Genomic DNA, 65,602 nt, shown 5'->3' with positions numbered 1-65,602 from the left:
CGTGGACGGAGGAGGAAGGAGTAGAAATATAAAAGAATGTACAACTTGGCCGATGGATGGATCTCAGAAAGATAGCTCTCGTCGCTTTCCGCAACGCCTCTGCAAGTTTCCCAAACTGCAGACGCATTGACTTTTGATTTTTGTTTTTTTTTATTGATAGACTTACGCTACCCTATGCAAAGGGAGGGGGTCGGAAATGTCCAAAAATAATTTGGAGGAAACTATATATTATCATCGGATCAAATGATGTGCTACATTAATTTTTGATTTTTTTTTTGTTGCTGAATAAGAAAAATCTATATTATTTTATATTAAAAAGAGGGGGACCTGAAGAGTTTCAAGAATAAGTCGGAGGGGACTGAACAACCACCGAATTAGCAGATGCATAATTCAAACCGACTTAGCAGATGCATAATTTAAACGATTGTCTATGCATTTGCTAACAATATTTTTAGAAAAGCCTGAATTTTAGGATATAGGTAAGAGAATTTAATCGCTCGACCGATTTAAAACTATTTTGGTGCCAACTATTCGAATTCGAGAGTTGCTGGTTAGACGCATTGACTTTTGATCGTCCTCTTAAAATATAACGCCAACTAGTGCACCGCTGCGACATTCGTGTTGTTGTCTACCTTTCTTCTCCTTCCTGCTCTTCCCCGTGTCTAATTCCCTTCCGGCTTCCATGAAAATATCTTGAAGCACCTATCGCTTATCAGTATCTCTCTTTCCCACACAAAACCTACCTACATTTGTTGTTTGTAGGTATTATATGCACCTCGGAAACGACTTTGCCAGCGTCAATCAACCAACTGTAAGCAGAGACTTTGAGTTGACCTGTGGTAATTGGATTGATCTTCACATATTTTTTCTCAAGTTTTTAAAACTAATTAGAGTTTTGTTTCGTTTATCACTTTATCGAATGCTACGCCATCGATTCTAATGTTACATGCTACGTGGTTGTTACTATTTACTTTTGTATTTCTGCTACGATGTTTATTGATTTCTTAATTTAACTGCGGAAAGATGATCGTTATGAACTCATGATATGAGGAGCTTTGAAAACGGAAAAGGGACATATGAAGTGCTAGAGGGCCAACAGATGCGATTATTATAGCTGACCTAATATTAGCGGAGATGAGATAAGTTGGATTTTGTGGACGAATGAAATTCATTCAAATAAAATTCCGACTGCCCACTAGTAGTATGTAACATTCCATGTTTCTGTTTAGTTCCTACTTCCTCAAAAATTGCATTTCAGTAGATTTTTGTGTGAAGACTGTGAAGTATTTAAAAAATATTTCAATTTCCCGTGATACTTAATTTGTCTAAAGCCTGTGAAGCATGACAAGAAGACTGCAATACGAACCTTTCTGAATTATGCAGCAGGTATATTCACTTTCTTTCGCTTTTCTTCTTCCCCTTTTTCACATTTTAGCAGAGTCATATCCCAGAACATCAGGAGGAAAAGAAGGAAGGGGCAGTTTCAACTAATGGCCTCTGACAGGGAGATTTTTAGTCTTTCAGGACCACTGAAGTTAACTGTGATCGATTGGTATGGCCATCCTTGTTAATAATTTGTTCGTTTAACCATGAGTTCAAACTCAAATGATGCGCGCAACTTTTCTATGGCTGGACTGGATATTGTTCTAATAGGATCTTTTAAGAACCAGCAATCATCTGGAAGATGATTAACCTTTCAAATATCAACCATTAGGATGCGTTGTTGTCAGTATTCAAGGATCTGCTTTTCTGCTAACTAATAGCCTTCTATGTATCTCATGATCAGAAGCAAGAAAATTTTGTGAGTTGCACAACTCACGAAATGATTTTCTGTCTACGGTGGATGAGTTCAGAGTCTTATGTTATCTGCTCTTTGTGCAGTCAATTGTCCCTGAGAATACAATTTGATGTCTTGCAGGACAAATGCCCATCATAGGAGGTCCATTGCGGCTAGCTTGGTTCAGGGTGTCTACATTCTTGAACGTGATCGGCAGGAGAACCGGCAAAGCGCAAATGCTCTTGCTCCTCCTTGGTGGGAATTCTTTAATTTCCAGCTGGTCCATGTGCTTGTGGATCCTGATGATCTATCGTTCTTTGGCTCCATTTATGAACTGAGACTACCTCATTCCTCTTGCAACTATTTGGCTCAAACTCCTCCCAAGTACGTGGTTGCTTTCAGAGGCACAATCACTAAACCAGGCAGCAGCTCACAGGATCTCAAGTTGGATCTCCAGTTCATGAAAAACAAACTTCAGCACAGCTCCCGTTTCCACCTTGGGTTGCAAGCTGTTCAGAACATTGTTTCTAAAGGTGGAGGTGAGAATATCTGGTTAGCTGGTCACTCTTTGGGCTCAGCAATAGCGTTACTTGTTGGAAGGAATATGGTTAAGTTGGGTTATCATCTTGAAAAATACCTGTTCAATCCATCTTTCGCTTCTCTTCCATTCGAAAAGATAAAGAATGAGAAGTTGAAGCATGGCGCCCGCATTGCAGTGAGTGTCATCACTGCTGGGCTTGCAGCTGCAGTGAAGCTCAACAGCCAAAAGCCACATCAGGACGATGAATTTCGTGTTTTGTCTGCTTGGATACCGTACTTGTTTGTCAATCCATCTGATCCTATTTGCTCCGAATATATTGGGTATTTTACACACAGGGAGAAGATGATGACAATTGCCGGCGGCAAAATTGGAAGGATTGCAGCACAGAACTCCATTGCGAGTATCATATCCACTGCTAGGGGGAATAAGAGCGAAGCGTGTCATCTCCTTCCTTCTGCATATGTAACGACTAATCTCGGCCCTTGTCAGGATTTTAAGCAAGCTCATGGAATTCACCAATGGTGGAGACCAGATCTTCGTCTCGAGTACAAGCTGCATCAGTACAGATGAAATTTGTTGATTTTGAAGGAAACGACCGACAACTCCTTTTGGGGAACCTGAGTCAATTGCTAGTCTGTGTTGGTAAAAAAAGACTAGCGTGTTCTTTGTCACATTCATCTTGCGATTTGTTTGTCCAAAATTCATATGTTCATTCATTGTTTTCCCGGTCCGCTTAGGCTGGCCAAACTCGTACCTTAAATTAATTGTAAGATTTCCCCTTGATTCAAACGACATCATCCATTCTTGAACTAGCGGCATGAGCATGGGCACAATGAAAGATCAAATAAGGAACATGGATGGTGAAGAATGCCAATCAGTCAGATTTATTTAATTGAAGTATTTGCTTGTCGAGTGATTAGAGTGGTTGTTTCATTTGATGACAAATGGTTTGTCGTTAGAGTCAATTTTCAAATGTGAGCCCAAATCATTCGGGCCTAATTTACTGATGGTACTAAATGCTAAATACAAATTTAACTTCTTGTATCAAGGCCGAAAGAATTTCTTTATGTCAGCCCAAAGAGGTCAGGCCGAATAATTCCTTTTCTTTTTTTTTTTTCGAAGATAATACAAAAGCATGGAAGGGTTCGGGTTCGGGTTCGGGTTCAGGGTGCGCTCACTCTGTTATAAATACCAAAATTTGTGTTAGTGGTGATGGCATTGGGCAAACTTTGGAAAAATACCAGTTTTCGTCCCCAAACTTTGGACACAAGACACATTTCGTCCCTCATCTTTCGGGCATGACACATCTGGTGTCTAAATTAAGAATTTTAGACCAAATGTTATCCTCAAACGGCAATTTATCCACCATTTAACGAAACCGGTCACGTGAGATTCACGTACCGTTAAGTAAAAGCTTCTGTCCGAAAGAACCCAGGTGGAAAAGGACGTTGTCTCCACTTTCCCTTTTCCTTTCCAAATCTGAACTCTCTCTCTCTACAAGCTCGCTTATATTTGTGTAAAACCCTTTTCCCCTGTCCTTTGCCTTTCAATTTTTACACTTTCAAAAGTGCATTCCAAAAAATTATTGAAGATCGAAGAAGAAGAAGCTGACCTGCTGGCATCCACTAAGTAGCAGAGCGGAAAAATATGTCGGTGCGAAAGAAGGAGTTGAACGATTGTGCCCCACCAAATTATGGTAAGTGGTCCAGGGTTTAATAATTTGTTGATTAAAGTATTAATAATGAAAATGTTGACCTTTTAGTGGCAAGCTATGTAGATGTGGTCCTTCACATGCGTGTTTGTGATATATTATTATTGTTTTTTTTAGCTGAAAATACTAGCAGCATTGTTTGAATTAGGCGGCCGAAAGTAAAAACAAATCTCATGGATCCATTGTTTATTCCAAATGAAGTGATACTCGAGTACGGTTATCCTTTGCCTAGTAGCTACATAGCTGGTTCATTGTGATATATTATTGTTAATGCTAGGTCCAACTACAAAGTTTGAACTTTTTTTTTTAATATGATACATAGGGTCCTTGATGTCTATTTTACAGGTGTAAATCTTATTAATGTTTAGTCGACATTGTTTGAAAAGATTAATTTTTGTAATGGTTAGAACATATGTATTTGAATTATAAATCTATGGTCCCCAAATTATTGCACTTTGCTGTCCTCAAATTATTGTTAAGCTTATAATAATAAGTTTATCCAATATTGTTAAAATATAAAAGTAATGGTTTGGTTGCTTATTCAGTATTTGATATATTCTTTTTTTTAACTATCAGAAAAAGGTAGCTCACTGATTACACTAAAATGTCACTGTGGAGGGTTGATATTTTACACTCCCCAACCGCATTATAAGGGTGGAGATGTATGTGTCCTGGATTATGTTGAGAGTATAGGCTTGAGTATTTTTGAAATGGATAGATTGACTGAGGATGCTGGTGTGTTTGGTCACAAAGTGTACTATGGTTGGGAGAATAATAGCTTTAAAAGGATAGACAATAGTAGAGAATTGCATGGATATATTCTAAGGACTGCTAGTTCAATTAGGGAAGTTATCTTGTACCTTGAAATCTCATTTCATGAAATTTTGGTTCACCAACTTGGCAATGATGCTGATAAGGTTGATAAGAATAAAGAAGGTCCTGCTAGTGGTAAAGATGGTAAACATGATCATGAAGAGAGAGGAAATGATAACAGTGATTCTGATTCAGCCAATGAGTCTTTCTTCTCAGCAGTAGATTCTGATTATAATCAAAGTGAAGAAGATGATGCTGATTTCAACGATAACATAGATACAAATGCTGAATGGTTTGGTGTCTCACACTATAAGGAATTGAAAACTAATTTGGCAAAACAAGGACAGGTTGAAGCTAATTTGGTTCAGTCTGAAGATAATGATGTAGCCCCTGACTCTGAATCAGATTTTGAGAGTTTGCATGGGTCTGATGATGAAAATGGTAGTAATAGGTGTGTCGTGTTCAATCCCAAGGACATGGATAATCCAAAATTGAAATTAAAGATGTTTTTTAGTACCATCAAAGAGTGCAAGTTAGCTATTACAAACTACAGTGTAAGACAGGGGAGGCCTTGTAAATTTGTGAAGCAGGATTTGGTTAGATTGAGGGCAAAATGTAGAAGTGAAGGCTGTAATTGGCATATTTATGCTAGAAAATTTGCTGGAGAAGGAAGTGTGCAAATTAGGACATTTGAGGACACTCACAAATGTGGTTTTACATATCAAAATCCACTTGTAAATTCTGGTTGGGTTGGTAGAAAGTATTGTGAGGAGTTTAGATCCAATCCTAAGGTAGATGTGGAGCATTTTAGAAAAACAGTGATAAAGGAAAACAAATGCTCCTTCACAAAAAAACAAACATATAGGGCTAGAAAAAAGGCTTTGGACATTATTCATGGTAGTGAAAGTGACCAATACAGCAAGTTAGAAGCGTACATGCATGAAATTCAGAAATCTAATCCTGGTAGTTCTATCATATTAAAGACTGTGGATGGCACTTCAAAAGGGCAACAAAGATTCCAAAGACTTTACATGTGTTTTCATGGAGTGAAACAAGGATTTTTGGTTGGGTGTAGGACTTTAATTGGGGTAGATGGCACATTTTTGAAAGGAATAGCAGGGGGTGTTCTATTGATTGCTGTTGGACTAGATGGTAATAATGGCATTTTTCCTATTGCATATGCTGTAGTTGAGGGTGAAAACAAGGAATCCTGGACATGGTTCTTCAAGTTACTCAAAGAGGATTTGAAAATTGAAAGAGATTATGAATGGACAATCATGAGTGACAAGCAAAAGGGACTAGTTCAGGCTTGTATTCATGTTTTTCCAAATGCAGCTCATAGGTTTTGTGTAAAGCACTTACACAGCAACTTTTCTACTGCTGGGTTCAAAGGGGAAGCTTTAAGGAGAGCATTGTGGGCTGCTGCAAAGGCAACTACACCAGTAGAATTTGTTAGGAAAATGGAAGAAATGGCAGCAATTGACTTGGATGCTGCCAAGTGGTTTGATGATAAACCACCATCTCAATGGAGTAGAGCTTACTTTAGCACCCATTCGAAATGTGATATGCTATTGAATAATATTTGTGAATGTTTCAACGGCAAGATTTTGGATGCTAGAGAGAAGCCAATCATTGAAATGATGGAATTATTAAGGTTGTATATGATGCAACGAATGCAGCAGAATAGAGACATTGCAAGACAAAAATGGAAAGAGTATATGTATTGTCCTAGAATCATTGAGAGAGTACAAAAGAGAATGGATAAGGCAACACAATGTTTTCCTTTCAAGTCAAACGATGATTTGTATGAAGTTTCCTGTCCATATGGTGATCATTATGCTGTGAACATTAAAGAGCAAACTTGTTCATGTAGGAGATGGGAGCTGACTGGAATTCCTTGTCCCCATGCAATTGCTGCACTTTGGTTAGCTAAAAAGGATCCCATGTTATATGTATCCAGCTGGTATACAATTGAAACATACCTAAAGAGCTATGAAGGAGCTATTTGTCCAATGAATGGGGAAGGAAATTGGGAGAAGACTGATGTTGATGGTCCAAAACCCCCTTTATATGGTAAAACAGCTGGAAGACCAAAAAAATAAAGGAGAAGGACTGCTGATGAGGAACAGCAAGCAAAGGAAAAAAAGGCCAAGAAAATGAGTAGAGTGGGGCAGGTAATAAGGTGCAAATACTGTCTGCAACAAGGCCACAACGTGAGATCTTGTAAGCTTAAAAAGGATGAAAACAATGCCTCAGGATCTGGTATAAAGAGCAAAGAAGCTGCCTACAATACAAGATCTGATGAAGTTGACAGTGAAGACTACGATGAAGTTAATTGCACTGAGATTCTGGTTACATGTACTCCCCAAATATTCGACAAGAATCCAAATAATAAGTCTGCCAAGCTAGCAGTAAGTCTTGTATACAATTGTTTTGATGTTAAAGTTTCATTTTATCTCCTTCTATTCAATAGTCTATAAAAATTAAATTACTTTGAGTTGTTTTTCTTACTTTGCAGAAAAGTCCACATGCAGAAAGTAGAGTTCAAGATGGATCAATGCATGATGTAACAAAACTTGCAACTTCAACTGTGAGTACTGTACATGCTCATCACAGCAGCAAAGTTTATCATAGGAAAGTTGATGTTGAGGCAGGCACTATCTAATGAAAAGTAACAGGGAATTTGTTTTTGTCCACACATGGCCAATCGTTCATTATATATTGGAGTAATTTCTGTTGATGTTCATTATATATTGGAGTAATTTCTGTTCATTGCATCTGCCTTCATTGAGGGGTTTCCTTTTAGAGTCTTAAGTCCTTTCTATATGATCTAGTCACTTGTTTGTTATCCACATACCATTTCTGGTGGTGCCAATACAGATTTTTTCTTTGTAATTTATTTATATCTAGTTGTTTTCCATATGTAAAGAAGGTCGTTTATGTCATTTATCCTGATTAAAAGAAATTTAATACATGTTCTTTAATATATTTAACCTCTCAGGAGACTAACCATTTAGAAGATGTTGCTGTTACAAGTTCAGCCCCAACTTCTCATGATTTGTATGAAGTTTTCGGTCTAAAAAGAGCTCAAGTTAAATACAGTCAACCAGTACATGGAACAAAAGAGAAAGAGCATGTACAGATGCCTGTCAAGACCAAATCTGTCCACAGGGAAGTTGTTGCTGCTGCTGCTACCAAACGAGTTGTTGGTTCTTCAAGAATGAAGGGGAAAAACAAAGTACTATAAATATTGATAGTAGAGCCTTAGATGGTTTTTTTTGTTTTGATGTAGATTATGGATTGAGGTTGACAATAGGAATGGTCCTTTTTTGAAGCAGACATCATATTTTGGTGTGGTCACTTTTTTGTTTGTTGTCCTCAGAATTAGTGCTACGATGTGAACACATGGTTTTGGTACTTTATTAATGGAAATTGTCTGGTGAAAAAATTTGTCTTGTCCATATTCAAGTGATTGGTACATTTCTTTATCTTCAAACCAATCTTATTGACAGATTATTTGTAGTCGAAACAAGAAAAAGAACAACCAAATTACCAAACTAATGCTACATAAACAAAAGAGGTATATAGAAGCTCAACATTCCACATAAACAAGAAAGATACAAAGGATCAAGACCTAATCCTATATTCTCACTCGGTAAGTTAAGTTAAAACATGCCACCATTTGCAACAACCAGTCGATACTACTACTGCTGCTGCTAATCCAATCAAAATTGTACAAACACTGAAATGAACTAGATTTAACAGCTTCAATGGAATAGCTCACTCCAAGCTTAGCACTAATTTTCGCTCCATTGCATGTCCAGTCCTTTTTACAGTAACAGATATAATCAGTAGCATAGCCAACAGTATGATGACCACAATCAAAATTTTTTCCCTTCTACGGCTTTTTGCAATTGTTTCTTCCATCCGATTCACCCTTCTCAGCAAACCCGGTATAATAATCCTTCCTCTTGTACAAATTGGTTCATCATGCCATTCAAAATATTTACATCTGTCAGGTCTCTACAAATGTAATCCCATTTATAAACATCAGCAAAGCACAGTCACAATTCAATTTGAGTTGAAATAGTAACAAAACTAAAAAATTTCTTATTGGCCATCTTGAGCAACCATAAAATCGTCTCCCTGGATTATCATCCCGCCAATATGTTGCCATTTTTGGCCGCAATCCACAACCACACAGCCGGGCGTTGCTGTTTAATGATGATGACGATGACGATGATGACTCAAGATTTCTAGATCTCATTTTAGGGAAATACAGCCACAATGCTGGGTGTTGCTTTATGCAAGTTTCTACTTTATTTCTTGGCAGAATTTGATTTGGAAGAAGGGATTTGCTCTCGGCAAAATTTTCAGATGGAGCTTGAGCTTAGGCTTGAAAATTTGCAGAGGAAGTCGTTGAAGTGAAAGGAAAAGGGAAAGTGAAAGGCAAGGGAAAGGGGAAAGTGAACTTGTCGAGAGAGAGTGAGCTCAGATTCGGTTTTGGACAAGGAAAGTGGAGACAACGTCCTTTTCCACCTGGGTTCTTTTGGACAGAAGCTTTTACTTAACGGTACGTGAATCTCACGTGACCGGTTTCGTTAAATGGTGGATAAATTGCCGTTTGAGGATAACATTTGATCTAAAATTCTTAATTTAGACACCAGATGTGTCATGCCCGAAAGATGAGGGATGAAATGTGTCTTGTGTCCAAAGTTTGGGGACGAAAACCGGTATTTTTCCGGCAAACTTTTGTACCGAATGGACTCCCGAAATCGTATATCTGTTGTACTTTTGTTTAGCAAACGGGACTAGAAGTTTCATAAAATTGACATGTCCATGCGCATCAGGTGCCAGCAAGAAGGCATGAATGAGTTAATTCAGCGCTGCTTTTGCCGGCTCTGCTCAATCTGGATAGAATATACATACATATACATACACATACACATACATATATTACAGAAGTAGACACATTTTTGCATGGGCCACCCACCTCGATGATGGCGAATTCAATTGAAATTGATGAATCAACAACCATATGTGCATCAATTACATTATAAATATGGTTTTAATTATTTTTCCATTTCATATATATTGCATCACAAAATGCTATAGATTTATCCCAAATTTTAAGAAAAGATCAGCAAGGGAGCATTGCAAGTGATTCCCAAGGAAAAATTACCAAGAGACCAGAGCACATTACAAGTGATTTCCTGAAGGAAGTTTGAGATGTATGTGAGTATATATATAGATATATATATATATATTGAAAATTGTTTAAGATTGTGCTTTTTACTTATATACAGTTGTCATGGTTCTTGAAGTACATTAAAAAATCTATTTTTTTTGTTCTATTATTTTGAAGGAATAACTTTTTATTCTCTGACAGTGTAGTAACTTTTTTACACTAACAACCATGAATATATATCATATGTATATTATTTGAATTTCAATTCAAATTTATATTATATAGAATGACCTAAATCTGTTAATGTAAAAAAAAAATTGTACACTGACAATGTATAAAAATTTACTACTATATTTTAAATGTATTACCATAAAGAGATGTGCACTTGAACAGGTAAAATACTTTCTTTTTTTAAAGGATTAAAAATTAAATTAATCTTTTCTATACTGATAGAGTGTATACACTGTTAGCGTTGGATGAATGACAACTACATAAAATTTAAATTTAAAATTTAACTTTTACAGATATGCAGTGAATCCAAAAAAAATTTGGTTGCAAACTTTAGAAATAGAAGTGAATGCTTATGTGGTGGAGAAATGTACTTTTCTTCTTTGCCAACGTCATCTTTTGTCTCAATCTGTAGGAAGAGGTCCCCAAGAAATATGAAAGGTAACCATATCTGACCATTTGGAGGAGGGGGCTTTGGAATAAATGGAAAAAATTCCAGTTCATATTGAGTTTAGTAAAGCCCTGCCTGTTCCACCTTTTAGTGTCATCCATTCTTCCTTTGATTTTATAATGGAGGATAGATTAGAGGTCCAATTACGCAATGGTGATGACTTCATAGTCAATAATAGCTGGAACTCAAATATTCTACTTTTAACGTTTTTACGCTCCCTTGCTTCGGATTAATTACAGTATACCCTTATTTTTTCGGAAAAGTTGCACTTTGCCACCCATAACTTCTTTCATGGTCATATTACCTCTTGCTTCCAAATTCACGATTCTTGATCAAAACATAGAAACTTTATTTTTTTTATTCTCAACTCTTTTTCTTCCTTCTAATCTTCTTCCTTTGTTAATTCTTTCTTTTTAATACCTTTCTAAGCCTATTTCCTCCACCAAACCCTAAGCATCATGAGACTCCATTCATTTTATTCGCTTTTTCCCTTTTCCCACTCCAAAAAAATAATGAAACTGAAACTTAGCAAATCTTACCCTTTTGTATCTCCTTGAGTTATTCTGAATTTTTTATGCATGAGCCAGTCCACAGTCCTATCTACATACTTAGATGCAGGTTGGAATGTCATAAAAAAATATTAGATTGAATATTTTGTTTGCTATATATGAAAATTGGGGAATGAAAGTTACTAGTAAATTCAAGGTAAATGTAAAGAAAAAAAACTATATTAGCTAATCTCATTTAAATTGACTACAATTTGACAGCTCTGGTGAAGAATAAAGGGAAATATTAACCAAAAAAAATATAAGAAAGGTAAAGAAAATGAACAAAGGATGTTAGAGAGAAATTAGAAACTAAGAACACAGCACATTCTGGTGGCATGTGTCCAAAAACACTAAATATGTGGGCCAAATGCATATTTCAAACATTGGAGGGAGCAAAATTCAACTTTCTCAAAAGTTCATGAGTCTCATTACAATTAACCCCAAGTATAAGACAAATTTTCTATGATTACACAAGGAACCATGCCCCATGGTGCACGTCAAAAGAAAGTGGGTGGGTTGCTACACGCAAGGACCATGAGGGAATTGGTCGGGCTGACCTAGTAGGGTACAATCTCCTATGCTTTTGATGTGGAAATTTTGTGATAGAAAAAAACCTACCTCTCACAAGTTTGCCCTTTATCGTAATTGGGTTAAAAATATAATATAACGAAAAATTAAATGTGGTGTAAGAGAATTTAAAAATTGGTATAACGAGAAATGAAATTACCAATTTACTCTAAAATAGAGTAAGATACCGCTTGTGTGGTTTCGAATATAAGAAAAACATCATATCATTGAAAATTTCCGGTACTAGTCTCCTATGGCAGTGACGGAGCCAAGATTTTTGTTTTGGGGGGGCCAAAATTTTTTCCTAATAAAATTATCTTAATATATTATGTTCAAAATAATTTTCTTTTATTTAAATATATGATATCTAAAAATATCAAATATTAAATTTAATTATAAAGGTATGTCTATTCATAAATATGCGGTATAGTCATAACAAAAATTAACAAAAAAGATAACTTTTGATTAAATATTTTATAACATCACAAACCATCCAATTTGCACATTATGAGAAGATGCTCTCCAATATGTCACCTAGGCAATATATATATACAACCATGTAATATAAATGTAACTATTTTCAATTGAAAAAAGATAAAAGTTATGTTAACATAATTTGAAATTTCAACATCTTTTCTTAGAAGTAAATTGAGCTCTACGCTCTTTCATAGAATTAAATTCATCTATACTTGAATCACTGCTAAATTTTTTAGCAACTTCCTTTCTATATACGCAGTTAGACAATTATTCAAAAAATTATCTTCCATCTTGTTTTGGAGCTTTGTTTTGATTATTTTCATAATTGAAAATACCTGCTTTGTAGTTGCAATTGATACAAGAAGAGTAAAAACAAGTCTAATCAATCTGTCAATAAGAGAATATATCACTGATTTTCTTGTCTTCACCAAGCCTTGACATAACTCATGAATACCAGATAATTCTTGCAATTCAGGATGATTTGGAATGTCGAGCTCAAAATGTTGAAGTTCTATTCTTAGACGTACTAGTTCTTGCTTTTAACAATTATGAATTGGGTCTTTTTATTCTAATACATCACATTGGATCAATTTACTATGGAACATCAAATTATATGTTTAATTTTTGAAAGTTAAATAATTAGTAAAATAAAAAATAAATAACTTTTTTTGAAGAAAAAATTAATTCAAAGATGACTAATTCATATATATATATATATATCAACTCTCATAATATAAACTAAAATTATAAAAATTTAGGGGGGGCCAATTTTACTTTACACACATATTTACATATTATGAATTAAAATTTTCAAAATTTAGGGGGGGCCATGGCCCCCCTCTGTCCCCCCTTGGCTCCATCATGGCTATGCTTTTGATGAGTACATGATTGAACTGCCATTCTATGTTGAATAATATAATAATGCAACAAGTTTGGAAAAACGTTTTTCTCTCCAAATTAGAACTCATAATAAATAAGCTTTATTGAATAATTTAATAATTTGACAGCATAGAAAATAAGAAAAAAAATGCAAATCTAACGATTACCACGAAAACAACAACAAAGAGCATTTTAAAGAAATATAATAGAGATACACTTATTTTTGTCATTTAGACGTTAATGCATTCATTTGATTAAGAAAGGAAAAAATTAATTGTAATAAAAAAAACACTTATTAAGGTACAAATGAATTAAAATAGAATTGATAACAAAAATATATGAACATAAAGTCAAATGTTACCAAATATTTTAATATCAACAAATTAAAATAAATTTGAAACATAAAAATGCACACTACATTAAGCAGCAATAATAATCTTTTTCTTTATAATAAGATGAAATTAGTTTTAAATAATCTTTTTCGTTACATTAACAAAATAACAAAATGTCAAACACTATAACAATTTGAAAAAATCCATGCAATTCGATGATTCTTAACAAATGCAACTTAATTTGTCAAATATAACTTCAAATGATAATTCATATTGAAATAAATATAACTATAAATTCAAATAAGAATAATGATAATAACGTTGTAATCTGATTAAACCTTAAGTTAATTTGTCAAATATAAGTTGAAATAATCATGTAAATGATACTCTAATTAAATTATATCTCTAACTAGAGTTTGAAAAGTGTTTTTTTCCTTTTCTCGAGAAGCTTCATTAGTTTTTATGAAAAGATTTTAGGGGATTGGCTTGACACTTGGACATTTTTGCAACGTCATAACTTTGCTAACCTCTCGTTCTCAAGTGTACCTTTTTCTTGTTTGTTCTTGAGGTCAGGTTTGGCCCCCTCGAAATTTTTGTATTTCATATTGGGGAGGAATGGATTGAGTGATTTGAAAGGTAGAGATGGGAGTGTAAGTGAGAAGTCCCGAATTTAAACATATCCTATTACACTAAAAAAAAAATTTTTAAAATGAAATTTTTGTAATTCATTTATTGTTTTAATAAAATAACGGGCTAACATTACGACCCTGTGTATGGAATTCGTCTCTTAAAAAAAATTGGTACTTCTTTTTATTTTTTTTGTTCTCAAATTTTTTTTTCTATTTTATTTTTCTTCTAATTATCCCTTGATTAAACACTCAATAGATAAGTAGACTTGGCCTTCAAGAATATGAATCATGAAAATTTTTGGTTTAGTTAGCTTTTTTCTTCACACCAACTTGTTTTTCTTTTTCTCTTTTCATTTTTTTGTGTCTTCTTATGATTATAAACAGCAGTGTAATTGCAAATATTAGCTTTCAAATAATGGCCTTGTTCTGTGCTAATTCTTATCATGTAAAAGACGATTTTAGATACTTCAGATTTTCAGCTTTCTTATGTTCAAAATATTCATAAAATCAGAATGTAGAAAACAGTTGTAAACACGATAAAATAGTTTTTTTAAATCAAAATCTAAAAATCGAGTGTTAAAAATCAATTGAGAACAAGATTAGTATACTTGGACAACCAACATGGTAAATTTTGAGACCAATTATTTTTTGTTAACATCATGCATTACATATGTACCCAAAGTCCATGGCCCAACTAAAGCATTTTTGTATCTGTTCGAAAATCAAAGACTTGGGTAGCAAAAATAAAAAGCGGAATGCTGTAATTCCAAAATTCGATCTAATATTCGAATGAGCCTTATGATAGTAAGAAAGTGGGTTTTCAAGTAATGGGCCTGGCCAGAAAAAAATTGAGATGGGATCCTATAGGGTCTCCCCTTCAAAATTGAACGTAATTTCCTTTCAACCGATTCAAGTAGGTACACCAAATAAAGAAAATAAAGAAAGAAGTTCATTCTAGAAAAAAAAAATTTCATGCCCTTTCTTTCGAGAAGGGAGGATTAGGGAAATCCTATTGATTGCAACTTTCTCCAGAACCCTCGAAAAGACACGAAAAAGAACAACTTGAACGTTTGCTTTAGATTAGAGCATGGAGCTAAGTCTTCCTTTTTTTTCACTTTATAAAAGGAAGGAGAAAGAAAATTATTTGTGAATTGAACATGGGATCTCAAAATTCTTAATTACTTATTTTTTTTCATAAAAAGGATCAATATTGATTTTCCACTTATTTTCGTGAGTGTGTTTGGATTGTAAGTTATTTGTCCAAATATATTTGCTTACATCATCATTACAATTTCCAATACACCTTTTTATCTTCCCAATTACCTTTTTATCTCACATACATCACATCACAAAAAGTGCTACAGTAAAAATATCTCAAATAACTCAGATGATTCGAATCCGTAACCTGTCGATTACTCAGCTTATCATGTAACTGTAGTTGAGTTATGGGACGAGCGTGGATCTAGTTTGCTACGAGAAGATTTCTTCCTCCAAGCTCTCTGTTTCGGCCCACATGTGGCCTTCTCATATTCTATATTTGGCCTTAATATCACAACTTGTAGAATGATATCATGGCACTTTCCAAAAAAACTAGAAACTTACAAGTGCATGGGAAGCCAATTCGTATTCAAAAAAAAAAATAAAAATCATAGAACAGCCCAACAGCCAAGAGAGAAAGGGAGGTCAAGTGCCGTTAGAAAAATTACAAGATACTAGTTTGTTTGGATTGACCTTATTTGCAATAAAAAAAATTTAGTTACATTATAAATATTTTTTAATTATTTTTCCATTTCGTCTATATTGCATCACAAAAATGCTATAGATTTATCCCAAAATTTGAGGAAGATTAGCAAGGGAGCATTGTAAGTGATTCACAAGGAAAAATTATCATGACACAAGAGCACATTACAAGTGATTTCCCGAAGGAAGCTTTTTTTTTGTAATCTCTCTACTATTTTTGTTCTCGACCCGAAACAATGAATACTAAGTAATCAAAATCACTAATATCCAAATGCTTATTTTCATTTTCCAACAAATTTGGTGTTTATGAGGCTTCAGCTTGTATTTGGGTAAACAGCATATGGCCTCAATTTTATTGTTACGAGACAAACACAACAACAAACGTTGAGATAAAATCTTCCATTGACATATTAGCAAGCTATTATGTATGATAAAAATTGTTTGAGATGTTTCCTACACTAACGATGTATACACTGTTAATATTAGATGAATAATAATTATGCAAAATTTGAACTTGAAATTCAACTTTTGCACATATGTAATGAATCCCTCAGTATATATAAAATTTACTTTTACTTATATGCAGTTGTCATGCTTCTCAAAATACATTAAAAAATACTTTTCTTTGTTTTGTTATTTTAAAGGAATAACTTTTTGTGCATTGATAATATAATAAATTTTTTACACTAACAACTATGAATGTATGTCATGTGTACATGATTTGAATTTTAAATTTAAATTCATGTTATATGGAATTATCTAAATATGTTAGTGTAAAAAAATTATACACTTAGTGGAGAAATATGCTTATTTAGTGGAGAAATGTGCTTTTCTTCTTGCCAACGTCATCTTTTGTCTCAATCCGTAGGAAGAGGTCCCCAAGAAATATGAATGGTAACCATATCTGACCATTTGAAGGAGTGGCCTTTGGAATAAATGGTAAAAATTCCAGTTCACATTAAGTTTAGTAAAACCCTTGTTCCACCTTTTAGTGTCATCCTTTCTTTTTTTGATTTTATAATGGAGGATAGATTAGAGGTCCAATTACGCAATGGTGATGACTTCATAGTCAATAATTGCTGGAACTCAAATATTCTACTTTTAACGTTTTTGCGCTCACTTGCTTCGGATTAATTACAATATACCCTTACTTTTTCGGAAAAGTTGCACTTTGCCACCCATAACTTCTTTCATGGTCATATTACCTCTTGCTTCCAGTTTCATGATTCTAGATCAAACCATATAAACTTATTTTTTATTCTCAATTCTTTTTCTTCCTTCTAATTTTCTTCCTTTGTTAATTCTATTCTCTTTAATTCCTCTAAGCCTATTTCCTCCGCCAAACCCTAAGCATCATGAGACTCCATGCATTTTATTCGCTTTTTCAATTTTCTTACTCTAAAAAAATAATAAAATTGAAAATTAGTAAATCTTACCCTTTTGCATCTCCTTGAGTTATTCTGAGTTTTTGATGCATGAGCCAATCCATGGTCCTATCTACATACTTAGATGCAGGCTGGAATGTCATAAATAAATATTAGATTGAGTATTTTGTTTACTATATATGAAAATTGGGGAATGAAAGTTACAAGTAAATTCAAGGTAAATGTAAAGAAAAAACTATACGAGCTAATCTCATTTAAATTGACTAAAATTTGTGAGCTCTGGTGAATAATGAAGGGAAGGAATAATGAAAAAAAATACAAGAAAGGTAAAGAAAATGAACAAGGGATGTTAGAGAGAAATTAGTAACTAAAAACAAAGCACATTCTGATGGCATTTGTCCAAAAACACTAAATATGGGGGCCAAATGCATATTTCAAACATTGGAGAGAGCCGAGTGCAACTTTCTCAAAAGTTCATGAGGCTTGTTTCAATTAGCCCCAAGTCTGAGACAAATTTTCTATGATTAGAAACCATGCCCCATAGTGCACGTCAAAAGAAAGTCGGTGGGTTTGCAATACGCCAGGACCATGAGGGAATTGGTCGGGTTGACCTAGTAGGGTCCAAGTCTCAACTCTCTATTCTTCACGAGAGCTTTTTCTCCTATGCTTTTGATGTGGAAATTTTGTCATGGAAAAACGCCTACCTCTCACAAGTTTACCCTTTATTGTAATTGGGTTAAAAAAATAATATAACGAAAAATTAAATGTGGTGTAAGAGACTTTAAAAATTGGTGTAACGAGAAATGAAATTACCAATTTACTCTAAAATGGAGTAAGATTCAACTTGTGAGGTTTCGGATCTGAAAAAAAAAACGTCATACCAATGGAAATTTCCAATACTCGATAGATTTTTAATGTGTTGTTACATTAAGCATCATGCTTTGCTTATTCCAAAATCACACATTAAATAATTTCGCTAACGATACCAAAGTAGTAGCACTTCTCAACAGCACCCATTGGTGTAATATTAAGTGTATGAGAAGAGAATCTAACGAAATAATGCATGGTTTTAGATGAGTACATGATTGAAGTGCCATTCTATGTTAAATCTGTGTTTCATAGGGATTTGGCTCGACCAAAGTAATGTAAGGTGAAGTATTCCTATCACCCCAACAAAAAAAAAAATTCACATTATATCAACAGAGAAATTGCACTTGATTAATTGATGAGGTGACTAATCTTCATACTTAGTAAATGGGTTGGTGCTTTGATATAGGTGAATATGAATATTGAATCCGTTTAATTACCCATTAATTAAGTCATGTTCAAATGCTAAATGCTAATACAACATTAGATATGGGGCCAAGGAAATAAAGTTTAAGGTACTGTAATGGGAAAAGCAAAATTAATCATTAACTTTAGCTACGTAAGTGGGATCCATTTGTACTATGTGATTGGAACATGTAACAATATTTATAGCTGTGAACCCCCAAAACTTTTTTCCAAGAGAAGACATCTATTATCGTTTTGTTCTTTTACTCATTGGTCATTACTCATTAGCTGTTACTCGTTAGTTTCACAAGCTCTTCCGCAACTTTCATGGCTAGAATTTCAGCATTTCCTCTCCTCACCATCTTCATCTTCATTTCCTGCATCACCGTTCAGGTCACTTATGGTGATGAAGAATACGAGTTTGTCAAAGCAATTGATCCAAAAGTAGCACTAAAGATGAAGAAAGAAAAGCTAAGCCTTTTCAGGTTCTACTGGCACGACATCCTCAGTGGCAAAGCACCTACTTCAGTCATGGTGGTGCCACCTCCGAAAACCAATTCATTCACTGCTTTTGGCCTGGTGAACATGATCGATAATCCTTTAACTGTCGGCCCGGAGCTCAGCTCAAAATTGGTCGGGAGGGCTCAAGGGTTTTATGCATCAGCTTCACAAGAGGAAATTGGCTTCTTGATGACCATGAACTTTGCTTTCACTGAAGGTAAGTATAATGGAAGCACCCTCACCGTGTTAGGGAGGAATCCGGTGCTCAAAAAGGTGAGGGAGATGCCGGTGGTCGGCGGAAGTGGGCTTTTCCGATTTGCTAATGGTTATGCTCAGGCATCAACCCACAACTTTGACCCCAAGACTGGTGATGCTGTTGTTGAGTACAACATCTATGTTATGCATTATTGATGATCGTGGGATTGTTTTCCCTTAGAGATCGGACTTTTTCCTTTGCTTTTGTTTTCTTTTTGTCTCTTGGTATTTCTGCTAGAAATTTTGTGGGGCATAATATATCCAATCAATGTTGTACTCGTTTACTGTTCTATGAGTAATTTTTGTAGTTTCTACCAATCCCTCATATGAGAGTACTAGACAATTCATAAGATGGACCACCTGTTGCTGTTAAAAGTACCTATAACAAGACTGTGTATCACAATTTGCAAACTACAAATTACAAAATGAATGTTAATCAAGAAAATTTTGTGAACATGAATCATAAATGATAAATTGCACTCAAAAGGTTGCTGATTCATAAATCAGCTTAGATGTTGTTTTGCTCATAGAAATTCACATGGATATGAATATATATTACGACCCATGACTTAATAATGTGCAATCAGACCATTTATTTTTTTTCTTTTTTCTTTTTTGGCTTTGCAATGGTTCTCTCTTTTTTGCTTTGCAATGGTATAACTGATGTATATAACAAAAGAGTTTGTCTATTTCGTACTCTAATAAGAAGTGGATTCACTGCTATATTTTTGACAAAAAGATAAACTTTTTATGCAAAAATATTACAATTCAAGAGGTAAGTGATAATCGTAAGTTATTAATAGTTGATCTACTCTCTTTTTTTAATGTGCATATTTTATGCGAAATGGAAAAAACCATAATGCAATAACTTTTTTTTTATCATAACGATAACATTCCTGTAACCTAATCTATCTTATATTACAGGGAAGAGAAGTCTAAAGAAACTAAGTAAGGGCTAATAGGTATACAGATAACATTCCGGTAACCTCTTTTGAATTTTTTTCCACTGCAGATGGAATTCGAAACCTCTGACTTACAGCCCAAAAAAGTTGGTGACCACTCAGCCAAAGTTCAGTGATTATAATGCAATAACATTAAATGAAAACACTAAAATGTCAATAACACAGTCCCTTCTTTATTAAAAACCTTCCTTTAAAAGACAAAAAAGGAGTAAAACTTTCTTGAATGCATACTTCAGAACTGAAAATGGAAACAAGCCTACTCCTCTTGTATTGTATCATGTCATCATGCACTTGTCGAATTTGTAGGTGGTCCAAGAAATTTATGACAGAAAGATCCTTCATGATAGACTTCGTGCACAGGCAAAAGACTTCTACTCTTAGTTATGATCAGTCATCATACACTTCTACTTTGACAGTGTTTACATTTTCGTTGCTTTAAGATCAATTTTTCCGCATTCTCATTGAGAAATTGAATGGGGAATAGCATGCTGTGGAAGAACTTGTCAACAAGAGTAGGTATGTGGGCAATATACCACGAGGGAATTGATCTTTGTTGACCTACTAGTCTCGCTACCGACTAGAAAGTTTTTCCACCTCTGTTGTTGCTGCGAAAATCTTCAACTCAAAAGGAGCTTGTAATGAAAAGTTTTATCAATAATTTAAGCCAAATTAGTTTTCTAATGAAGACTACAAAAGAATTGGGAATTGGGATCAGAGAAATTTACTAAATGTCCATAAAATCCAAAGTGGGACAGGCAGAATCCATCCCCAACTTCCACAACATAAGTGGGATCCAATGTCAACTGGAAAATGACACGATTCCTTTGAAACTACAAACACACACTCGAAGTTCTTTTGCATACGTATAGCTGCACAATCAATGACGGAGCCAGGATTTTTTCTTGGGGGCCAAAATTTTTTCGAACAAAATTATTTTAATATGTTATGTTTAAAATAATTTTCATCTATTTAAATATATGGTATCTTAAAATATCAAATATTAACTTTAATTATAAAGGTATGTCTATTTCATAAATATGTAGCATAGTCATAACTAAAATTAAGATAAGAAATAACCTTTGATTAAATATCTTATAACATCACAAACTATCCAAATTGTACATTATGAGAAGATGATCCAATGCGTCACTTATGCAAAAACAAAAATATAATTATGCAATATAAATATAACTATTTTCAATTAAAAAATATAAAAGTTATGTTAGCATACCTTGAAATTTCAACCTCTTTTCTTAAAACTAAATTGAGCTTTACATTATTGCATAGAACTAAATTCATCTATAATTGAATCCGTGCTAAATTTTTGAACAACTTCCCTTTTTTTATGTATATTGTTAGACAATCATTCCAGAAATTATCTTTTATCTTGTTTTGGAGCTTTGTTTTGATTATATTTATAATTGAAAATGCCCGTTCTATAGTTGTAGTTGATACATGAAAAGTGAAAACAAATATAATCAATCTGTTAACAACAGGACAGATCACTCAATTTCTTGTCTTCACAAAGCCTTCAAGTAATTATTTGTATATTTGTATATGGGTCAACAAGAGGATAGATAACTAATTTAAAATTTTTTTTATCAATTAGGCTAAGTTGTATATTTGTATATGGATCAATAAAGTAATTATTTTTATTTTAGCCCATTCATAATTATGAATTGAGTCTTTTATTAATATATCAAATTGGGTCTATTTACTATGGATCATCAAATTATATGTTTAATTTTTTGAATGTTAAATAATTAGCACAATAAAAAATAAATAACTTTTTTTTGAAGAAAAAATTACATCAAAGGTGGCTAATTCACACACAGACACACACACACACACACACACACATATATATATATAAACTCTCATAATATAAACTAAAATTGTAAAATATGGGGGAGCCAACTTTATCTTATACATATATTTACATACTATAAATAAAAAATTTCAAGACTTAGGGGGCCATGGCCCCCCTCAACCCCCTTGCTCCGTCATTGTGCACAATCTCATATAAGTACGTGGACACCTGGTTATTTGTTGTCATTTACATATATGTAGAAAATAGTACTAAAAGAAACTTAGAGATATATATGTACTGGTAAACCCAGTACTAGGATCAATATAGATGAATGATCATTAACTAGAGTACAATTAATGACTCATATATAGTAGGACGAAAACCAACAATTAAGTTAAAATGAGCTCACATTTAGTAAGATTCAATTTCATTGCAGGACCTCTAATTCATGAAATTATGATCTTAACTGGTATTTTGATCTTAATGTACTGTATAAAGGGAGGCAATTTACACACATAAAAATATATGTGAAAGAAGAAAAATAGTACCAATAATAATATATCAAATGCCATAATAACAAAGCTATCAAATCCACTCTTCTCAACTGATGACACCAACAAGACTCCCTATTTTTTTATTATAAACTGGACGATCTGATAAACAAATTTTATAATCATAAGAAATTTTCTAATAAAATACTAGTTTTAAATAATCAAACTATTATAATTTGATTCCAATAGAGTTATAAAATCCTAACTTGCCTAAAGCACTATTAAATAATGTAATATTAAAACTTTAATTTGTCTGAAGCGCTACTAAATAATACAATATGAAAATTTCTATTTTTAAGTCCTAATTTAGTATGCTAGCATAAGTATATTTGTTGCAACAAATTATTTGTGAGCTTGCACAACTCATGCAATACTTTGCACATTGTCAAAAAGAATTACTTCCAAAAGTTGTTCGTATCTGGTCATTCCCCTCACAATACGCATATATATAATCAAGGACCCTTAGCAAATTTCCTAAAAGAAATTCGTCGCCTTCCATTCCATGGCTAGAATTTCAGCCCTCCATCTCCTTACCATCTTCATCTTCTTTTCCATCATCACCACTCAGGTCACCTATGGTGATGAAGAATTCCAGTTCGTCAAAGCAATTAATCCCACAGCACTGAAGATGAAGCAAGAAAAGCTAAGCCATTTCAGGTTCTACTGGCACGACATCCTCAGTGGCACAACCCCTACATCGGTCAGGGTGGTGGCACCACCAAAAACCGCTTCCTTCACTGGCTTTGGTGCTGTTAACATGATCGATAATCCGTTGACTCTCGGCCCGAATCTCAGCTCTAAAGTTGTCGGAAGAGCTCAGGGATTTTATGCATCAGCATCACAAGAAGAGGTTGGTCTATTAATGACCATGAACTTTGCATTTACCGAAGGTAAGTATAATGGAAGCACCATCACCGTGCTAGGGAGGAATCCGGTGTTCAACAAGGTCAGGGAGATGCCGGTGATCGGTGGTAGTGGGGATTTCCGATTTAGTAGAGGTTATGCTCAGGCAACAACTTACTTCTTCGATCCCAAGTCCGGTGATGCTGTCGTTGAGTACAACGTTTTTGTGATGCACTATTAATTCCGGGATCTTTCCTTTTTCTTTCTTTGATTCTTTTCTTTTTTACCTTTTCTTTCTTTCTTTCTTTCTTTTTGTGGTTTCTTTTTACTTTTTTTTGTTCCTTTTTCTTTTCGTGGTACTTGTGTCGCAATTTTGTGGGGCAATGTTTCTATCTCTAATAACTATTTTGCCCGTTTCAAAACGTGTAGTCCTTTTCATGGAGAATTAATGCATTTGTTGAAAAGTTTCCAGCTTGAGCAAACCTCACCAACCTTTCATAAGATAGTGATGAGTGAGACATTAACGTGGGTCACAGACAGCTATATAGGGCAGTTTTAGCAATGATAATGAGTATCAATGAGCTGTAGCTTAGCAAGAAAATATGTATGTAATTTGGTAGTTTTATAACAATTGGGAATCACAAATCTCTTATTATCAAACAAATACAAAAAATGAAAGCTAGCTTCATTTTGACGCAATATTTACCAGGGAGGGTTGGATTGAGCGATAAGGTAGGAAGAATTGTTAGTTAGATATTCTGAATTCAAGATCTGCCACTTTAAAAAAAAAAAAAAAGAAACAATATTACCAAATAAAATCAAGTGAATTTGAATCATAAGTAATAACCGCAACGGATCTTCTGTCTCACATCCTGTGCCACTCTCTGTCTCACTTTTTATTATATTGCTATTTCTTCTTCACAAACATCATGTTTTAATTCCTTTTTATTTCCTTATAATCCAATAACTATTAATTGAGTTAGAAATTCTATTTTAATAGCATATTCGACATGCATATCATTATCACTACACTTAGATCGTTGCATATCTTTGACAGCCAAAAGTCTCCCTTGCACTGCTTATTAAACCAATAAGAGAAAGTAGAAGAAGCAAGTCTTCTAGAAGAAGAAAGGAAAAGAAAGTAATACAGCACAAACTCGTGGCTTTGGCGTGACAGAAATAAATACCAAAATCTTCCAAGGTTACCATGATGACCTCTGGAATCGGTTTATAAAGTTGGTCTGGACCATGATGACCTCAATTAGTGATGATAATGGTGTACACGGGGAATTTTTTATGATTACAACAAATTTGTCAATGTTATTTTCCTCTGTTAATGTTTCTTAAGTAAAGTAGACCTGAAAATGTGAATGGACAAAAGATACTTAGTCCACTGTCTTTTGACATCAATCTTTGGAGTTTATGACATAATGTAAGTGGACAAAATGGAATCAATGATTCAGGTTTAGCAATGAAAATGAATGAAATAAGTAGGAGAAGGGGAAAAACAAAAACAAAACAAAACAAAGAGGAGGAAATGGATTCAATAATGTGAATATGATTTGTTATTCTTAAAAAAAAAAAAGAAGTGAAGCTTAAAAAAAGAAGTGTTTAGGACAAAAATAATGTATAAAGTAACTTATGGACAACAAAACTTTTCAAGTTAATAAATAATTATGTCTAATCTTACAATTTCCCCCTTAAAAAAAATTATAACGCTACTTGCTCAACTCGTCCTCCACCAATTAATAGATTGCTTGATGTATACTCATTGTTTAACAACACCAATGATGCCTTGGGGGTTTTTTTTTTTGAGGGCTGCGATGCTTTAATTTGAAGTAACTTTAAGATTTAGCCATAGTCAATGATGCCTTGAACTAAGGTACAGCTCATAGGCTCAAAGTTTTTCTCTCTCTCACATTTGGTTTAGGCTTGGGGCCTTTTGTTTGGATTGCGATTTTTAAGAGTTTATGTAGAAGAATATATTATAGTGATTTAATACATACGAGATAAAAAATTAATTGAAAAATATGTTTATAAAAAGAGTAAAAAATTTTCTGCAGAAAATCACAATCCAAACAAGGCAAGCATCCAAGTTTGATTTCCCAAAAACAAATTAATTGGATTTAATGTTATCTTGAACACAAGCATTACAAGTCATTTATATCGCTTTATGTGTATTTTAGCGGCATTTTTTGGTTTAATAATGACATTCTATCCTAGGTGTCATTCTACCCACCGATGTCACTATTGTAGTCTCGTGGCACTTATGGATTTTCATAAAGTGGTTATTTCAATGTTTGTTTTGAACATGTCATTGGACCAAAAACCCATGGCATGAAAAGATGCCACTCTATGAATTTTTAAAGGCACTCGCAAGTGTAACAAGTTTGAGTTATCATATCACTACAAGTGCCATTGTTCAAACTATCTTGACACTTTCAAATGTAACAAAAAATTTAAAAAAATTCAAATTAACAATTAAATTAGTAAAATTCATGATTGTCATCATTGCAATTTTCTTAAAAAGGTACCAAACAACAAAAATTGAACATTAATTTAAAAAAATCAAAGAAAGGAACTTTATAACAAATACAACCTTAATGGCCCTTTAGTTTCAATACATTTTGCTGCATAAAGTATGTAAAGGCAAAACTTTGCTGTAAAATTTTACTTGCGCCTTAAAATACTTGATATATTCATAAAGCAACGTGCGCAATTTTTTTATGCCAAGAGACAAAGAGATTAATAATAATATAAATCCTCAGTGGCCGGGAAATTATGTTTAGCACTAGGATCTTACTTGCATAGATGCATAAAATAGTCAAAAAAAAATCAAACTAAATGGCTAATTCCTTAAGCATAAATGTCATTTTAATTAATACTGGCATGAGAAATCGTGCATGGCATAGGTTGTTTTTTCTTTCAAACAATAAAAATTGATGTTTAAAACATATAGATGAGAACAAAACATTAGTTGATTACCCTACACCCCCTTGAAAAATATAGCTCCTTCACTATGCATCCCCTCATTGTTTCAATTAGATTAATATGGCCCCTTGAAAAATATTTAGTACTTTCTCTTTGCTTTAAGAAATCAAATTGAAAAATTGAGTAGGGAAGTGCATGCTATGGAAAAACTTGTCAACAAAAAGGTAGGTGGGAAATGCACCATGCAGGAACTGGTCTTTGTTCACCTAGTAATTTCGGGTCTACAACAACCAAGTGTTTCTCCTGCGTTCTTGGTGCGAAAATTCTTTAACATAATAAGAGCTTATAATGAAAAGTTTTCTTGTTTTGAAGTGTAAATTTGTCAAACTTGGTCGGGGTTTGGAATCAATCTTTTCAATGTTCACAGAAATTATTTCAATGACAATAGTAACTAAACCCGATCAGCATACTTAATATGCGAATTTGTGTGTGTGTGTGAGTTTTTCTGGTTTCTGTTTATCACATGCAATCATTTCTCAAGATTTTAAGTCAAATTAATATTCTAATGAAAACTGGGAAAAATGGGATTAGTGAAATAAAGTTTAAGGTAATTCTAAAATTCCAAACAATTCCCAACGGGATAAGCAATATCAGTCCTCAACTTCAGCAACAAATGTGGCTCCTTGTCAATGGGAAAATGATATGATTTCTCAGCTTAGGTAGGAACGAATGCTCCCAAAACAGTGCGCACCTATTCAATTGTTTCATTTGATGGCCTCATGAGTTGTTGAGTTGTATCCAATTCAAATAGGTTCATATAATTTTTACAACTTAAATATAAACACGTACAATTTAGGTATAAATTTAAATTTGTCAACTAATACAACTAAATTGACAATTATATTAAAATTGTACGAATTTATATTAAATATAATAAGAATTACACGCATTGGTTTGAAAGGACAGAACCAACTTGTGAAACCCCTTCTTCAAGCTTACAAATATGTGTTCATTGTGCAAATCATTTGCCTCACAATCTATATATAGTGAAGCACCGTCGACACGTTTCCAAGAAGAAATTGACCTTCCATTCCATGGCTACAAATTCAGCATTCCATTTCCTCACCATCTTCGTCTTCATTTCCATCATCACCATTCAGGTCACTTACGGTGATGAAGAGTACGAGTTCATCAAGGCAGTTGATCCCACAGCAATAAAGATGAAGGAAGAAAAGCTAAGCCATTTCAGGTTCTTCTGGCACGACATCCTCAGTGGCAAAACACCTACTTCAATCACGGTGGTGCCGCCACCCAAAAATAATTCATTCACTGCTTTTGGCCTGGTGAATATGATCGATAATCCGTTAACTCTAGGCCCAGAACTCAGCTCAAAGATGGTCGGAAGAGCTCAGGGATTTTATGCGTCAGCTTCACAAGAAGAGATTGGTCTGTTGATGACCATGAACTTTGCTTTCATTCAGGGTAAGTATTATGGAAGCACTATCACCGTGGTAGGGAGGAATCCAGCATCCAACATGGTCAGGGAGATGCCGGTGATCGGTGGAAGTGGGCTTTTCCGATATGCTAGAGGTTATGCTCTGGCGACAACTTACACCTTTGATCCCAAGTCTGGTGATGCTGTTGTTGAATATAACGTCTATGTAATGCATTATTGATAAATTATTTCTTTGTTTCTGTTATTTTTGTATTCCATACATATATACATATACATACGTACGTATACATATATATATATACATATATATTTATATATATTGTGTGTGGTAATTGTGGCGAAATATTGTAGGGCATTCATTATTTCTAATAAATATTTTGTCCGTTTTTAAGCTTGTAGTAATTTTCGTGGAGAATTAATATAATGTATTTGTTGAGTAGTTTCTAACTTAAGCAAAACTCACCAGCATCTCATGAGATGGTGAGTAGTGAGGCATAAACACTGGTCTCGCACAAGAAGTGTGGTTGTAGCTAGTATGGGCAATGAGCCCTAATGAGCTTTACCTTAGTGGTACTAGAGTCGTCTCCAAAATTACGGGATTTCAGATTTGAGTATTAAAGCCAAATATATTATGAAAATAATTGTATGTGCAGTATGTATATGTGGTGTTTTGTAGTAATTAGGAATTGCAAATTTGCCTTATTATCAAACAAAGAATCATGTGAACGCTTTATTGTGCAACAATACTTACACAAGGAAAAAAAAGGAGTAAATTCAATGGATCATAAGTGACAATTTACACACAATTAAAGACCAACAAAAAATTAGTCATTTACTTTTAGACTTCTCAAATTCTATTTGCATAACATATATTCGACACGAATATTAGTATCAGTCTAACTAGATCGTTGAATTTCTTTGTCAATCAAAAGTTTCTTTTGCACTAGTTAATTGACTAATAAGAGAATGGTAGACCCATAGGAGTTAACCCAGTGATGACTCTTAGACGCTATAACATTCAAAGTTCAAATTTTGAATCTAACAGTTGAAGGTGAAAGGGGATACTGGGGAGCGGTGAGAGGGTAAGAAAAAAACTAATAAGATTATGGTGGGACATAAGTCACAGAACAAAGAGCAAGTCTTTTAGGAAAAGATAGGGAAGGAAAGTAATATAATAGATACGTAGTTTTGGCTTGACGTAAATAGAGTAAATTGCACGAAATGTTACTGAATTATTGCAATGTGTCATTTTTAGTCACTAAACTTTTTTATTAGTCAAAAATATTATCAAACTAGTAAATCTATACCATTTAAGTCACTCCGTCTATTTATGTCATTAGGAGAGACGGAAAGTAACGTTTTGAGGGATAATTTCGTTTGCACAACTTTTTATGCTAATGAACCATCTATTTATGTTGTTAGGAGAGACGGAAAGTAACTTTTTGAGGAATCATTTTGTTTGCACAACTTTTTGTGATAATGAAAGGACAAGAGTGGGGTGAGTAAGGGTGCTGTCGAGTCGAGTCGAGCTCGAATAGTGCACTACTCGAGTGCACTTAGGGATGGCAATGGGGCGGGGGATCCCTTCCCCGTCCCCCGCCCCATTGTCAAATATCTCCCCCCATCCCCCGCCCCTTGCCCCCCACCCCCGCCTCGTTTCCCCACGGTCCCCCGCGGTCCCCCGTTGCCTCAAGTTTCTGCTTTCCTCCACGTCAAACTCAAGACCTCGCTCCTCTTCTTCTTCTTCGAGTTCCGATCTTCAGAAGGATCCCAATTTCAAACTCAGAAATAAACCCCTCGTTGCCAAGTCCGCCCCAAAATCAGCTTCTAATTCTTCCAGGCCTAGATCTAATAAATCAATTGCTAACGAAAATGATGTGCCCAAAAAATCGTCTTCACAAAGTTTTAAAAAGAACCCTTCTTTCCTTTCCCAGTGGCAATCCGCTAGAAGGCCCGCTTCAAAAACTTCTTCCCAAAGGTCGAAACTTTCTTCTGATTTGAGGGCAAATCTGAAGAGCCCAGCATTTGGATGTTCTGGAAGATTTGGTGCTAGTAATCAACAACGATTGAAGCAGAAATATCAACAAAGTTGCGGTGAGCCTAGTTTGCATTTCAATGTTGCTGATGATTTGGTAGACGCTGACAATTTTACTCCTGTTGGCAAAGTAGCTAGTGGGCCTAGTTTAAATTATGCACTAGTTGTTGATGATGATGAGAAGTCTGCGGGGGAAGACTCAAACTCTGGTCATGGTTTGTTATTATGTGCAGAGAGGGTGTGAGAAGTATGGAGGTTCGTTTCTTCGTTTGTTCTTTTGTTACTTTTGTGTGTATATATATATATATATATATATATATATATATATATATATATATATATATATATATATATATATGTATATTTTTTTTTGGCGGGGGTTGGGGCGGGGGAATGTATCCCCGTCCCCCGCCCCGTTTCTAAACGGGGGAATAAAATTACCCCCCGCCCCCGCCCCAACAGTCCCCCGCGGGGCGAGTGCCCGCCGGTCACCCGCCCCATTGCCATCCCTAAGTGCACTACTCGAGCTCGACTCGAGGCAAAATAACTAAGCTCGAGCTCGAGCTCGGCATTAATTTATGGAACTCGAGCTCGAACTTGAGCTCAAGTTTAATTAAATGTAATCAATTCAAATCAAGCTCAATCGAGCTTATTCGAGCTCAATCAAGCCTAAACAAGCTCAAGTAATAAAAATTAATATTTTATATATAATTTTAAATAAAGGATATTATTGACATTTTACAATAATAAAAATTAAAATATATATTATAAAAAACTCGATAGAACTCGTCGAGTTCTCGAGTGTCATATTTCCAAGATCGAGCTCGACTCGATAGCTCTAACGAGCAGTTCGAGTTCGAGATCGAGCTCGAGCTGCTGACCAAGTAGCTCGCGAGTTCGAGCCGAGCTACTTGGTTCAGTTCCACCCCTAGGGGTGAGTAGGGTTTAAAATGTTGACAAAATTTCCGACAAAGCAAACAATCGATGAGAAAAGTTGCGCATTAATCCAGCAAAATCAGAGTAATTAGTGAGGAGAATCAAAGCATCGGCCGAAGATGAAAATTAGCAGTAAAGCACAAGTGATTGGCGACAGCGAAATGGTTGAAAAGGCAAAGGGATGAGTTGATTGATCCATTAAATGTCTCGGTTGAGCACCAGAGCCCAGGAGTCAACAGCTAACCCCTTTGTTAAACTTTTCAGCATTTGGGCTTTAGCCTTTTCTTTCTTTCTTTCTTTTGTTTTCCTCCTGGGGTCTTCCAAAAATTGAGAAATTTTTTGGGTTTTCATCATATTCAGATTTTCTATTTCGTTTGGTTGTACAATAATTTCTATTAAGCACAAAGTTTGGATTTTAATTGGTATAACTGTTCATTAATTGGATTGGAATAATAGCTTTTCAATCATCAATTTTTTTGCTTTTTCTTGGGGGGTCTTACGATAGAGGGGATTGAATAATGGGATATGTATTTGTGAAGAAACCAAAAATAACAGAGGTGGATCAGACAATCCTCTCCCTCAAGACCCAAAGGCCTAAGCTTGTTTTTTTTTGTGGGATTGCTTTTAGTATTGTAAAGATTCAATATTTTTAAGCTTTTGAATGTTCTATTATTTAGAGTCTATAGATGATGGTATGTTAAAGAACTCGACTATTTTAGGATCAAACAATGCAAATTTAGCGTGTGATTGAAAATGCACATAATAATTTGTGATGTTCCATCATCATCGGTGTCTCAGCCGAAGAATGTGATTGAGGCTGAGAAGCAAGCTACAAGGGGCTTGGTCTGCGAAAAGAAGAAAGATAGGGCCTTACTAGCATTGAAAAAGAAGAAAGTATAGGAAGAACTATTAAACCAAGTAGATACCTGGTTCATTAATGTTGAGCTGCAAGTGATTCCTTCTTTATGTTTTTTTTTTTTTTTTTGCATGTTTATCATTCATCCATTTAGTGGTGTTCTTGTGGATGGTTCATTGGCAAATGTGTGGAACTTGAACATGCATTGATTTAGTTCACAGATATTGAATTCGCAAACAAGCAGACGAAATTGTCCATGAAAAAGTAACTTTTCATCTCTCATGATGACATAAGTACACGGAGTGATCTAAACGATATATATTTACTAGTTCGGTAACATTTTTGGCTAATAAAAAAGTTTAGTACATTATAATAGTTTAGTGACATTTCGTGCAATTTGCTCAGATAAATAAATACCGAAGTCTTCTTAGTTTACCATTTCGGCCCCAATTCATGACGATGTTGTAAATAGGGACATTCATGGATGATTCCAAGAGGCTTGTTATTGTTAATTACAATTTGACATACATCTTTGGAGTTGTAATTGCATTTTTCTCCCTGTTGCCCCACAAATTTCTTTTATCAGCTCTTTACCCCCCCCCCCCCCCCCATGACAAAGGATAAAAGTTTACGGCGAGTTCTTCTGTGGAAACAATGATCCAATTAAAGCTGTATGGTAGATGGAATCAAGGGCTCAGGGTTTAGATATGAAACTAAATGAAAGAAGTAAATGGAATCAAGGGCTTAGGGTTTAGATGTGAAAATAAACGAAAGAAGTAAGAGAAGGGGAAAGAAAAGAAGAAAATATAAAGGAGGAAACAGATTATTTTAGGTATTATTCTAAAAAGAAAAGTGAAGCTTAGGACTAATATCATACATAAAATACCTTTTGGACAGATTTGGTTTTAAGTCAATAAATTCAGTACTGTATAGTCTTCTAAACAAATTAGGACAAATTCTATTAATTTTCCCCAAAAATTAAACCCTAATTGCTCAACTCTTCCTGCAGCAATAGATTGCTTGATATTAATTATTTAACAATCAGAGATGCCTTAGGGTTTTCACGTTAGATGCAATTAATGAAAGGATATAAAGAAATGTAATTAATGAAAGGAATTAGTCAGAGAGATATGGATGACACAGATAGAAACATAGAAGGATAAATGTGATATCAAAAATTTATGATTTCCAAATAAAATTTCTCTCAGATGTGACCTAATCTAATGTGCATATATGTTTTAATCCATAATTTATTCATATCATTAAGTTGAAATGACCTAATCTAATGTGCATATATGTTTTAATCCATAATTTATTCATTTCATTAAGTTGAAATTACCTAATCTAACGTGCATATATGTTTTAACTATACACAAAATTTTTTAAAGTGTTAATTACTCTCCAAAATCCTCCTAAGCGATTGATATTGATTAGATTTAATTTATCCACATCCTTTGTTATCTCACCATGACCCCAATGTAAAGAAATATTGACCATTATTAGCTAGCAATTTTCTTTAATTTACATTTTTTGCTTTTAAAATTTATTTTGTTTTGACTTTTTGGTTAAATAGTTATTAAGAGCAAGGGTAATGTTGTCAATTTATGACATTTGATAGGAATATTTTGTCTTGTCGAGTTAACAAGGGAGGTAAGTGAGATTTTAAAAATTTGAGGGGAATTGAGTAATATTATGAAAAATCTCAGGGGAGATTTCTGAAATTATCCCTATTTAAGAATTGTCATTACTGTTGAATTATAGGTTGCAAAAGAAAAAGAATGTATACAAGAAGTGAAAACTTTGAAAGGTCAAAGAAAAAGATCAAGAACAAATTTGAAAGTCTCTCATTCTTTCTCCACTTTGTATATAATTTTGATCATCGGGATCAATTTCTAGTCGCGTAGCTTCATAATAATTCTGTAAAGCTTCTGAAGGAAATAAAAAAGAATTTGCATTTCACTCAAGTAGTTGCATAATGTACATGAACATATGATGGGTATCAATCTTTCTAAACATAGCCAACAAATTTTCAATCAAAATATAAAATGAAAAGTAGAATTACCCAACAAAACACATCAAAGAATGAGTAATAGTATTATAAAAGACAACAAAAACAACTATAAAGCTAGTAACACACATGAGACGAAAAGTAATACAAAAACAGCTCATATAGAAGACCAAATGACGCATATTGTCTGGTACGGGAAGCAAAATACAAATCGAAAAGGATAGGACTGCGAACTTGCTTTGCCTAGTTGTCCAGAGGAGATGAACTTCCAGTACGACACAAACTTGAAATATTTATGCCTTGTGATTGCCAATTTTTTGGAGAAAATTTTTATGTTTTTCGTAAATATTCTTTCTATATATTTTTTTAATTATTTTTTAACCTCATATACATTATATTCTAAAAAAGTGCTACAATAATTTTCTTTTCCACAAACCCTCCAAAAAATGCAATTCAAATAGGCTCTTAGGTTGAAAATGGCCAGTTCACCCTCCAATTCAACTTTTCTTGAAATTTAAATGGCTTTTCCTCAATAGACACTTAGACAGAGAGGCCGACAGCATCCTACCCCACCGCCACCCCATAACAAGACCGCCAAAAAAAATACTAAATGTCTTTCAAAAGAGGCCTATGGAACTTCAAGATTGCCCCCGCGTAAATTTGTCTAGTCTTCTACATTCCCCCATGCTCTACTAGTGGATTAGTACTGTTATCAGTACAATTATTGTAGTTTTAGCTAGGGGTGTGAATGAAAACGAAATTGGTAATTCGAAACTTTGAAATTAAGATTTTTTGAAATTTTGGCATTAGAATTTTTGACCAAATTCAATTTCGAATTCGCTAACTCCGAATTCAATTCGGAATTCGGTAAATTCCTATTTCACCGAATTCAGGAATATCAAAATTATTATTATAATATAAATGTTATATTACATCTATATATCAAAATTATATATATATGAAAAATGAATTTGAAATCGAAATCGGAATTCTGAATTCCGATTTCGAATTGTGAATTCTAAATCGGAAATTCCGATTTGAAAAATCTCATTACCGAATTCGAACCAAATTTGCATAATTCAAAATTAAAAAACCTGACTTCAGTTCCGAATTCCGAATTCAATTGGAATTCAGTGGTAAATTGGAATTTTTCGATCTTACACACTCCTAGTTTTAGTAATGAAGAAGTTTTTAGAACTAGCAAATATTAATTGCTTCCTGATATGCATTAACCCTACTTTGTTTTTCATACGGTGAGAAATTAAAACTTTCCAAGGATACCAAAAGTTATTGTTAATTGAAGATTGGTACAATCTTTGGTGGAAGTACAACATATTCAGTACATAAATATAGGAATGGATATACATATATAAAACTTCCCTTGCTAAAGAACCCTGGGGCCAACTCTTTTGCTTATTGCTAAGTAGAAAAGCCAGGGCAAGCAAGGGTTGTTACTACTTTAATCTTGAGGAATTTCATTGCCCTTCTTCCCCAACTTTGCCTTACCAATAATAGTAGATTTACCTTACAATTATATGTATTTAAGCCCATCTTGTGTTATTATTTTGTCCATATAGGTTTTAATTTCCAGATTTGAATATATGTAGCCCCATTTCCATTAATTCATGTGATTTTTGTACTTTTTCGCGCTTGTCTAGTAAAAACTCTCCAATACCATGTAACTTTTTCATCAATTGTTTACACTTAACAGAGTAACATATGTTTTTTTTTTCAAAATTGAAACGGCAGATAATTTGCTCAATTGCTCCACCACCAAATTCATTGGGAACATGAAATAAATATATAGACATCAAAGGATATAATGACACCTTCTTTACCTAATAACTCATTATGCGACCAAGTGACACATTATTCAAGTGTAAGATTATGATGATTTTATTAGTTTTTGCCTGAAAATATAGCTATTTTTAGGAGTTTGGATTGCTATTTTTAGAATTTTTTGTAGAAAAATATACTATAATGATTAGATATATACGAGATAAAAAATAATTAAAAAACGTATTCATGAAAAATATCAAAATTTTTCTAAAAAACTTACAATCCAAGCAAGGCACGGTGTACGTAATTATAGAACACAAAATAGGAAAAATTCTCGTTGAAAACTATGGCGTACATAATTATAGAACACAAAATAGGAAAGTTCTTGTTGAAAACTATGGCAACAAAATTCTCCCAAATGCCATTTATTGATCATGGACCCTACTCATTATTGCAGTGTGAAGACTGAACGTAGACTTTTGTCTTTCCACTAGTAGAAAACCAACACACACACCAACGCTCAGTACACACAGGAACCATCGAGAAACTGGCCCAGAAGAAGCAACCTAAGGGGATCCACAGAGAAATCCTATCCAGCTAATTGGTGACAGGAAGGGCTTCCCATGGACCTTAAGTCTAGAGTAAAGACCCCACGTAGACTTTTGTAATGATGCCAAGTCTTCTTGCAATCATTAGCTGGACTTGTTATGGTCTTTGGGGCAAATTTATAGAAACAATCACTGAAAAAGATATATTATTTTGAATTTGGACATTCATATTTTGTTTGTTTAAAAGTTTGATTGATTGACTTTAGTCGAGCTTAAATGAATATGTCCAAAAACAGTTAGAAAACTATTAACTTAGGCTTGGATTAGTTGTTTTTAGATGTATTTTTAAAATATTTTAATGTAGCAATGTAATTGAAAAGCTATTGCCGTGGATGAGGTTATTTTTTGTATTTTTGGTATTTTTTAAGTTTTTGGTATTTTTGAAGTTGTTTTTTATATTTTTGAGGTTGCTTTTTTTTTGTATTTTTGAAGTTGTTTTTAGTGTTTTTGAGATTGTTTTTATTTGTGTATTACTGTGGCATTGTAATTGAAAATTTAATTTTCAAAAAATCCCCAGTCCAAACAGAGTCTTAGTTTTATGCTGTTCTTCTCATTTGCCCCAAAAAAAAAAGCAAAAAACCGATGATAAAATACAAATATGCCCCAAATATAATTAGAAATCTATATCGCAAGCTCGAGCCTAATTACACTCTTAAAAGTTATAAAGGGGCCTATTAGTGCATAAGAGTAAACAACTAAGTAGCAGTCAACTTCACAAGTATATTGAAATGAGTCCCAAAAGTTTATCATTCAGTCGATATGTGACTCCAATAACAGCATACTCGAGTACGTCTTAATATTCGATTCTCCACTAATTGGCTAATTAATTAGTTAGTGCAAACCTGTTCTTCATGCCAGCTTTTATGATAATAATAGAAATTTAAAAGCTCCTTAAGTTTAGACAGACCATGTTACTCTACAGGTTATCAAAAAAAAAAAAAAGTAATTAAGAATCAAGCTTCAAATATTTAAGATGACTAACCAAAAATGGGAAAAAAATAAAGGTTTTACAATAATTAAGCTTTCCTAACGGTGCTCAACGTGCACTCGTTAGTACATCTAATAGTTTCATGCGATGTTGACTTGCCATAGTTTGATATTAGAAAATCTATATACTTTTAAGTTTCGCCATAAACCAAAATTTTTTCGTTAAATTTTTGCAGGAGAAATACGTGTTTTTTATATAAGCTTTTAAAGTAATTCAAGGTTTATGTTTTTCAATTTGATCAAATGAAATCTCAGTCCTTTTGTGATAAAAAAAAAAGAAGGTTTATGTTCTTTTACAATTGGAGACACAAGACGAGAAACAGCAAATGCACGATTAGTGCTCTTTTGGAGGGTTCTGAGCTAGATAAGACAAGTGCCAAAATATAGGTATGATTCATCACACCAAGCTACCCCACAAAAGTGCAAAACTTTCTTTTAACACCCCAAGAGTTAGAAAGACAGTTTTTTGGTCACCCAAAAAAAAAAAAATCGAATAGAATAGTTTGAGAGCAAATTGTTCATAATCAGTGAGAGTCAAAACAACTTAGAACTGTTTGATCTTTGCTGAATCAAACTCTAAATTCCCTTACTTGATTTTCCATTATTCTTTGGTTCAATTCTAGTAGAACCGCTTGATTTATATCAGAAGAGATCTTCAAAAGCAAAAGTTTAATCAAACCCTATGGCTTTTTTCTTTTGGAAAAAAATGCAATCCCATTTGGATGATCCTCAAATTTACTTAGTAATCATATCCATGATCTTTTTTTTTTTTTTTAAAAAAAAGAGCACTTAGAAGTTACTCAATTTAGAATGTCGACAAATATATAAAATGATTTTGAAAAATTAATATATTTTTTATTGAGTCAAGAAGTATATTCTTGGATAGCGGATCTATTAGATCTATAAATTCTTCTCATGATTCTATTTTCTAATTTTTTTTTAGGATAAGAAATCAGAATTTTCTAGTTTGTGTATTTAATGTGGATATTCATATGATAGCAAATAATTTAATTAATCAAAATAAATGACAAAATCTAGGTTTAAATATTTCATTTTGGAATTTATGATTAGCCAAAATTTTCATTAATTTGTTTCACTATTACCTAGCAGTTGATCGGGTTTAATTTACAATTCAATTTTGATTGATCCCTTTCTTGAGGTATACTTTTTTTCTAAATCAATTAATTTTCCCCAAAACCTTTTCAACCCCATGCAACTCAACAATGCCTTTCAATCTATCATGAGTTTGAGTATTTCTATTGAAAATCACATTCAATTCAGTACTGTTTGATAATCCAATTCAGTACTTAAATTTAATGAATTTAGATCTTAACATATTTAGACCGTTTGATAACCAAAAATTGAATATCTAAATTAATTAAGTGGCACTAAATTTTCTGGACAAAACTTAATCCCAAAATTAAGTGATAAGTTATTTACTTATTATTGAATATTGGTTGTACTCAAATGCATTACATTTACTAATACTTAACAATTCAATAATTTAATGGATTCAGATTTTAGATTTGAAACTTCAGACTTTAGTTTTATCAAATGCATCCTTAACTTTGATCTAGATACCAAAATTAAAAAAAGGAAAAAACCAAAAAGCTATTTTCTTTTTCTTTTTATTATTTTTATTTTTTAGTAAAAATTTGCACTTAACCATGTCTCTCTTTTTTTACTTTTTTTTTGGTTGAAAACTGAGTTTGCATCTATGATCTTTTAGTAATTAATCAATAATGATTCATGAGTACGAGTTTTCTTTCCAAAATCATGCTTGACTTTGATCTGGAACCAAAATTTTCTAAAAAAAGAAAAAAGAAAATTCAAAAGCTATTTCTTTTATTTTTTTACTTTTATTCTCTTACAATTAAAAAAAAAAAATCAAAGTTGGCTAAATTTTATTATTTCCCTCTTCTTGATAAGTTGGTCCAAAATGTTCTTAAACTGTGGAATTTTGTTAGAATAAACCCCCATCCCTTAAAACGAGATGCCATCAAACAAAAGTCAAACCACTGTCTGTAAACTTTTATTTTAATTTCCTTCTTTAAATTCTTTGATTCAATTTTATGGAGGGAAATTCATGTAAAGTTCTTAACATACCTCTTTTAAATTACAAAATTAGCCCTCCGTGGTCCTCCCCATCTTCCCCAAAATGTAGCCCCGTCTAAGCGCTATTCGACAAACCCGTCAGTCCTAAAGAGTAATTCACTTCATCGACCTCGGACCCATATATACTCCGACATCCATTTCTTGTCCTTTTGAACTCAAATTCCGCAGTTCCCAAAAACCCTTTATTTTCCCCTTCCAAAATCTAAAACCCCTTTCGATTTTTTTATTTTTCCCGAATTTTTTTAATGCAGCTGGTCATTGAAGGATTGACTTTTCGAGGAGAAGGCCTTGATTCAATCTTGATTGATTATTCGGGAAATTTTTCTTTATTGGTAAGTTTTTTGGTATGAAGTTTGATTTTTTTTTTTGGGTAAATTTTAATTGCTTCCCTGGTACATTTGCGATTTTTGTCCCTTTTTGGGTTGGAAATCTAGTGTAATCTATAATTCTTTTTCAGCGTCTGTTAGGAGATAGAAAATCTTGAAGTTTTTCAATTGGAATTGCTGGAAAAGGTTAGTATTTAGTGTTTCCAGTTTCCGTCTTTCCGTCTTGTTTTGATTTCTCCTTTTTTTGGTTTTAACTTCTTTTTGAAAACCCTTTTGGATTTTATGTGGGATTTTGTTTTTGTAGGGTTTGGTAAAGGAGATGAGGGAGGGTTTGAGATCAAATGCTCGGCAGAAAGGGGAAAGGGAAATGCTTGATTTGAATAAGGAACCTACTGAAAATAAAATGCCCTCTTCTGCCTCGCCTTCTTCTACTGATTATTTTTCAGCTCAAGAAGACGGTAGAGATGTTTATTCTAGTGTTAATATGGAGGTTGCTGACAATGCTGACGCTGATGATGTTGGACAAGGAGAGGGGGGCGAAGGGAAGGAAGAAAACAATTTGAAAAGCAATGGTGGTGAATATTCTGAGGATGCTGTGGGGAAGGCTGAGTTTCATTTTCCTTCGACCAATGCAGGTTTAGTCACTGAGCAGGTGAGCGAGTCTGAACCTTTGGCATGTCATACAAATGCTGCTGATATTGGTGTTGTAAATGTTGATGTGAGTGGTGGTGCTAGCATAAGCGGGGAAGTGGTAGGTAAAAAACGACGAGGGAGAAAAAGAAAGGTGGCGGCGAGTGGACTATCTGGTGATGGGGGTGCGGAACTGCAGTCCCTGAAGGTGGAGAGTGCTAAACTTGCAAAAATTGGGGAGGATGGGAGTACGCATGAAGTTTTGGAAGATGGTAGAGATGCTGATATGGTTGGAGATGTGGTTGCTGATCCTAGTACTGGTGAAAGCAGGCAGGAAACTAGCAAGGGCCGCAGAGGAAGGAAAAGGAAGACGAATCCTAGTGGTGATGGGGTTAGTGAAGATGGGGGAAAGAAGGTTCAAAAGTTGGCTGTGGAAGCTAGGCCTCTAATACTTGGAAGGGTTTTGAGGTCTAGGACAATAGCTTCAACTGGTAGTGTGAAGCAGGCTCAGGGAGAAGGGAATGCAGGAGACCATGAAGGCCAGTTGGAGATTATAAAGACAAAGGTTGAAGCTGACGAAAGTGTTCGACCTCCTTGGAGGGGAAGGAAAACTGTGAAGGGCCGTCGTGGAAGACCTCCTAAAGTTCACGGGAAAAGTGGAAACTTGAAGGTGGCTGCCGGCGAGAAAACAAAAGCAGGATCCGAGAGAAATTTCAACTTACGGAGAGCCAAAGTTGTCAAGGTAAAAAAGCACAAGGAAAAAGTGAAGTCTGACATGCCTAAGCTCCAGGAGGAGAAAAGCAATCACAAAAATGAAGGCGAAGTGGGACGCAACACAGAAAAACAGCTGCTGAGAAATCGAATCATCAGCATTCTCAAGGAGGCAGGTTGGACAATTGAGTATCGACCAAGAATGAGCAAAGAGTACTGTGATGCAGTTTATGTTGACCATCAAGGAAGAACTTACTGGTCAGTTACCTTGGCATATAAAAAGCTTAAAGTAATGGTCGAAAATGGGACTGCAGATGCCAAGGCCATATCTGCTTTTACTCTGATTCCAGAGGATGAACTTAGCAAACTGTATAGAATTACGAAAGAGAAAGGGAAAAAATGCAAAAAGCTACCAAAAGTGGGTGGGAGTAAGACTGGAAAGGGGCATGATGGCACAGCTCTCTCCAAGTGCAAAGGAAACTCCAATGCTAACCCACATGTCGGAGAGAAACCATCTAGGAAGAAGAAGGTGGATATTTCTGAGCAAGGTAACCAAGTGATATTCTCAGGAAGGAGAAAGTCAAAATCAAGAAAGAAAGGAGAAAGAAAGCCTTGTACTCTTTTGGCTCGTTGCCCTGAAAATGACCATGATGCTGATGGTTTTGAGATGTACAAGGGGAAACGCACTCTACTTTCGTGGATGATTGACTGGGGAACTGTATCACCAGGGGTCAAGGTGCAGTGCATGAATCATGAAAGAACTGCTTTGCTGCTCGAAGGGAGGATAACTAGCGAGGGTATATCCTGTGATTGTTGTGGTAAAGTAGTGACTTGTGCAGATTTTAAGTCTCATGCTGGTAGCTCACTGGGCCAGGCTTATGAGAACATATTTTTGGAGTCTGGACATTCACTTCTGCAGTGCATTAGAGAATCATGGAGTAAACAAGAAAAGACTGATAATATAGGATTCCATCAAGTAAATGTTGATGTTGCTGCTGGTGATGATCCCCATGACGATACCTGTAACATATGTGCAGATGGTGGTGAATTGACCTGTTGTGATGGTTGCTCATCAACATTTCATCATAGATGCTTGCAGATGGAAGTATGGTGACTATGGCCTATTGCCTCCTATTCTTTTAGTTTTCTCTCCTTTCTAAATAGTTCAGATGATATATCTTCCTCACTTTCCATTGCAGCACGAGCCAGTTGGATATTGGCGGTGTGTTTACTGTTCCTGTAAGTTCTGTGGGATGGCATTCTCTGCTGAGTTCTGTGAGAAGATCTCTGAGAAAGCCTCCCTGAGTGATGATGCTCCGGGTACTGAGAATGCTCCTGGTCCAGACGATGCTCCTTGTACGGATGATGCTCCTGGTACAGATGATGCTACTGACACGGAGGAGAATCCTGATAAGAAAAAAGTTGATCCTGTTCTGATTGATTATATGGATGACTATGAAAGGTTCAGATGCTATTTCTGTGAAGAAATATGTAAGTAAATATATACAATCTCCTGTAATTTCTGTGACATTCATTTGCTTTAATTTCTCATTTTCTGTTTCATTTTTGATAACTTTTAACCTGTCCCATTTCAATGCAGTCCATACTCATTGCAGACCGGGAAAGGATGCTGTAGACAATCATGCAGCAGACTTTTCATTTTGTGGGAGGGGCTGCCAGAAGGTATGATACTGATTATATAATGTAAACACGTTCCTCTTTGCAGACAACTTGGCTTGTATTTCAACAGGACTCGAGTTGTAGCACATGTGCTCATCTTAGTTCATGCACATTGAAGGCCATATGTTGATGCCTAAATTTGTTAAATGCCACTGCACTAAATAGTGGACTTCACAAGGCATGGATTTTTTTTTCTTTTTTTGAGGGGGAGATACCTGATGCTCTAGTTTGAGTATAACCTTTTATAACCATGCAGAAATTTGAGATACAACATCATGACTTAACTATAGCAAACTCGTAAAGTATGAGCTTATTGATTAATATTGATGCATTTATTGTGCCTCTAGTTAGTAAGCAAATTTGGACAGAATGTGTACATGCTAAAAATTCTTGAACATATCTGGGCAGTTGTTATGTTGAGGAACATGAGTGCATTTTCTGTGGACATGAGTTTTACGGTAACTGAATTTAGTCCACAAATATATGATTTATGGTTGGTTAAGCTTTATTCAAGGATTCCATTATTTGTGTTTCACGCTATACTCGTTCTAATATTTCAGATCTTGCTCTTACCTTTCTGGCATCTATGTGAATGCTTGGCAGTAATGCATCTTGTGATAGATAGAGATCCATTTTGCTTAGTTTTGTTGAACGTATTCATTCCACTTTTTATTTCTAGGTTGGTCAGCATTTGGCTTTTTTTCTCCTTATTCTATCCTGCCAAATGATGTATACTTGGGTTTGGATATATTATCTAGAGGTTTATCATGCATTAAATGCGCTTTAACACAACCTCTGCCCTATTTATAGTTAGATTAGGCTTATGGTTAATATGAACTTTTACCCACTTTTATTAATTGTACTGAATTCTTTAAACAGCTATATGAAAATCTACAGAAGCTTCTTGGTGTGAGACATGAGTTGGAAGCAGGATACTCGTGGACCGTTCTTCGTCGTCAAGATGTTGTTACCGATGTGGTTGGTAATGCTGATTCATTGGAGGTTCTATGCAATTCTAAGTTGGCCATCGCACTTTCCCTCATGGACGAGTGTTTCGAACCTATCATTGACGAGAGAAGCAACATTAATGTGATTCAGAGTGTGATATACAGCTGCGGGTACGTACCTATCATTTTCCTTATTTGGTGTGCTTAATTTTTTTAGCACTGTTGTGGAGTGTCTTAAAATACTTGGGAAGGTTATAGGAGTGGCTTTTTCTGTTTTCTTATTATTTTCAGGTGTATAGGCAACAATGAAATAATAATTTGGCAATCACATTGCAGTCAAGTTTGTGTTTTCTTATATTGCAGCTGTTTATTCTTAATATACTCTATATTTTTGGTGGAGATCTAGCTGGTCTAGGTTCCTTTTATTGATGTTGAAACTTATGCCTTATTTTTTTGTATCATCTGTATTAGCATCACTTACAACAAAGACTTTTAATAGATGAAACTAGCAATGCATTTGATAAGTCCATGCAACCAAACTTTTTTTCCACTCTTGATAGGTGAAGATTTACTTCTTTTCTTATTTTACGGGGTTTGCACTTGACGCTTGAATGACCTGTCATCTTTCCATTCTTTGATATTCTTTGGTGCTGGCTTATTCTTTTGGCTGTAAAGTGGTTAATTTTTGGAGAACCTTCTTGTTTCCTTTGCTAATCTTCCAAATAAATTTTTATTACTTGTTTTCGAATATGTAGCTAATCTACCAACTATGCACATTAGCTTGAGCGTAGAATAAAATGTAATATTTATTGACAATTTTTCTTTCCCAGATCAAATTTGAGAAGGCTAAACTTCCAGTGGTTCTATACTTTCATTTTAGAGAGGGGAGATGAACTTGTCTCTGCAGCAGCTGTAAGGTTGTGAGTTGGTTCTTCTGTTGCCTTGCAATGTTTTTTGAGCCATCAGAATTTCTGAAACTATCACATGCCTTAATTTTTTTCCCTTTCTATTATTTTTGTTTATATTTATGTGCAATAAGAAACATGAAGAGAATGATCATACTTATTTACATGCTGGGTTAATCTGGTTGATTTAATGACCCAAACTGCAATCATCTATGCAGATATTACCCTTTATTGTTTACAATAGGATAAACAATTAAGTTATAACTGTTGACTTTCATTTTTTGCTAAACAGCACGAACAAACTTGCATATTTTGAGTGGCTTGCATGATATGGTATTGGAAATAGCAGAGGCTTGTTGGTCTTCTTGGAAGATAAATCTTCAGGAAACGAGCAATTAAATAGCCTAGTTATGGTCATGATTTAGTCTACTCAGGTTGAGTTGGCCATTGCATGTATCTGGGATTTTGACGGCAAGTTGCACGTACAATGTAAGATTGTGTGGTTATTCACTGGACTCTATTTTATATGTGAGCAAAGTGATGAATCCAACCAGTAGGGCCCTATTGAGCAAGATAGAGAATGTGATTGTTAGTAACGCTCGAAGGATGAAATGAGTAGTATATGACTGTCAACTGGAAGCATATGTTTTGATTCCACTGCCAATGTTTTCTGTTGTAACCCTTACTAAGATCTTAAATGATCTCTGTGAGACCTTCCAATCTGAGACCTTTCCATATATTAGGTATTCAAAGATTTTGCACCAAATAGTGTTGTGACTGTTACTTTTTGATTTTGTGGTCTTAAAATACCATTACAAACTCCACTCTTGTCACTTTTATAGCTTTTCTTTTAAGGTAGATCCAGGGCTGGTTTCTTGCATAGATAATAATGATTTGTCAAACTGTAAGCCATAAATGTTGAATTACTTTCATGTACTCCTTCAGTAAATATGATAAAGATGCACCTTATATGTGATGATCTCTTTCTATGGTCGTTAGATATTTTGCCCATTTATTTGGCTGTTTGCTGATTTGCTGAAATGCCAGAGTTCAAGCAATATTGGATCCAACTTCTCTGTGTGTGCCATAATTTTTTGCCCGTCTTTATAATCTAAAAGCTAACACTCGAATCTTTTTCTCTTTTAACAATAGAGTGCATGGGAATCAGGTAGCTGAGATGCCTTTCATAGGGACTCGCTTTACTTATCGACGTCAAGGGATGTGCCGTCGGCTTCTTACTGCAATTGAACTGGTATTTCCTGTCTATACCTTCATATTTTTGTCAATTCTTTAATGCTTATAAGAGGCCCCACTATGGAAATCAAAGCTTCTGGATGTACTTCATTCATGTGGTGTTTAATGCCCATGTGTTTGCTCGAGTAAGTATTATGACTGCACAATGGAACAAGTTCTAGATTTCCAGAACTTCAAAAGATAAGGTGTTTCCACTGCATTATTGCTTTCAGTACCAGATTCTATGAAGGATTAATGTGGAATTTGTAGAGAATTTCTCACTATCTCAATCCTGTCAGTAAAAAGTTGAAAGATGGAAGAATGTGAACATACAAGCATACATGCGTATAAGTAGCTAAGAGAGCATTCTACTGCAGATTTTATAAAGAAAAACATTATAGCCGTAGAAGGGATTACATGTTTGTTATCTTGTTACTTCTCTTTGTCTTGTATCCACTTTGTGCTTCAAAGTTCGTTTTTATGTTTAGGTCCCACTGGGGTTGGTGATAGACTTTATGTTTAAGTTTCTTACTGAGATGAGCTCTATGGAGAACAAGCCAAGTGATCCCTGTCATATTTTTGTTTGTGTCTGCTACATCCATGTTATTCTAATTGCTGGCTTGACTTCACCCAGAAAAAAGAAAAGTAAAGAAAACAAAAATCTGCTGCGTTAATCTTCATTCTAATCCCATTCATGTATTCTGCACTGTCCAAACACTGCACTTTCAGATATTCTGAAGTCTGCTCTCACAAGTCATAGTTTATATACTGATGACTTTACCTGAGCATCCACCTTTGACATCTACATAGTGGAAGTTGTGATTTTTAATGTGTTGAATGTTATCAGCAAAATGTATCTCAATCAAGTTATATCTGGTAACAACTTAATGATTTTATTAGAATATTTTATTAGAGTTGGTAAAAAAGTTCATTGGTAACAAAAGTTCTATGCAGCTGGAGTTCCCTTTCAGCTACGGGTGCTGGTGATGTGCAAGCTCTTTATTTTAGATCAGATATTGATTTACAATGCATTATGGGTTTTACTGTTGCCCTGATTTTTCTGCATGCAGTTGTCTGTTTCATTGATCTGCTGGTTCCATGATTTTAATCTTTCCCCCACTCTAAGGGGTCATATAATGTTGTTTGCCTATTCATATCCTATCTTTTGGATTATTTTGCCCCCTTTATCTTGTACCTTTTGGATCTAAATCTCCTAAATTTGTTGCAGGCTCTCTCCTCTCTTAATGTGGAGAAGCTGGTCATTCCTGCTGTAGCTGAAGTTAGAGAAACATGGACAAAGGCTTTTGGTTTTCTCCCCCTTGAGGAATCAAAGAGGCAGGAAATGAAGTATATGAGTATGGTTGCATTTCCTGGCACAGATATGTTGCAGAAGCCTATTTGCACAGAAGGAAAAACGTCTACTATGGGTAATTCATCAAATCTTGACACATTTTATTATCCGTGCTGTTAAGATGCTTACTTCTTGCTTCTTATTGAAGGTGGAGAAGTTTCCAAACCAACAATTGAGTTTGTGAATGGGGCTACCACTCCATGTAATCTTGATGCTTCTACTGCTGACAAGCTTGAAGAGAATGTTGAGACTGTTGCTGCTGTAGGATCTGGGGGATTGAAGCATAACACCATTGTTCTTGTTGCATAGAATGAAGGCTCTGTTTAGCAGTAAATTTTTGCAAGTTGGTGACTCAAAAATGTAAATAGTAGTGTTAGGGCAAGAAGTTTTAGTGATTTTTATGCAAGATTGCTTTGCATCGAACGGATGTACATGGGATTTGCTGAGGTGATGGATATGAAGTTCTCTTTAACTGGTGGCATCATTAAAAGAAGCTTATAATGAAGGTTTATGTTTGATAGGTATGTTCCTTTTTTCTTTGAGTTCCACCGTCATTTTGTTATTACAATAAAATATTTTCACAGTAATGGTGCTTTTGTAACATGTTATTACAATAGAATATTTTCACGGTAATGGTCTTTCTGTAGTTACAAATATGATTTATACATGTCTCCCTAGTATGTTTCCTCAGATCATCTGGTTCAAGTGCTTAGTTAAGTAGTAACCTCCTTTTACATGTCTGCTGTACTTGTGTTCTGGAGAAAGCAAGGGGGCTGAGACGTCTTGTACCTTTGGGGTTCTTTCTTTGCTTAACTAAGTATTGGCAATAAAACTGCCAACCACTGACCCTTTATTTTCATTGCTGTACTTTTTAATAGTTTGTAACTTAATAAAAAATGGAAAACTTTAATGAATATTCATAGTAAGTGAAGGTCCACTTTGAGCCCATTATCATGTAAGATGGCATGAATGTTCCTCTTTCCGTTTATGAGTTGGCCTGTAGTTTAAGTTATGATAGTTTTAATTTTCAGCATGATGTTTTCATATTTCATTGAAGGTGTTTTACATGTCTTGACTGTATAATCACACATTCATGAGAGAAAGAAAGTCCAGCTCAGGACGCACGTGGTGAAGGTGTGAAATGAAATTGACTAATGATACAATTCTTCTCTACAGGTTTAACCTTGGTGATCTGGTGGTGTATAGCTGTAGAAGTTTCAATCAGAATGGTTGTAGAGTAGAGCTTTGTGATATATTACATGCAAATAGCAGATGACAGTATTGCAGCCCTGTTGTTTTGGTTTTGACAGACAGGCTGGAAATAGTCAAATGATTCTCGGATTACCGGTACTTAGTTGGAGACTAAAAACTCCTGGATAATTTCATAGTCTAATGGAAATGGAATCCCAGACCTAAAGTTTGTCTGGTTCCTTGAAAAGTTGTAACTAATTTGCAGTTACAATAGAGTATGAGAAACTGTATCAACTCTTAATTCAATTGTTCTTTTCTGCGGCCTCATGTCTAACCAGAAGAGAAAGAATGTGGTGCTAACATGGAATGCAGGTTTCATTTTGTTTTAGTCATTTAAGTACAGGGTTGGATTGTAAAATCAGAGCTTTCAACTACTGCTTGTTGGACCCATATGATTCTTTCCTGGATTGTCTTGTTGGAACCATGAGTAAAGACAAGCAGGAGTAAATTCATAGGTAACTAAAGATAAGTGATGAAATTAATAAAATAATTTAGTTTAGTTTTGATTAAGGTTGTGTTTGACAAAACTGAAATCTGAAATCTGAATTTAGTAAATATGAATGTGATATATGTGTACTCTTGGATTTACACGTCCATAAAGTAGGCCACTCCTTTTCATGCCATTGACAAACTAAACCAAATATTAGTACTGCAATATTTAGAACAGAAATCCCATTTTAAAACCAATAGACAAAAAAATCTCTTATCTGGGAGGTGCTATTTAGTAGTTTGCCAACTACACTTGCACTTCTCAGGAGTAGAAATCTAAAGTGATATTTCAATTATTCTCAAAAAAGCACCTTTTCCCTTCCCTCAAAATCTCGACATCGCCAGAGCTTGAAGATGCTTCAAAATGGAAGATCCCATGCAAAGAAGAGTTAATCGTTTTTAAGAATATTCAAAGTGGAAGGTAAGATTTACCATAATTGTCGATACAGTTGACTCTTTTGTTTTTCTAGAGTTTCTTTGGAAAAGTGCAGTAGTGCTTTCAAGAATTCAATGTGGTATTTTTATAATTGCCTAGGCCATCAGCATTCATTCAGTATATACACTAAGAGCATCCATAATGCTATTAAACTTTGTGGAGTGTAATTCACATGCCACGTCAGCATTCCATTTTCTCCTCTTTTATTACACTTTCACTCACAATGGATTACACTCCACAAGGTGTAATAGCATGGGTCCACAATTAATCAAATATTTATTTTAATAATGCATAACTCATATCCCATAAATAAATAAAGTAGTTTTTAAAACTAATTTTGTTATTTTTAAAAAATAAAGTACTAACTTTCGTTAAATTTTGTACATTTTGAATTTTTTTATTTTCTAAAAATGATATTATTAATTTTTAAGTTTGAATAATATATCTTTTTCTATGTTTCAAAAATAATATATTGTTATTTTTTTAAAAATAATTACGTAGGAAATTAAACAAATTTGATGGATGATTGGAAGTGGATAAATTTGGGGGAAATGCATAATTTTGCACATTTGTAGGAATACCAGAAAATGGGTAATTTGGAAAATTTTGGGGGTTTTGATTTTGTGAGGATGATGAATTTTCTATATTTGGAGCATTTAACATATTTGTAAAACTACTCCAATTTTCATCCATAATCACAAAAAATGAATTAAATGAGTGAGAGAGTAGAAGTGTGTGAGAGAATAAAAGAAATAATAGAGTAGAATATTGGGATATGTTTTAGCAAAAAGTGTTGTGTGTTTATATAGAATTCTAAAAATAGTGCCGTTGGATATAACCGTTGGAAATGTTAAATGTGCTTTGTGCTGGAATTTTACCGTTGCCATAGGGCCCATCTTCAATGGATTTACACGCATCATATCCATGATGCGTGTAATCTCCATGACACGGCTCCAATGGGGAGCCGTGTCATGGACACTACAAGAAAATTGTTCATCAGTGACAATACAAAGTCATCACAGAACATACAAATATCGTCACAAATACCTTTTATTGACGACTTTTTGATCGTCACAAAGTCGTCACTAAATCCCCGTCGGTAAAAGTAAACAGTGACGACCTAAAATTTCGTCACTAAATAGTTCTCATTAGTGACGACTTTAAGTAGAGCATTTTTGACAAAAGGTCAAGTCGTCAATAAAACACCTCCGGATTGTTGTCACTAATGACAACTATTTAGTGACGACCTGAAGTCGTCACTAAATAGTTGTCATTAGTGACAACAATCCGGAAGTGTTTTATTGACGACTTGACCTTTTGTCAAAAATGCTCTACTTAAAGTCGTCACTAAAAAGCACCGAAAGCCATTGTATATAACTATTTTACTGATAACAATTGTCGTCACAAATGTAGCTTAGATTTAGTGACAGCCTCTGTTGTGACAAGGAGTTTTTATTTTCTATTTTGTGACAACTTTTTTTTGTCATTAAATAATTTCTCAATAGCTTAATAGTCATAATTTGGCCTGTAATCATTGCTAAATCATTGATTTTAAACAAACCATACAAATAAACATGAACGATTGATAACCAAAAGTATTTGCATTAGATTACATGGTAATAATATAGCATTCTCAAATGCCAAATTCAAGTGTACATTACCCAACTAATGCCTACAAAAATAACATTTGTCCAAAATATCACTTATACATAAGGTACAAGTATAAAAGCAATCACAGTTTAAGAAATTGAAAAACATCTAAATGAACCACTCCATGAGCAAAAGGCAATTTTGTCTTCAACGTTCTTCAACCATAACCATAGATATCTTCCAAAAGCTAGTATGAATAGCATTTATCTGTCATAAAAGAGTAAAAGAAGTAGGTAAGGGGAGGAGTACAATAATAAAGAACAAGTGATGAGACTTAGATTATTAAGACAAAAATTACAATTCATTAAGAACCTCATATAATTTGGGCCCACATATTACAACACCAACAAGAAATTAGAAATCACAGTCCAATCTATACAAATACAACACTGCATAAGCTCAACTAAAGAGCATCTCTACAACACTGCATAAGTCCTCTTGTCCGATGCAACCTTTAGGCTAAATGTAACTTGATCGAAACTTTCTTCAGTACAATGCCTTTAAATTTGTGGAGCACAATGGCTTCTAATTACGAGCGGCAGACATCAGATCGCATAGGAATTTGAACACAAATTACTACTGGTGTGTTTTTGTAAAAAAAAAAAAAAATCTTTCTAATGCCTTCTCCGAGAGGAAACAAATGGTCAGTACCAAATTGAATCAAGACAACTCCATGATGTGGAATCCTCCAATAATGATCGGTTGGTGCTGGACAAAACAGAGTGCCAGCAACTCCATGATGTGGATTAGAGAAAGGGCGCAGGAAAATAGAAAGCTAGCCAGCCCAAAAAATGATAGGAGTATTCAATAATTCAACCACCTCTCGATCTAAGCTACGGCTGGTACTCGTTTTAAATAGGTCACATTTTGCATATCAGGTACGCAAAAGCAAGCTTTTGGGCCACTGACTGCACCACCCCAGGTAGAGTAGAGGAGGGGACCAAAGGGGTTTGAAAACTGCACTAAATAATAGCCAACGTACCACCATTTTCGCAAAACTGCCTATCCCAGTAGCAAACAGATTCGGACCTCAAATTAACAGCCTCAGCATTTGGTATCCGTCATCCCATCCCATGGAGGCAAAGAGGCAGTGGAATCCACTTGACTGGCTCCACTCTTTCCAACGTCTCTCTCAATCCTCCCCAGTCCCAAAGTGAGGTTCCATCAAATTTATGAAGTTAGCTAAATGTTTTAGTCCACGAGTATTATAATATTGCGCTGCCCAAACAGGTCACGAATTGGCAGCTGGTTGACAGTTCTATTAAAGAATTTTCAATTGACTAGGAATCCGATCCCAAGTGTTCCCTCTATATTTGACTTTCTCTTGACTAAAAGAGATTTCTCATCTCCTTCATCACAGAAAAAAAATTAATTTGGAGTTCCAAACAGACGAGTCAGTGGACGGAGTACGGAAGAAAAGGAAGAGGTGTGCTATAGCCCCACTAAAAAAGTGCGACTTAGTCTTTTGTTTCCAACAGCAACAGCAACAGCAAAAACAATAAGCTCAACTAAGAGCTCTCTAAAAACAGTCCACAATGACCACAAGTTACCAAAAACTACACATCAGCCATAACCATAACCATAAACTATACAATCATAACAAAAAACAGTCCACAATGCTGCATAACATCAGCCCCAAAAAATGCTATTACTAGCTATTACCAAAAAACAGTCCACAGTGACCACAAGTTACCAAAACCAACAGATCAGCCATAACCATAACCATAAACTACACAACTATAACAAAAAATAGTCCACAATGATGCATAACATCAGCCCCAAAAAATGCTATTACCAGCTATTACCAAAAAATAGTCCACAGTGACCACAAGTTACCCAAAAACAGGTCACATCAGCCCCAAAAAATGTTATTATCAAAAACAGTCCACAATGATGCATAACATCAGCCCCAAAATCAATAAGTTAAAGGATCAGAATAGCAACAGTTCACATTAGTATTGTAATTCAATTATTCGTATGAGAAGGATGCATTACCAGCTATTACTACCAGATGCATTTCCATTGCCTTGGTTCTTGGACTGCAATTCTGCTCGTAAAGCCTTAAGGAGTTCCTGCATTTCAAGCTGCTGGTTTTGCATTTCAGCTTGTTGATTCTCAAGCCTTTGCATCAGCTGCTGTTGAGATTGGACTTGAACTTCCAATTCAACTGATCGTTTCTCAGCTTGTTCTGCCCTTTTCTTGAATTCTTCTATCTCTGCAAGTTTTTGTGTAATTAAACTAGCCTTGGAGGGGCCACGACCACGTACATATCCAGTTATACGCCCAGTCACCTCAATACAGATGTCTTCTTCGGTTCGATTTACACCACTAGATTGAGCTTCTAGCTGTAAGTCCTTCATTTTGCTCTACAATCACAGGTTTGCTATTATTGATATATGCATAAGAGACATGAAGCATTGGTATTAAGTTGAAAGTGATATTTTTCTTACCAGTTTTTCAGCTGATGTCTCATCAACCATAGCATTCTTCTTTCGACAAAAATGTGTCATGTCATAAAGTTCAATTGGTCCAACTGTCCTTCCCTCCTTAGCTTCCTATTAGCAAAACAGGTTAAATAACCCAACCACATATCATAAATGAACTACTTTACACGTTTACTGACCCGGTCATCCTTATGACGTAAAAATGATTTTGTTCCAGCTGTATGGGCAGTTTGCTGCTTTGATCTATTCAGCTTATTTCGCTCACTTAAGGCCTACAATTGTCAATTCTATCTCAGATCTAGATAAAAAAGAGACATTGGCAAAGTATATAGCAAATTAACAAGTATGTGCTACACATACCTTGAATTCTGGACTACAATAGTAATCGCAAAGGTAAATCCAATCTGATTCTTCCACATATTCTGGTCGATGTGCAAGAGCTTCCTCCTTAGAGCCACATTTTTTGAATAGCATGTGAAAATTATAACGTCGACTTCTATACTGTGAATTTAATTGCTTAATTAAAGCTGGTTTCACATGCTCTCCTCCATCATAAGTGAAACTATTCTGAATTAAAAATAGAAGGACATATCAAAATCAGAAAAAATTAATGGACTAATTTAAATTGCATCTAGAACACCAAAAAAATACTATGATAGCAGATTCTTACATTAGTAATTCTTAGCAGTTGATCTCTATCATCTTTAGGAAGCATGCCCCATTTAGGTGCTTTCCACTTGCCATACTTTCGAATAACGCAGCTTGCCTCTGAAATGTATCGTTGAGCACCTTCTCCAACTATTCTTCCACTTATTTCAGAAACAGTAATATTCACCTTTTTTCCAGCTTTCTTTTCATTTGATAGTGCAATATTACGCGTATATCCTCTTTTTCTTTTTAACGTCACTTGGTCTAGTAGATACAAAGTAAACAAGACCATATTCTATCAATAGCAGCCATGGCAGTAATTAGTTAATTAGAGTAGAATTACACGTAAAACTAACATACCTGAACCGTTTGACTCAAGGTCTTGCATACTTCCAGTTTCATTGCTTTCACAACCAATAGCTTGATTAGATCCAACATGCTGTGAAGTAGGAGTTCCATCAGTTTGCATCCCAGCAGCTTCTTGTGATGTCATTCCATTGCCTGAAGATTTTTCAGCAATCTGTCTACTCTCAGCTTGTATACCTGAATTTCTTGTAGCATTTTCTCTAGCAGAGGATGCACTAGGAATCTATAGGCCAGCAATTTAAGCCACCATTATACAGCGACATGTATAAGCTGAATCAATTGCTTTGTCATAAACCAGTTTTTTTAAATGGCAGATTGAAAAAAATAATAACTAACCTCAGATTCATCAAATAGACGGATCCTAGAAGACTTTTTTGTTAATACAGGTTCAGTGACATTGCTTGTCTTGGGAATTGCACTATTTTTTGGTTCACTAGCTTGCTACAATAACATAAGAATGCGCTTATCAATAGTAACTAGTTTAGGATGATAATTGCTAGTTTAGGAAAAAAGAAAATATCTGGAAATGACTCTTGTTTCTTTACCTGGCAGCTTACATTTTCTTCAGTTTGCTCCACAATTCCTCGCCCAGCATCCCGACTTTGTCGTAAAGTAAATTTTCCCTTTTTCCCCGGTCCAGCCATCTATGTACATAATCATATAACGCAAGCACCACCAAAATCGTAAACAACACAAGCAGCCATGACAACATATCATAAACTACAGAAAAAATACAAGAAAAAATTTCATTAAGAAATTCAATGAACAACATTGTTTAATCTGATTCATAGTCATTGATTTGTACAAATTGTTCATTTTCATCCTCAGAATTGAATTGTTGCTCAATTTCCTCATCATTATCAATAAAATTGTCATCTAATTGCCTTGCACGGCTAGCTGACAATTCTATAAAAAACATAGCACCAGCCTCTATCCTTTCTTCAGTTTGCACATCTCCTCTCTTCAAACTGACCAACTCAAGATTTTCTTGTACCCCAATCAAATCTTCATGATACTCTTCTTGGTAAGCCTCTTCGTTATCAACCAAATCATCTTCATGCTTCTCAGGAACATCATAAGATGAGCGTGGACTAACTAACTCTACAACATGCCAATTACCTCCAAGTTTCATATCTTGAAGATAGAAAACTTGTTCAGCTTGGGATGCTAATATAAAAGGCTGGTCTGAGTACCATGTTTTTGACATGTTGATGCTAGTGATATTGCTCTGCTTGTCTACTTTGATTCCCGAATTATTTCTCAAGTCCCACCAATCACATTTAAACACAACTACTCGATTTTGAGTAAATGAGTATTCAACCTCAACTATATCAGTAATTATACCATAGAAGTATATTTCTTTATCAGCATGCTCCCCCTTTATCATAACTCCACTATTTTGTGTCTTTCTTTCTCTTTCCCGAGCCTTAATGTGGAATCTAAATCCATTCACATTACAGCCAGCAAATGTATTGACTCGAAAATCAGGTCCTCTAGCCAAGGACAACAATTCATCAGTACATTCTCCACGTGCATGTGTATACATGACCTACATCAGCCATACCAGATTCTTTAATAGTTTACTAAAATAAAAAGTAAAGGAAATTGACAAGTTTTTAACATCTCTTCCAATACTTACACGTTCTTCAAACCACTTTGGAAACTCCGAGTCTAGCATTTGCTGTACGCTCGATAAATTTTGCTTTTCAAGAATTTGTCTATGCTCCCTAAATTTGTAGTAGTAGAAGTAGTTACATATTCTATCAAATGACTTTAATTACAAGCACTGAAGAACATATTATAGAACACGACATAGATTTATCATTAAAGTATATTATTACCTCATGTAATCATCTACTTCTTCACAATTTTTCAAGATGAACAGGTGTATTCTTTGCAATTCAACCTCACTTAGATAACCAATCAGTGCTGCCCCAAAGGGCCGAGCCAAGCTAGAAAATATAGATAATTTTCCAGCAGCTTCGTGTTTCTCCATATTTCGTTCCGTTTGATTAAACCTGGTCGGAACATCATGCAAATACCTGGAAATGAATGTAAGACATTCATCATCCAAGTAGCGCTCAGCTATACAGCCTTCAGGTCGTGCCCTATTATTCACATAGCCTTTGTATTGACCCATTTTTCTATCCAAAAAAAATTCAGCCCGAGTTGTTAGAAAATAAGAAAATTGGAGGTAAATCAAATAGGCATTATTAAAAAATAAGAGGCATGTACCTCTCAAATGGAAACATCCACCGGTATTGGGCTGGACCAGCAATCTTGGATTCAGTGGGTAAATGGACCATTAAATGGACCATTACATCAAAGAAATTTGGAGGAAAAATTTTCTCAAGTTTGCATAGTATTAAAATAATATTTTTTTCCTGCATTTCCAGCTCATCTAGATAGAGAGTTCGAGAACAAATTTTTCGAAAAAAATTGCTGATCTCTACTAAAATCTGAGATATATCTTTTGACAGCATTCCTCTAGTTGCTAGTGGAAGAAGTCGTTGTATGAACACATAGTAGTCATGACTCTTCATTCCTAAAAGTTGACACTCCTTGGTCTTCACACACCGAGGAATGTTTGAAGCAAAGCCATCCGGGAACTTGATAGTGCTCAAAAACTGGCAGAAATTCTTTTTCTCTAGGCGTGATAAAGTGTAACATGCAGGTGGCATAACTTTAGATGCGCCACCTCCCGGTTGTAGATGCAACTCTTCCCTTAATCCCATTTCTTTTAAATCTTCCCTAGCCTGCCATGTGTCCTTAGTTCTCGAAGGGATATTCATTAATGTACCTACCAAAGATTCACATACATTCTTGACAATGTGCATAATATCCAAATTATGTCTAATTTTATTGGTACTCCAATATGGAAGTTCAAAGAATATGCTCATCTTCTTCCAATTTGAACTGTTCTGCACGCGTTTTCTTTTCTTCTGTTGCAGCAAATCAGGTGCCTTGCCAAACTCAACTTGCTCAATACGAAGAAGTTGTTGGAGGACTTCCTCACCTGATTGGGTCCTAGGAGGCTGTCTATGTTCTCTTTCTCCATTAAATTGCTTTTTTTCTCGACGCCATTTATGATCAATAGGTAGAAAACGGCGATGGCCCATGTAACAACATTTGTGACCATTATTAAGATATAGACTAGTCGTCTCATCTAAGCACACAGGACATGCCTTGTACCCTTTTGTACTCCATCCCGACAAATAGCCATATGCTGGAAAATCGTTTATTGTCCACAAAAGTGCTGCACGTAACATGAAATTCTCCTCCCTGAAGGCATCATATGTCTCCACACCAGTGGCAAATAACTCTTTTAACTCATCAACTAGTGGTCTAAAGAATATGTCAATGTCATTTCCAGGTGCTTTGGGACCAGGAATAATCATTGATAGGAAAAAAAATGGATCTTTTAAGCATTTCCAAGGAGGTAGATTGTAAGGAACAAGGATAACAGGCCATATACTGTATGAATTGCTCATGGTTCCAAAGGGATTAAAGCCATCACTAGCAAGTCCTAGCCTCACATTTCTAGGATCTTCAGCGAAGGACTTGTGATTTCTATCAAAATCCTTCCAAGCTAATGAATCAGCAGGGTGTCGCATCATGTTCTCATTATCTACACGTCTCTCCTTATGCCACCTCATATCCCGAGCAATCTCTTTGTTCACAAACAGTCTTTGCAGCCTTGGTTTTAATGGAAAATAACGCAACACCTTTCTAGGTATTTTGGAATTTGGAGATTTATACCGCGGTGCTTTACATTTTTCATTTGGACAATGATCAAGGCCTTTATTTTCATTCCAAAAGAGTGCGCAATCATTTTCACAGGCGTGGATCTTTTCACACTTCAGCCCCAACTCACGGATGAAATTATTTGCCTCGTAATATGAACTGGGAATCAAAGCTGTAGGAAATACTTGATGCAAGAACTTCAGCAACATATCAGTAGATTTACAAGTCCACCGATTCATTGTTTTCAAGTGGAGGATATGGACAATAAACGAGAGTTTTGAATACTTTTCACAGCCTGGGTATAGAGATTTTTCAGCCTCCGATAATAATCTGAGAAACCTACTTGCTTCTCCTTCTTTCTCGGTACAAGCACCCGTATCAAGTTCCGGTGAATGTCTCCAACTCTCACCAAAGTTAGCAACTCCTACATCATTTAACAGCTCCTCCATACTGTCAAAGTCACTATCGTTGTCATTTATTTCTATGTCATCATCCTCATCATCAGATTCAAACCCTTCGCCATGATATATCCACCTAGTATAACTATCAACAATTCCTCGACACAAGTGATTGGCCATGACTTCCTTAGTTTGATCCTCAAAATTATTGCATACTTTGCAAGGACATGGCAGTTTACAATTAGGATCCTTGCCTAGAAAAGCAAACTTAATAAATTCATCAACTCCATCTAAATACTTGGGGTCTAGGTAGTTCTTAATAGACATCCAACTCCTGTCCATATTGTTGCAGCCCTTTATCCTACCATAAAGAATATGACCGCCACATTATATAGAAAACAAATGCAATGTAATATGAACTAAATTTAAACTCCTCAAATACCAGCAATGGGATCCAAGGTGTAAAACACATTTTTAGCAAAAATCAACCATCTCAAGTACAAATGCATTAGTAAGGCAACAAACTAAATAGAATCTGCAGCCACAGTATACATGCAAAAGTTTGGCAAACAAAAGATAAAGCCATAACAGACATGTTTGAAGTTGTGCAATAGAAAACCAGTCCTCAAATTTTGCTTCATTGTACACTAAATAATGTACTCTAGCTTAAGAGGAGCATAGAATATTGTCAAAGTATCTCCACTCCATTAGCTAGCTAGCGCCCAACATAAATGGTGTCATGTCTTCAAACCCGAATCTGTAAAATTGGCTCCTATATTTCATGTCACAACAGTTCATGAAAAGAAAACCCTCAATGTAACAAAGACTTGGAATTTTAGCTTGTTATTAACTCCTGTTCTGCTCTTAACATGCTGTAGAGCCACTGGAATCTTAGGATCAAATTAACATTGTTTTTTATGGTTGATTAAACTGCTGAACATATGCTATGTCAATCTGTATATACATATAGATTTGTGTGATTGATGGTATATGTAGCACAAGAATGCTTTGGAATTGTAGCAAATTAATCTACAAGGCAGACTATTGCTCAAAAAAGAAAAAAAAAGAGCCTAGAAGGCAGCCAGACTTTAATAGTATTAAGGATTCAAAGTGGCTGAGCTTGCCCTCCCTCAAAACGAGTATTGACTGAGGGTTGCTTTCTCTAAACAGGCAAGTCTAATTCTTGTACGACATTTTGGATTCTTTCCTCTTTTTTTTTTAGGATTTTTTTGTTCTTTTATCCATGATCATAATGACATTCACCATCTTTACAAGTAAAACGAGCTTGTGATATATATAGTAAATCATAACAGACAAAAGTGCTGTACATAATCAATATAACTATGCTACTTATTAAGCCATCAAAAGTGCAGATTTCAGATATAGGGTGTTAATTTAACCCTTCGGTTAAATATGCAAATAGTATTTCATCATTTCTTATTGTGCTTGCCTGCATTAACATCGACTAACCAGAATTAAGGCCTGCAGACTGTACTCCAGATGCAGCTGAATTTGCTACAGCATCATAATGGGAAGTATCGCCTGTAATCTACTGGCCCAGAAAAGAAAGTAACAGAAAAAAAAAACTCATTAACATTGATTCATGCACTGACAACTGGCAGGAAATAAGGAACTAGTAGCTGGTAATGAAGTCGAATGGTACCATAATTCAGCAATGAAAATGAATGAACAACTCAACCCATGAAACCTCATACAGATAACTGAGGATCTAAACGACCAACAAGATGTTTTAGCAGTCATTACATGTTTGTACACTTAAGAAACATAAGTATCATAGAATCACTATTTTAAAGCAGAATAACTATCATAAAGTTACAAAAGTTGAAGGAACAATTTGTTCACCAAATTGAACATTATCATCCACCTGCTCTCATAACCAGATTCAGGTTTTCAATTCTTCAAATGAGTAAGAAGAAACATAACCACCATTTCTCTCCTTTTAGAAACTATAAGCAACCTGTTATAGTCTAGCTTTGTCAAATGTTACTATTTGACTAGCCATCATCCATCAGCCAACAGCCAAAAAATATAAGTACAAGGGAAGAAATTAGGTCCACACATTATGTGCGCATGAGAGAAGTATATTCACTACTATATAATCTGGAAGTATATTCACTACTATATAATCTAGAAGTATATTATCAACTCAAAAATAAATTATAATGGCCATGACTGTTGTGAATTTTCATTGGAAGAGCCTTAGTATGTGATTTTGTTAATGGCAGTAATGACTGAACTCTTCCCTATTATATTTGGTGCCTTAGAAAATCTATCCCACCCATTGTACCCTTTCTCTTTTCTTCTGCGAGGCAGCCAATACAATCAAGAAAGGGAAGTAAACTTAAGGTAATCCTGAAGCTCGCAAGAACTGTCAAAATGCAGATTAAGGGAAAACTTAGAAATCTCATCTAGCAGCAATAAGAAACCAGTCCCAAGCAGATATGCTTGAAACAAAAAACCTGAAATTAAGTAGCATTTCTGCAAAAACTCTCCGTGCCCTTCTATAATGGAAGTTACATTATTTTTGCCATTAGTTCACATCAATTTACTACTAACAAATGTTAAAGACTATATTATATCAACTATTCCACAGAGAGTTTCATTTTTAAGCATTGCAATAAGATTCCTGATACTAACTGCAGTGGCTTACATAGCTTGAAACACCTGAATCAGACAGCTCCTTCGGCCTAGGGACTCAAACAATGGCTCAGGTCTTAAGGCAAAAGCATCTTAGGAGCAACAGAAAATTATTGTGTCTTAGGTATTCAGCAACACTCATCATAACAATGTTTTATCAAAGTTAAATTTATGCTCGTGCAATGTAAGGTGCATATTTGGCCTCATTCTGGTTGTCCACTGGTTATTTAACTTCCACGAACATGTCCAGTAAAATGCTCCAAAAACAATTCTAACTTTTAGTATTTGATCAAAAATTTTCCAAGAAACAATTCATGGCTAAACCAATACTTGTCTAAGAAGGTTTGCGGTTAACCAAGCATCAAAGCATGGAAAACTTTCATTAGAGATGACTAACTTAGGTAGATGTCTGTCCTCAGATTCATCTGGACCTGAGGCGTAAAGGCAGTTATGTAGCTAATAGGGTTTTAAAAAGGCAAGGGCTGGCCCTTACTTTGAAATGGAACTGGATATTCTGAGGTAACGGAGTTGCCAAAGAACTAGTTCTGGCAGTGAGTTAGAAAGTGATTTCCAAAGAGTTATAGTTCTGGCAGTGAGTTAGAAAGTGATTTCCAAAGAGTTAAATGGAGAACAATTCAAAAAAGGGCAGAGCCATATAAAAGAGGTTTGACACAAAGATGCAGGGATGAACCTGATTCATAAGACTAGAAATTACTAATAAGACAAAATGATAAAACATCTGATAGCCATCTTTAGGGGAATTAAAAAATAGTAGAACACCTGAAAGCCATCTTTAGGGGTTTTGGGCATGGCATTTTATCTCAGTTGAGGTAAGGTTAAAGCACCGAGTAGGGCATTAAACCAGAATTTTCTTTTTAAAAAAACAATACCAGAATTTATTGCAATGCAACTGAAAATATTAGACAAAATAGACCCACTGAGACTAGAGTCTTGGTTGCTGCTAATTCACAAGAACTGGGCAGTGGACATAAATGATTCCTTCGTCCATTCCCTCAATTTCTGTCCCCTTTCATGGCAACCTTATCGGATAAGGGGATATATACCCAAGATTAATTGCGCTGTCAATGAAATAACCTTGAACTACTCACCTAATTGGCCAGTTATTTAAACAAAACTCGATCCCTTCTCTCGGAATGCCCAACATAGGCTTCCATTCCAATTTTCAACAATTCTGTCTCCTCCCTCTTTAATGCATTCCAGAAAATAAGGAGCACTGGCTCCTCGGACCATCCTAAACTACCCTAACCTGTGGTCAGATAACCCGAAATATTGAAGCTAAAACAAGTAGCTACACAGCTTAATCCAGGCGACTCAGTAGCGATAACAAAAAGGATCTTACATATTAGGGATTTGGAAAAATTGGGGAAAATGTATAGGAGAGAGAAAACGAACCTTTCCACCTGAAAACCTTGTACTTTAATGCTGGACAGCCATGGTGATGCTAGTGAGAAGCCAAAGAAGTGTGGGTGAAAGTATCAGGCCGTGCGGAAGCTCTGTTTTGTGCTCAGTGCGGAAGCTCTGTTTTGGTGCTTAGTGCAGAAGCTTTTGTTTACTTCAGCTCGGTGAAGGTTTGTCTCAAGTGTTCCGTTGCTTTGGATATTGCTTTGGTCTTGCTTTGGATATTGTTTTTGTTGCGCGGCACTTTCACTAATGATTTGATCAAAATTTTGACTTCACTCATTTTCCCTCCATTTGATACCAAAAATCATGTTTTTTTCTAGATTTGTAATATGGTTTGAACCATAGATTTTAATGCTATAGTATTATTCTTTATTTTTTAGCAAAAAATAAAAATTTTCATCAACATAGGTGGCAAAAATTGTTAATTTCATATAATTGAAAATGTACTTTTATAATTTGCTAATATTTTATACTAATTTCTTATAATTGCAGCACTAAAGAACATCTTGTAATTGAAAATAATTAAACTCAAATTATATGGTTATAACATAGTTTCAATAAAAATAATCATTTTCCCAACATTTGAGACCAATCATCATGTTTTTTTTATTTTTAATTTGGTTTGAAGCATAGATTTTATTGCTATAGTATTATTCTTTATTTTTTAGTACAAAAACACAAATTTTCATCAATATAGGTGGCAAAATTTGTTAATTACATATAAGTGAAAATATACTTTTATAATTTGCAAATATTTTAGCCCTGCAATTTTTTATAATTCCAGCACTAAAGTACATCATTAATTGAAAATACCGAAAGTCAAATTCTATGGTTATAATAGACTTTCATTAAAAATAATCAAATGCTATTAATAAGACATTATTGTTAAGTCAAAATCAAAGAAAATTTAGTGATGACATAATGTTATCACTAATTTATTCAAGATTATAATGACAAGAAAAGTCGTCACTAATTAAATTGCTAGTTTTTAATATTTCTTTTTTTTAATTAAATTGCTGTACCCTATAATTTCTTTTTTTTTTTGCTTTCACATATTTAATTAATGTTAAATACAAAACCTACCAGTTTCCCTTTCATAAAAATATTAGTGCAACACTTTTTGAATTTTACTTACAAACATTTATGTATTTAACATAAATTACATGATTCAGAGTGAAATACCTATAAAGAGCAAAATATTTGTTCATGTAAAGGAAACCCACAAAGAGAAGAAAAAAATTGGTAATTAGGCTCTTTGGGCATTATAAATAAATATTTAAATTAATGGCAGTTTTATTACACCAATATTATTGTATTATCATTATTATGATTATTGTATTATTTCTTAGGCAAATATAACATTTAATTATTTAAATTTGATTTTATTTTTACAATTTATAAAATTTTTATCACTTATATAATATTTTTAAAACCCTAATACATCTAAATTTGATTTTATTTTTCAAATTTATAAGATTTTTATTTAAAAAAATGGGATACGGATAAGATATCCGGTTGGTTCGATTTGCATAGGTGCATATGAGAATATCCGAATACTCTTTAAACCCGCATGCGGGTTTAAGGAGATTATGGCAACTCTCTGACACACTAGTTACCCGTCCAACTTGTGTGTATTAAAATATATTTAAATATTATATTTCATATTTTTGTTATTTAGAGTTTAACAAAACATTAATATTGGGTAGATTTGAGGGATATGCATAATTTTGCATATTTGTAGGAATATTAGAAAATGGAAAATTTGGGTAAATTCCCAAAATTTGGAGGTAAGGTGTAATCCAAGAACTAAAACAGTCATTTATAAAACCTTAACAGTAATAAGGTGCAAACCAAAACTGCAATCCAAGAGTAATATCATTACAAATTTCATAACCATACATTAAATAAATAGAAATGCAATCCAATACTATCCAAAACACCATCTGCCTTATCATATTTTAGTCCTATAATAACACAAAATGTCTTGGGTATAATAGTAATTTTGCATTATATGATGTCAGCAATTGGGTCCCAAGTTCTGCCAGGGGAGGTCAGTGTAATTGTGGAAACCTCAGGGGAGGTCAGTGAAATTGTCAGAAACCTCAGGGGAGGTTTCTGAAATTATCCCTTTATAAATTTATCATAAATTATATGTTTGAGAGTAAAATGCCCATAAAAAGTTGGTACTTTGAATAGATAATGCTCATTTGCCCATAAACTACACTCCCTGAAGGCTATCTTGTTAATTACTTTGTAGTACTTTGTTATTCTTTTGCTAATACTACTTGGCATGTAGTACAAAGGATAAATCTGACATAAATTTCTTATTCCATTGATAAAAATACCTGTCTGCCTTATAACTATTGTAATGAAAGATATATCTTTAGAGTTTATAACAAATTATTACTTAAGTTTGAGAAAATTATAAAATATTTATGCATAGTTTATCAAGATACCATTCGCAATTTCCTAATAAAAAAATAGGGGCTAAATTGTAAAAGTTAGGGTGCCATAATAGAAATAATAAAATTGGTGTATTACATATGGGGGTTAAATTGCAAAAGTTAGAGTGCCAAAGTAGAATTAATGAAATTGGTAAATTACATATGGTGCTAAATTACAAAAGTTAGGGAGTAATAATAGAATTAAAAAAATCGGTGTACTATATATGGGGCTAAATTGTAAAACTTAAGGTATCATAATGGAATTAATGGAATTTTTTATAACATTTGGGGCTAAATCGCAAAAGTTAGGGTGGCACAGTAGAATTAATGAAAGTGACTTACAAATAAGTACTTTAAATAGTGACGATGAATTCTTGTCACTAAATCTGAATCAAGAGAGTGACAGTGACGATATTAGAAGTTGTCACTCAATAAATCATTTTAGTGACAACATTTTCCAAGGTCGTCACTGAAGACACTGTCTATTTGAGCAATTATGACAACTCTACTTGTCGTCAATAAACATTTAGTTGCTTTGATGGAATTGTGACAACTTTAGGTGTCGCGACTAAAGAATCCCCTTTTGTGACGAAATATTGTCATCACTAAAAAATGTTGTCACTAATAACTTTTTTAGTGATCAGTAACGACAACAAAAAGTCGTCCGTAAATAAGCCATTCAATAGTGATGATGTTCT

The 65,602-nt window shown here is 34.5% G+C and overlaps 9 protein-coding genes across 17 annotated transcripts; 7 read left to right on the top strand and 2 right to left on the bottom strand.

The window, feature by feature from the left end:
• Positions 1-623: 623 nt before the first annotated feature.
• LOC113700433 (GDSL esterase/lipase At4g10955-like) lies at positions 624-3,127 on the top strand. Of its 7 annotated transcripts, none has more exons than XM_027220892.2 (3): positions 624-811; positions 1,439-1,552; positions 1,919-3,127. In XM_027220892.2, exons 2-3 carry the CDS (start codon positions 1,491-1,493, stop codon positions 2,886-2,888), a joined length of 1,032 nt encoding a protein of 343 aa, XP_027076693.2. In that variant the 5' UTR covers positions 624-811; positions 1,439-1,490; the 3' UTR covers positions 2,889-3,127. The 7 variants fall into 7 exon arrangements, with proteins under 7 accessions (XP_027076693.2, XP_027076683.2, XP_071907115.1 ...); XM_027220882.2 differs by having other exon boundaries at positions 624-839; XM_072051014.1 differs by having other exon boundaries at positions 624-839; positions 1,439-1,801.
• A 458-nt stretch (positions 3,128-3,585) lies between these two features.
• On the top strand, positions 3,586-7,253 carry LOC140007760 (uncharacterized). Its single transcript, XM_072050986.1, has 2 exons — positions 3,586-4,014; positions 4,606-7,253. The coding sequence occupies exons 1-2, from the start codon at positions 3,966-3,968 to the stop codon at positions 6,942-6,944; spliced, it is 2,388 nt and encodes a 795-aa protein (XP_071907087.1). The 5' UTR covers positions 3,586-3,965; the 3' UTR covers positions 6,945-7,253.
• LOC140007766 (uncharacterized) lies at positions 6,999-8,274 on the top strand. The gene is made up of 3 exons (XM_072050999.1): positions 6,999-7,253; positions 7,361-7,432; positions 7,844-8,274. The coding sequence occupies exons 1-3, from the start codon at positions 6,999-7,001 to the stop codon at positions 8,087-8,089; spliced, it is 573 nt and encodes a 190-aa protein (XP_071907100.1). The 3' UTR covers positions 8,090-8,274.
• A 10,490-nt stretch (positions 8,275-18,764) lies between these two features.
• Positions 18,765-19,612, top strand: LOC113700423 (dirigent protein 22). Its single transcript, XM_027220862.2, has one exon. It carries the CDS (start codon positions 18,866-18,868, stop codon positions 19,448-19,450), a length of 585 nt encoding a protein of 194 aa, XP_027076663.1. The 5' UTR covers positions 18,765-18,865; the 3' UTR covers positions 19,451-19,612.
• Positions 19,613-22,979: 3,367 nt separating this feature from the next.
• Positions 22,980-23,934, top strand: LOC113700416 (dirigent protein 22-like). Its single transcript, XM_027220853.2, has one exon. It carries the CDS (start codon positions 23,120-23,122, stop codon positions 23,699-23,701), a length of 582 nt encoding a protein of 193 aa, XP_027076654.1. The 5' UTR covers positions 22,980-23,119; the 3' UTR covers positions 23,702-23,934.
• Positions 23,935-27,444: 3,510 nt separating this feature from the next.
• LOC113688772 (dirigent protein 22-like) lies at positions 27,445-28,091 on the top strand. The gene has a single exon (XM_027206566.2). The coding sequence runs from the start codon at positions 27,486-27,488 to the stop codon at positions 28,065-28,067; it is 582 nt and encodes a 193-aa protein (XP_027062367.1). The 5' UTR covers positions 27,445-27,485; the 3' UTR covers positions 28,068-28,091.
• An 11,148-nt stretch (positions 28,092-39,239) lies between these two features.
• Positions 39,240-48,468, top strand: LOC113700401 (uncharacterized). 3 transcript variants are annotated; one of them, XM_072050976.1, is made up of 11 exons: positions 39,240-39,503; positions 39,629-39,683; positions 39,802-41,943; positions 42,038-42,329; positions 42,439-42,521; positions 43,416-43,636; positions 44,296-44,385; positions 45,523-45,622; positions 46,832-47,030; positions 47,103-47,475; positions 48,131-48,468. In XM_072050976.1, exons 3-10 carry the CDS (start codon positions 39,817-39,819, stop codon positions 47,261-47,263), a joined length of 3,273 nt encoding a protein of 1,090 aa, XP_071907077.1. In that variant the 5' UTR covers positions 39,240-39,503; positions 39,629-39,683; positions 39,802-39,816; the 3' UTR covers positions 47,264-47,475; positions 48,131-48,468. The 3 variants fall into 3 exon arrangements, with proteins under 3 accessions (XP_071907077.1, XP_071907065.1, XP_027076642.1); XM_072050964.1 differs by having other exon boundaries at positions 39,241-39,503; positions 43,398-43,636; XM_027220841.2 differs by having other exon boundaries at positions 39,242-39,503; positions 43,398-43,636; positions 44,296-44,382.
• Positions 48,469-50,919: 2,451 nt separating this feature from the next.
• Positions 50,920-62,648, bottom strand: LOC140007759 (uncharacterized). Its single transcript, XM_072050960.1, has 11 exons — positions 62,452-62,648; positions 59,851-59,929; positions 54,784-54,882; positions 54,575-54,679; positions 54,233-54,461; positions 53,895-54,136; positions 53,585-53,791; positions 53,404-53,496; positions 53,231-53,335; positions 52,776-53,146; positions 50,920-50,987 (listed from the first exon to the last, which is right to left on the bottom strand). Coding segments are annotated over exons 3-11 (1,452 nt in total). The 5' UTR covers positions 59,851-59,929; positions 62,452-62,648; the 3' UTR covers positions 50,920-50,986.
• LOC113690787 (uncharacterized) lies at positions 55,014-58,722 on the bottom strand. Its single transcript, XM_027208858.2, has 4 exons — positions 56,474-58,722; positions 56,080-56,382; positions 55,878-55,965; positions 55,014-55,787 (listed from the first exon to the last, which is right to left on the bottom strand). Exons 1-4 carry the CDS (start codon positions 58,720-58,722, stop codon positions 55,014-55,016), a joined length of 3,414 nt encoding a protein of 1,137 aa, XP_027064659.2.
• Positions 62,649-65,602: the final 2,954 nt, after the last annotated feature.

The sequence above is a fragment of the Coffea arabica genome, chromosome 1e (assembly GCF_036785885.1).
Source record: "Coffea arabica cultivar ET-39 chromosome 1e, Coffea Arabica ET-39 HiFi, whole genome shotgun sequence".
Lineage (NCBI taxonomy): Eukaryota > Viridiplantae > Streptophyta > Magnoliopsida > Gentianales > Rubiaceae > Coffea > Coffea arabica.
The sequence above is the reverse complement of the archived record's forward strand: the minus strand, read 5'-3'. Positions and strand labels throughout refer to the sequence as shown.

What these genes read in the sequence shown, in the direction of transcription:
- LOC113690787 (XM_027208858.2), bottom strand. Translation starts at nt 58,722, where the DNA reads ATGGACAGGAGTTGGATGTCTATTAAGAACTACCTAGACCCCAAGTAT. An exon ending in GAAGTAGATGATTACATGAG is followed by an intron (nt 55,966 to 56,079) that starts GTAATAATATAC and finishes CTACAAATTTAG; the next exon opens with GGAGCATAGACAAATTCTTG. An exon ending in CAAAGTGGTTTGAAGAACGT is followed by an intron (nt 55,788 to 55,877) that starts GTAAGTATTGGA and finishes TGGCTGATGTAG; the next exon opens with GTCATGTATACACATGCACG.
- LOC113700423 (XM_027220862.2), top strand. Translation starts at nt 18,866, where the DNA reads ATGGCTAGAATTTCAGCATTTCCTCTCCTCACCATCTTCATCTTCATT.
- LOC140007759 (XM_072050960.1), bottom strand. Translation starts at nt 54,882, where the DNA reads ATGGCTGGACCGGGGAAAAAGGGAAAATTTACTTTACGACAAAGTCGG. An exon ending in CCTTGAGTCAAACGGTTCAG is followed by an intron (nt 54,137 to 54,232) that starts GTATGTTAGTTT and finishes TGTATCTACTAG; the next exon opens with ACCAAGTGACGTTAAAAAGA. An exon ending in ATTGTAGTCCAGAATTCAAG is followed by an intron (nt 53,497 to 53,584) that starts GTATGTGTAGCA and finishes TGACAATTGTAG; the next exon opens with GCCTTAAGTGAGCGAAATAA.
- LOC113700416 (XM_027220853.2), top strand. Translation starts at nt 23,120, where the DNA reads ATGGCTAGAATTTCAGCCCTCCATCTCCTTACCATCTTCATCTTCTTT.
- LOC140007766 (XM_072050999.1), top strand. Translation starts at nt 6,999, where the DNA reads ATGAGTAGAGTGGGGCAGGTAATAAGGTGCAAATACTGTCTGCAACAA. An exon ending in ATAAGTCTGCCAAGCTAGCA is followed by an intron (nt 7,254 to 7,360) that starts GTAAGTCTTGTA and finishes CTTACTTTGCAG; the next exon opens with AAAAGTCCACATGCAGAAAG. An exon ending in CAAAACTTGCAACTTCAACT is followed by an intron (nt 7,433 to 7,843) that starts GTGAGTACTGTA and finishes TTAACCTCTCAG; the next exon opens with GAGACTAACCATTTAGAAGA.
- LOC113688772 (XM_027206566.2), top strand. Translation starts at nt 27,486, where the DNA reads ATGGCTACAAATTCAGCATTCCATTTCCTCACCATCTTCGTCTTCATT.
- LOC140007760 (XM_072050986.1), top strand. Translation starts at nt 3,966, where the DNA reads ATGTCGGTGCGAAAGAAGGAGTTGAACGATTGTGCCCCACCAAATTAT. An exon ending in TTGTGCCCCACCAAATTATG is followed by an intron (nt 4,015 to 4,605) that starts GTAAGTGGTCCA and finishes TTTAACTATCAG; the next exon opens with AAAAAGGTAGCTCACTGATT.
- LOC113700433 (XM_027220892.2), top strand. Translation starts at nt 1,491, where the DNA reads ATGGCCTCTGACAGGGAGATTTTTAGTCTTTCAGGACCACTGAAGTTA. An exon ending in AAGTTAACTGTGATCGATTG is followed by an intron (nt 1,553 to 1,918) that starts GTATGGCCATCC and finishes GATGTCTTGCAG; the next exon opens with GACAAATGCCCATCATAGGA.
- LOC113700401 (XM_072050964.1), top strand. Translation starts at nt 39,817, where the DNA reads ATGAGGGAGGGTTTGAGATCAAATGCTCGGCAGAAAGGGGAAAGGGAA. An exon ending in CTATTTCTGTGAAGAAATAT is followed by an intron (nt 42,330 to 42,438) that starts GTAAGTAAATAT and finishes ATTTCAATGCAG; the next exon opens with TCCATACTCATTGCAGACCG. An exon ending in AGTGTGATATACAGCTGCGG is followed by an intron (nt 43,637 to 44,295) that starts GTACGTACCTAT and finishes TTTCTTTCCCAG; the next exon opens with ATCAAATTTGAGAAGGCTAA.